The 72,089-nt window shown below is 39.2% G+C and overlaps 1 non-coding gene across 1 annotated transcript; it reads right to left on the minus strand.

The window, feature by feature from the left end:
- Nucleotides 1-2,078: 2,078 nt before the first annotated feature.
- On the minus strand, nt 2,079-2,183 carry LOC128067165 (U6 spliceosomal RNA). Its single transcript, XR_008201366.1, has one exon. It is a non-coding gene; the product is annotated as a U6 spliceosomal RNA (small nuclear RNA).
- Between the last annotated feature and the right edge of the window lie 69,906 nt (nt 2,184-72,089).

Below are 72,089 nucleotides of genomic sequence, written 5' to 3' on the forward strand. Positions count from 1 at the left end.
GCTGGCACTTGATGTACTTTATCCTATTTAATCTTCAGAAGCGTTGTCCTAGATGGAGATCGTTCTGTTTTGAAAGGTTACGTCACTTACCCAGAAAGCCAAGCCAGCATTCAGACCCATCCCATGTGTACACTCTGACAATGTGGCTTGACTGTTCCTACTTAAAACTTTTTCAAAGGTAACAGCACAGATTATGTGTTATATTTTCTGTAGTAATAAAAATATATAAACAGAATTTGCACTTGGTTGAAAAAGTGGTTAAAAAATTTAAATAGTATCAGAGAGTTACAATGAGACAATTACATTTCCTTTCACTAACACACATTTTTGTCCTGTTATTTCCTGTAACAGGACCTCTAATGACTTACCATGACCTGCAGGACAGAGGCTTGAGCTCCTCAGGCAGGATTCACAGCCCTCCAGAGTTACAGTCCGCCCAGTTTGGCCACCCTGGTCCCCATTTCTTCCCAGCACCACCATTCTGCTCCTGGGGATCTCGTCTGTATTGGGATATATCCTCTGCTGTCCTTCCCTGCCCAGGGACCAGCTTCCTTCTACTACTTCCTTGCCAGGACCTTCCCTTTCCAAGAGTCTTTCCCTCTGTTCCTTTCCCCAGAGGACTCTGGCCCGTCTTGAATCCTTCTGATTCTTATGGCCTGGCTTGTACATGGGGTCTGAGGTCACACGTTGACTCTTACTGCTTAGTTATTGCTCGGTGTCCCCTTTCGACTCTAGTTGGACACAGAGATGGGGGTGGAACGAGCCCTGCTGGGAGGGGTGGAGAAATTCATGTCTTCTGTGTTTCTTTTGTTCAGTCCATTGTTTAAAGTGCAAGCATCCTCTTTTCAGAGCTAACATAATTGTTCTGTTTTAAATGGTAATTTTAAAAATATTTATTTATTTATTTTGCCTGTGTCGGGTCTTAATTGCAGCACTGGGGCTGCTATCCAGTTGTGGTGTGTGGGCTGCGGAGCACTTTGGGCTCAGTACCTGTGGAGCGCAGGCTTAGTTGCCCCATGGCATGTGGGATCTGAGTTCCCTGACTGGGGATGGAACCCTCTTTCCCTGAATGGGAAGGCAGATTCTTAGTCCCTGGGCGACCAGGGAAGTCCCGATACTTGTTCTTCGACTCTTCTGTTAATACCTCATTCTTCATCCAATCAACTCTTCTCTGTCTGGAAACTGTCTCAAGAGCTCATCTGGTCCAGCTTCTGCCGTGGAGTAAGGTGTTACCACTCTCATTTTACAGAGGAAGGAAGTGTTGACTATGAGGAGGACAGGGGGCCAACCCAGAGCCATTCTAGAACTCGGCCCATCAGGGGACTGGAGCATTAATAAGAGGAGTGAAGAGACTGCAAATAGACCTAGATGGTGCCTCACTTCTCTTCTTTCCTCTCTGCTCCATGAGGGTACCCTCTAAGGTGGGACCCAGGATAAATAAGAAGGCAGATGACTCCTCCTCAGAACCTTCAGTACAGAGATAGATGAGGTCCTGGCAGCTTGCTTATGATTTAGTCCAGTTCCTCAGCACAAGAGATCAAAGACTAAGTTGAGGCAGAAGCTCTAGGTTACAGGAAAGATAAGCATTTGCCTAGAGTATTTCCCATGGCAGAAATCCTTGGAGGACATAATGGAATGAGGAGAAGAAGGCTGAATGGGAATCAGCCTAGTTGATTGAGAGGTTGCCCAGCAGGGCGGTGCCTCATCAGAGCTCCCATCAGTGGACTGCAAGGCTGAAGGCCTATGGACACATGGTTGGGCTGGACCCAGTGGAAGGATAGCTGTCCTTCCAGGGTGATCTATTAGAAGCAGGAACATTTTCAACACAAAATATATCTCAAGAGCTTGACCTTGTATCACAAAGCATGCAGCAACTAACATTAAAAAAAAAAGTTGCTCAGTCACGTCCAACTCTTTGTGACCCCATAGACTATACAGTCCATGGAATTCTCCAGGCCAGAACACTGGAGTGGGTAGCCTTTTCCCTTCTCCAGGGCATCTTCCCAACCCAGGGATCGAACCCAGGTCTCACCCATTGCAGGTGGATTCTTTACCAGCTGAGCCACCAGGGAAACCCCGAAAATATGGAACGCTTGACGAATTTGCGTGTCATCCTTGCGTAGGAGCCATGCTAATCTTCTCTGCATCATTCCAATTTTACTATATGTGTGGTGGAAGCAAGCACCAACTAACATAATCAGTACTTAAAAAGCCCAAGAACGATAGATGGTGTGTCATATACCTCATTCAGGCAACATCTAGAACAATTCATTTCCCAGATGAGTTTTCCTCCAAGAGCAAATCCTAGTGAGGAGTTCAGGTCATTCAATGCAGGCTCTAAATCTCAAGAGCCAGATCACAGAGAACTTCATTCAAATAACACGACATGTGACCATACACAAGACAGTTTTGTAAAAGAAGTACAGGGAGGCTTAGATGTGTTAGATGTCAGGGCATCTTTGCAACTTTCCACTGTTAAAGGTTTTTACCTTCTCACTTCAAGCCTGTCTTCTCACTTCAGGTCTAGCAATTCATCAGGCCAGCCCTGGGTGATTCATCTTGGCAACAGCAGGATTGAAAATTAACATAGAGGTGCATGAGAGGGGTGCTGTCTGTAGGGTGTTGAGGCTAAAAATAGGTGGGGGTTCCTGGGGAAGGCTCTTTCGTGGCCACAGGCACCACAAAAGGAAAACTCACAGGGGAAATCTGCCCACAAGAGAAGACAAAAGCCCCCGCCTCTGTCACCCCTTTTGCCCCACAGGAAAAGCTCGAGGTGACAGTGAATTTGGTGCTTTCAAAATGTCACAGCCCCCACAGACAGGCTGGCCTTCCTTCTTACCCCAGGCCTCCCATCAGAGTCTTTCCTGCTGAGCAAATTCGCTTTCTTAGTTTGTGATCCAGGATCCAGCATAGACGTCTGTCCCTAACTGCCTGCAGCTATGTTTAGTCAAAGGACTGGTTACGCTAAAGGAAATGTGACATATTGACACACTTGACTAATACGAAAAGAGCAGATCCCTAGAGAAAAAGTGTTGTGTATATAAAGAAAAAAACAAACATTAATTTGTCAAGCGTTTATTAAGCACTCTTCTGCCAGGCACTGCTGGTGTCTGAAGATACACACACAAAAATTATATATATATATAGGTTCCTGGCTGTTAGGGAACTTATAGGCTGGTAGGGAGAGAATCAGATCCGGGAGTGATTTGAGTAAGGAGTGATAAAGGCTGAGGTTGAAGTAAGAACAAAGTGCTCTGGGAGCATAGAATTAGGGAAATTAAGGCAGGCTGTGAGGGTTGGTCAAGGAGTTTTTTTTTTTTTTTAACTGAAGTATAGTTGATGTATAGTATTATGAAAGTTACAGGTGTAAAATATAGTGATTCACAATTTTAAAGGTCATGCCCCATTTATAGTTATTGTAAAATATTGCCTATATTCCCTGTGTTGTACATATATCCTGGTAGCTTATTTATTTTATACACAGTAATTTGGATCGATTAATTCACATACCCTATATTGCCCCTTGCGCCTTCCCTCTCCACACTGTAACCACTGGTTTGTTTTCTGTGTCTGTGAGTCTGTTTATTTTTTGTTATATTCACTAGTTGGTTGTATTGTTTTAGATCCCACATATCAGTGATATCATCCAATATTTGTCTCTCTGTCTGATTTATTTCACTCAGCATAATACCCTCCAAGTCCATCCATGTTGTTGCAAATGGCAAAATTTCATTCTTTTCTCCTGATGGAGTAGTATTCCATTGTGTTGTATTCCATATATATGGAATATATATATGCACGCACACACACAGATATATCAATCCTAAAAGGAAATCAACTCTGAATATTCATTGGAAGGACTAATGATGAAGCTCCACTATTCTGGCCACTTGATATGAAGAGCCGACTCACTGGAAAAGACCTCGATGCTGGGAAGATTTGAAGGCAAAAAGAGAAGGGGAAGCAGAGGATGAGACGGTTAGTAGCGTTACCAACTCAATAGACATGAATCTGAGCAAATACCAGGAGATAGTGCAGGACAGGGAAGCCTGTGAGACACAAGAAGTCCTACAAGACTTAGCGACTACACGACAAAAAATATATATACACCACATATTCTTTATCCCTTCATTTGTTGCAGGCCCTTAGGTTGCCTCCAAATCTTAGCAGTTGTAAATGATGCTGCTGTGAATATTGGGGTGCATGTATCTTTTCAAATTGGTGTTTTTCTTCCTTTCAGATGTATACTCAGGAGTGGAATTGCTGGGTCATATGGTAACTCTGCAGTTTTTTGAGGAACCTCCCATACTGTTTTCCATAGTGGCTGCACCAATTTACATTCCCACCAGCAGTGTGAAAGGGTTCCCTTCTTCCCACATTTTCCCCAGCATTTGTTATTTGTGTTCTTTTTGATGATGGCCATTCTGACAGGTGTGAGATGATAAAGGACAGCTTTTGAGGGACAAGTGAAAGTCAGTCAGAAAAGTGGGGAGAAGGCCCCGGAGAAGGTGGAGTCTGTGGTGAAGCGCCGAAGTGTGAAATAAGCAGTTGCACGTGGGCTGGTGTGGGGCGGGGAGACAAGAGTGTGGGCAGGAAGGAGATGAGGCAGATCCATGTGACTGAGCAGAGAAGCTGGAACAGTGCCTTGAAACCTATGGAGAGCCCCTGGGGGGTTTTGTTTAAATTAAAAATTTTTTTTCTTTTCTTTTTTTGGTTGCACCGAGCAGCATGAGGGATCTTAGTTCCCCACCTGGTGACTGACCCCAGGCCCCTTGCAGTGGACGTGCAGAGTCCCAACTGCTGGACCACCAGGAAGGTCCCTGGGGGGTTTACGTGGTGGCTGCCATCAGTGTGCTTTGGGGGACAGTGTGGCAAACAGACTGGAGAGGATTAGGCATGAAGCTGGTGGCCAGTGAAAGGCAGTGACTGGAAAGTGAGGAGAGAGATGGCTAAGGAGATCCTAGACTGGGGACAGAGAGGATGAGAGGCAAGGAGAGAGAAGGAGGCATCAGGAGCTTCTAGTTCCTGACCTGGGCTGCTTAGTGGGGAAATTGGAAGAAGAGTGGGTGGGGGAAGTGATGGGTTCTCTGTTGGGTGTTTTAATCTCAGGGGACCTAGAAATGTGGAGATTTCTAAGAGAATAAAATATTTGGGAGTCGTCAGCTTACTTGAGAAATAGCTGAAGTCAGGGTGAAGACAAAATCACCCAGAATTGCGTGTAGATTCTAAGAATCAAGATGCGAACGCCAGCACTTAAGAAACTGAGGGTAAGAAGCCAGCAAAAAATCTGAGAACAGCTCAAGAGACGGGAGGGAAATCGGAAGAGGGGCTGTCCCAGAAGCTGAAAAAGGCGAGAGGTATGAGAAGATGGTCATTGGAAGAGGCGTCCAGTGTGGCAAGATTGTGTGACTGTACAGATTGCTCACCGATTCAGGAAACTTGAGAAAAGGCCAGATTGAAAGAAAATAAAGTTTTCCTTATGATAGAATGTTGAATTACTTCAAATACACATTTATAAGCTTAAGTAAAGAGGTCCTTCAGGGCTGTGATTGCAAGATTTACCAGTAGTACGTTGAAATCATGGAAGAAAAATTTAGCAGCTATTTTATTTTGTAGGTGAAGAGACAAGGTCGATGAGGTTAAGGGATGTACCCAACTAAGGGATGTTGGATGTGACCAACTTAGGTCACACAACTAAGTCGACCAGGACTAGAATCCATATCTCTAGATAATTCAGCCCTCCGCTGTTTACTCAGTGGTTAGTTCTCAAACTGCAGCTTGCCTTAGAGTCAACAGAGGGCTTTTAAAACTAGATTGCCTCACCCCCCTTCTCCCATGCCCGCACCTCTGGAGATCTTTGTCCAGTAGGTCCTGGGTAGGGCTTGAAAATGTCTTTCTTACAGGCTCTAAGTCCTTTATTGCTTCTGGCCAGGGACCACACTTGGAGAACCACTGCTCTAGATGCTTCTAAACACTTAAAAGTAGGGAGGATTTTAGAAAGCAGCTAGGTTTCCCAGGATGCTTGACCATTCTCTAAGAAACTCTCAGGATAGTTATTCACTTGGAAAGAAATTCATGTGAGTCAGTGTCCCTGTGGAAAGTATGAATATGGAACTGGACTTGATTCATTCAAAGCTCTGCCCTGAGTGCGCACGCTGTTCTAGACACTTTTCTTGGCATGGGGGATACAGTCCAAAACTCTGCCCTCAGGGAGCTTACCTTGTTTAGGAGACAGAAATATACCGGATAAATAAGTAAAATATAGACTACACTAGTGAGGGTGTTTAAGAGAAAAATGAAGTCAGAGAAAGGAGTAGAAATGTCAGGGCAGGAGGACATATTGAAATTTTAAGCAGGGTGGCTGGGAAGAGGAGAGGGCAACGGCGAAGACCTGAAGGAAGGGAGAGAGTGAGCTGGGTGAGTGCAAAGGCCCTGAGGTGGGCCCTCTTGGAAACATGGCAGGCAGGCACTGTGGGTGAAGTGGAGTGAGTCAGGGGAAGAGCAATAGGAAATGAAGTCAGAGATCTCAGAAAGCCAGGTCAATGCTGGGATCTTAGGAAAGGATTTTTCACATTTAGGAAATTCCTCCCTAAAAAGTTACTCCATTTCTCTTGGACTAAACCATATTATCTATTGCTAAGGGAACATTAGGTCCCAAACTTGAGCTCTGGCTCTAGGGATACTGAAGGGTTATAGAAATTCCCTGCACAGAGTGGCTAAGGAGTTTGCTCAGCTGCTTGTTTTCTTCTCCAAACAATTGCCCACAGGCCCGTCTGCAGAGACAGGCCTAGGAGGACATGCGTTTCTCTGACCACCTTCTCCGTGTGTCTATGTACGGCCCCATCCCGCTTCCTCACCCATGCCCTATCCCACCCCCATCTCTTCACTCAATGCTGAGAGAATTGCCCTGGCAGTGTGTGCCACATTTTTTCTGTATTACAAATGACATTGTCCGCACTTCTGGGAAAAACGGACCCCACCCACATGAGTCTTGGGCGGTGGCTCAGACCTTCAGTTTGTCAGTCTGCATTCTTCTTATGGCCAAGACTTTTGGATCCCGGCCCACCGCACAACCACCTGTACTGGGGAAAGAAAAAACCCAATGCTTTAAAGGGCAGCCTAGGATGTTTGTCTTTCTGGAAGATTATTGAATTTATATTCAAATGTATAAAAGGCAAACTATTAGGCTTGATGGAACATTGTGCTAAGAAAGCTTTGCTTTTTCTTATATTCTCACACATACAGTCTGACCTCGAATAGAATTGGATCTATAGCACAGCAAGGTGTTTGTGGTCTGTGAAGTCTCAGACTAGGTCCTGCCCCAACATGCAGGACCAGAAAGATGTAGTCCTGGAGTCTGGGGGGTTATATCCTAGGCCTCTGAGAATAAAGGAATATTTATGAGAATTTATGTTTTCATGTCGGGACATGAGACGTATTTTCTAGCAGAACAAAAGAGAATTCTAAGCTCCCCTCACAATTTGGTTTTGAGTCTTCAGAGACTATATCTGTTTCCTTGAGTGGAATATAGTTTTGAAGCTAATACTAATATTGACAAATTAGTAAGTTATCTGTGGGTTAAAATGATTAAGTATTGGATTTAAGAACAAATGAGTTTTCACTGATGATTTTCCTTTCCAGACTTGAATTTCAGGCTCTTAGTGGCCCATGTAGCGTAAAGGGTGAGTTTCCCCACCTCTGTGGAACAGCAACTCTGTCCCATCCAGAAAAATATACCACATGTGGGATGCTCTAGGAGCTTAGATGACCTGTCCCACTCCTGGAGTCTGGGGGCTCTTTGGCACAGGGGCATTTTTTGTTGATCTCTAGAATCTTAGGTGGTGGGGGCTGAAGTGACCTTGAAGGTCAGTTAGTTCAAGTACTCCTTTTATGTTTAAAGTGTGTCTCAATATCCTCACTAAGTGGTCTAGCAGCTTTGGTAAAACACCTCTAGTTGGCACCTAGGAAGGACATTAAGTGAGAAGAGAGACCCCAGTTCTACTTACTGAAGAAGGCCTTTGTGCGGGAGCTGAGTTTTGATATGGTTAATCTGCTCAGTTCAAATGAAAGTCAGTTCAATTAAAAGAGAGGAAAAGGAAACTTGGCCAATGTCTCTCTTCTTTTGCCAAATGAAACAGTATTGTGGATGCAGAATCGAGACTACCTTTTTGGAAAACAGTTAAATGGCAAGCACCCTACACTCGTATTTCCCTTCTAATTAAAAAACAATACCATTAAAAAAAAAAAAAAAGGAAAAAGAAAAAACAATCCCAAATGCCAGACCACAACAGCAAAATGTTTCACAGTGCCCCTACCCCAATAAACCCTCGTTTCTTGTCTCCACCAACAAAAACAAATTTTATGGCCCAGTCTGTACATGAATCACTCTGTGGAAATGATAGCAAATGCAATAACCCCAGACAGCTGCAATTATCTAAATGTCTCTTTATTAGCCATTTGAATGGTTGAAGCCTTATAATCAAATCAGAATGAATGCTAATCGAAATCTAATAGAGCTTACATCCGTTTGATTAGGTATCAGAATTTGATTCAGATATTGTTAAGTTACAGCTATGGCCCATCAAGTCACACTAAAAATACATTTTATAACCTTATTGGCAAAAGGAGATAGATTCTTTCCATAAACAAGGGCAAACTGGAACTGGTTTGTACTGTGCCAGCGCCACCTACCGGGGTTTAGTGGAACTGCAGAGACCATCTTTCCTTGGAAGTGGGGCACAGCTATTTGTTGTCTGATTCCAAGAAGATTTTTGAAAATTAAGCAAGAGATACTGCCCACGTTTTTAATTCTATAATTAAATATGACTACTTATCATGGAGAATATTAATAATGATTATTTCTGGGAAAGTGTGTGTTGGCAAGAACTAGAGGTAAAATTGGCTGGACTAGGTGAGACCAGTTAATGGAGGGCTGCTGGGTGAATAGCTGCAGAAATGAGCCTTAGCACTCCCCATGTCCTAACTGACTCCATTCCTCCCCTTCTCTCTGCTAATGGAAGATTCACTTACTGTTTGTAATACCTCTGGAATAAATAACAGGTACTGAATCTCTGCTGTGGTACAAATACAGTCTCAAAATCCTGTTGAAATATAAACTGTGGTCCCTTCCTGAGGGGGTTTGTAATCAGTTCTGTGAAGAATTTGGAAAAAATACATGATACCTCATAGTAGCAATTAAGGGCTAACTTTTGTCATATAGTAGTGTGCTAAGAAAGAATGGTTGGGATGTAAATTTTTAAAAATTGAAGTATAGTTAATTTGCAATGTTGTGTTAGTGTACAGCAAAGTGATTCAGTTATATATATATACATATATATGTATATACATATATTCTTTTTCATATTTTTCCATTGTAAGTTATTATAAGATATTGAGTATAGTTTCCTGTGCTATACTGTAGGTCTTTGTTGTTTACCTATTTTATATGCAGTAATATATATATGTTAATCCCAGGATCCTAATTTACACTCCCCCTTCCCCTGCTATCCCTTTGGTAAAGGGATGTAAGTTGGGTGTAAGTTTTTTGAGACTTTATGCATGTGAAATTTATTCTACACTCAAGCTTAAGACAGTTTGCCCATATAAAGTATACTTTTCTCTCACTCGGTGGATACATAGGGAAGCTTGTTTGTAAAATATATACCCCAGGAGTTTGAGAGGTAGTAGAGGGATGGTAAGTCAAATTTGTTGCTTAATTTACTAACTGCCTAGAAACTTAAGGTCTATATATTTGCATACTGGATTTGACCTGAATTAGCCCTGATCTTTTTTCAAATTTGTAAAATTGTGAAATACACATAACATAAAAATTGCCATCTTGATCATGTTTAAGTAACAGTTCAGTGGTATTAATTACATCCATATTGTTGAGCAGCTGTCACCACCATCCATCTTCAAAACTCTTTTCATCTTACAAAACCAAAACTCCACAGCCATTAAACAATGACTTCTTATTTCCCTCTCCCCTCAGTCCCTGGCAACCGCCACTCTACTTACTATAATTTTGACTACTCCGAGTACCTCATACAAATGGAATCATACAGTACTAGTCTTTTTGTGACTGACTTACATCTTCCCTGGTGGTTCAGATGGTAAAGCATCTGCCTACAATGTGGGAGACCTGGGTTCGATCACTGAGCAGGAAAGAAACCCTGGAGAAGGCAATGGAGAGGCAATGGCACTCCACCCCAGTACTCTTGCCTAGAAAATCCCATGGATGGAGGAGCCTGGTAGGCTATAGTCCACGGGGTCGCAAAGAGTCGGACACGACTGAGTGACTTCACTTTTTAGTTCAATTAGCATAACAGGCTCAAGGTTCATCCATGCTGTAGAGTATGTCAGCATTTCCTTCCTTTTTAAGACTGAAAAATGTTCCCTTTATGCATATAGCACATTTTGCTTATTCATTCATCTGTCCGTGAACTCTTGGGTTGCTTCCAAAATTTAGCTTTTGCAAATAAAGCCGCTGTGAATGTGGGTGTGTAAATATATCTTTGAGACACTGCTTTTAATTCCTTTGGGCATATGTCCAGAAGTGGAATTGTTGGGTTATATGCCAAGTCTATATTTAATTTTTTTTTGAGGAACCACCATGCTACTTTCTACAGTGGCTGTATCGTGTTATAGTCACGCATGTAATGCACACGGGTTCTAATTTCTCCACATCCTTGCCAACATTTATTTATTTCTTTGATGGTAGTTACCTAATGGATGTGAAGGGGTTCCTCATTGTAGTTTTGATTTGCATTTACATAACGATTAGTGATGTTGCCCATCTTTTCATGTGCTTATTGGCCATCTGAATAGCTTTTTTGAAGAAGTGTCTATTCAAGTCCTTTGCCCATTTTTGAATCGGCTTATTTGTTTTTTGTTGTTTAGTTTTAGGAGTTCTCTATAGACTCTTAATATTAATCCCTTATCAGATATATGATTTGCAAGTATTGTCTCCTTTAATGAGTTGCATTTTCACTCTGAGTGTTTTTTTGGAGGGGCTACCAAATTGCTTCATTTGAAAGAATGGTACAAAAGAATTTAAGTAGATGTTTGGGTATAACCTATAGAAAAGGTAAAGGTTACCCCCAAAAAACACTTTCAGAGTGTTGTGAAGTCCATCTTGTGTAAATCAGTTATGTGGTCACCCAGTTCTTTGTATTACCTGGCTTATTCAGGTAATGAGTCTCAATGAGGTCAACAAGTGGGGGTTGATCTTATCAGTGGCCAGTTCTTGCAGCTCCAGTAGCAACTGATTCACGCTTCCCGAGGGTAACATACACTCCACTGCGTTCAGCTCCTTCTCCCGGTCCTTAGGATCTGGTTCCTTGGTATCTTGGAAGAAGATGTGGTCACCTCATTGATTCTGCAGCTTCATCAGTTTCTCAGCATGTTTCCCTTCCTCACGAGACTGGTGAAGAAACTATTTGGCAAAGTTCTGCCGAGCCACAGGATTGCAGCCAAAGTAGTGAGACATGGACAGGCAGAGGTTGGAAGTGTAGGGGCCCGGGTTGATCTGGCAGTTGATGGTGGCCTCTGAGTCCTGTTGGAGGTTCTGGCCCTCCAGTGAGGGACCTCAGTGGTCAGGGAGGTGACAAGGAGAGGAGGTGAAGGCGGCCCAACACTAGAGCAGCAGCAGGGGCCGTGGGGTGGGGTGGGGTGTGGGCTTTGGGGCAGCCTGAGATCTCTGTAAGGAGAGTTGAAGGGCTGGCTCTGAGCACCAGCAGGCATGGGAGATTAACACCTGTTCTGTCCAAGCGTTGTTTTACTTATTTATTTGGCTGCCCTAAGTCTTTGTTGCTGCATGTGGGATCTAGTTCCCTGACCAGGAATTGAACCCAGGCCTCCTGCATTGGGAGTGTGGAGTCTTAGCCACTGGACCACCAGGGAAGTCCCTGCCCAAGCATTGTTGAAACAGGAAACCATGGTTGAAAATGTCCTTTTATGCGCAATAGTTGTCAATTTTCATGAAGTCCAACTTATCTAGTTTTTCTTTTGTTGCCTATGTCTTTGGTGTCATCTCCAAGAAATCATTGCCAAATCCAATGTAGTAAAGCTTTTGCTGTTTTCTTCTCACAGTTTTATGGTTTAGGCCTTATGTTTAGTTCTGTGATCCATTTTGAGTTAATTTTTCTGTTTGGTATTAGGTAAGAGTCCAGCTTCATTCTTTTAATGTGGCTATCCAGTTTTCCCAGCACCACTAGTTGAAAAGATTGTCCTTTCCCCATTGGTTTTGCTACCCTTGTTGAAAATCAATTGACCATATATGCAAGGGTTTATTTCCAGGTCTCTATTTTATTCTGTTGGTCCATATGTCTATAGACCAGTACCATACTTTTTGATTACTATTGCTTTGTAGTAAGTTCTGAAATCAGGATGTGTGAGACCTCCAACTTTGTTCTTCTTTCTCAAGATGGTTCCTTGAGATTCCATATGAATTTTAGGATAGATTTTTCTATTTCTGAAAATAGTGTCATTGAGATTTTGATAGGAACTGCCTTGACTGTGTAGATCATTTTGAGTACAATAGGCATTTTCAATATTAAAAATTTAATATTTAGTCTTCTCATTCATGAACCTGGGATGTGTTTCCATTTATTTATGGCTTCTTTGATTTCTTTCAGCAATGTTTTATAGTTTTTATTGTATGTCTTTAACCTCCATAGTAAGTTAATTCCTAAATATTTTGTTTTACAGTTGCCTTTTCAGTCTGTTCATTTTAGTGTGTATTAATAGAAATGCAACTGAATTTTCTGTGTTAAGTTTGTATCCTGCTATTTGCTGAATTTATTAGTTCTAACAGGTTTTTTGAGGACTCTAAGGGTTGTATACCCACTCCAGTGTTCTTGCCTGGAGAATCCCAGGGGCGGGGGAGCCTGGTGGGCTGCCGTCTATGGGGTCGCACAGAGTCGGACACGACTGAAGCGACTTAGCAACAGCAGCAGCGGCAGGGTTGTATATATATAAGATCGTATCGTCTGTGAACAAAGATAATTTTAATTCTTCCTTTCTGATTTGGATGCCTTTTATTTATTTTTTTTCTTTCTATTCCTAGTTTGAGAGGTTTTTATTTATAGAGTGAAAGGGCATTGAATTTGCCAAATGCATCATAAAGGTTTTTTCCTTCATTCTGTTAATGTGGTGTATTTATACTGGTCAAATTTTCATATGTTGAACCCTCCTTGTATTCAAGGAATAAATTCCACTTGGTCATGCTGTGTAGTCCTTTTAATATGCTGCTTAATTTTAATATGTGGCTTACTAGTATTTTATTGATGATTTTTGCATCAGTGTTCATAAGAGATATGTAGTTTTCTTACAGTGTCTTTTCCTGGCTTTGGTACTTTCTTGTCTTTTCTGGCTTTGGTACTGTAGTAATACTGGTCTCATTGAATAAGTTTGGAAGTGTTCCCTCCTTGTCAATGTTTTGAAAAGTTTGAGAATGTTTGGTATTTGTTCTTGTTTAAATGTCTGGTAGCATTTACCACTGAGCCATTAAGCCCAGGGCTTTTATTTGTTGGGAGGAGAGGTTTGACTACTGATTCAATCTTATTAAGTCTATTCACTTTTTCTATTCCTTTATGATTCAGACTTGGTAGGTTTTGTGTGTCTAGGAATTTGTTCATTTCATCTAGGTTATACTGTTTTTGGACATACAATTATTCATAATACTTTCTTACAATCCTTTTTATTTATGTAGATTCACTAATAGTGTCCCCACTTTCACTTATTTTGTTTTAGTAATTTGTGTCTTCTCTCCCTTGTCCTAGTCATTCTAGCTAAAGGTTTGTAAATTTTGTTGGTATTTTTGGTTTCATTGATTTATTTTTTTCCCTACTGTTTTCTACCCTTTATTATGGTTATCTCCACCCTAATCTTTATTATTTCCTTTCTTCCACTAGCTTTTTTAGTTTCATAAGTTGTAAAGTTAGGTTATTTATCTAACAAGAGAAATTTCTTATTTTTTAATGTAACTGCTAATAGTTATAAAATTTCCCCTTTCCACTGCTTTTGCTGCCTTGCATAAGTTCTGGTATGTTGTGTTTTCATTTTTATTAGTTTGCAAGTTTTTTCTAATGTTCCTTGTGATTCCTTTTTTGATTTTTTTTTTTAAAGAGTGTGTTGTTTAATTTCCACACATTTACTGAATTTCCAATTTTGCTTCTTTTATTGATTTCAAATTTTACCTTGTTCGGAGAAGATATTTTAGGTAATACTATTATTTTAGTCTATTGAGACAATTGTGGCCTAACATGATTTATCCTGGAGAATGTCTCATGTGTACTTGAGAAGAATGTGTTTTCTGTTGTTGGGTAAAGTGTTCTTTTTATATCTATCTGTTGGATCTAGTTGTTTTTTGTGTTGTTCAAGCCCTCTTCTTACCTGTCTTCTGCTCTTTGTTCTATCATTGAGAGAGGAGTACTGAAGTCTTCAACTGTTATTGTGGAACTATTTTCCCCTCAATTTTGTCAATTTATGTATTTTGGTGGTCTGTTATTAGGTGCATAAAATTTTATAATTGTTTTGTGTTGATATATGCAACATTTGTTAATATACACTGTTCTTTAACTCTTGCAAACTTTTTTTTATTTAAAACATTTTGTCTGATACTAGTATTGCCATCTCTAATCTTTCTTGGTTACTATTCTCACTCTTTTCCAATCCTTTTACTTTTAACTTATTTTTGTCTTTTGATCTAAAGTGAGTCTTGGGGACTTTCCTGGTGGTCCAGTGGCTAATACTCAATGTTCCCAATACAGGGGTCCCAGGTTCAATCCGTGGTCAGGGAACTGAACCCCACATGCTACAATTAAGGCCCAGAATAGCCAAATAAATAAATATTAAAAAATAATAAAGTGAGTCTGTTGTAGAGAGCATCTAGTTGGATCATTATTTTACATCCATTCTGCCTTTTTTTTTTTAAATTTTTAAAAGTTTTGGCGCCGGGTCTTTGTTGTTGCGAGCTCACTGTGGTGGCTTCTCTTATTGCAGAATACAGGCTCTAGGTACTCGGGCTTCAGTAGCTGTGGTACTCAGGCTCAGTAGTTTCAATTCAAGGGCTCTAGAGCTCAGGGTCAGTAATTGTGGCACGTCGGCTTAGTTGCTCTGCGGCATGTGGGACCTTCCTGAACCGTGGGTCGAACCCATGTCCCCTGTATTGGCAGGCAGATTCTTTTTATATTCTTTTTATTTACTTATTTATTTTTGGCTGTTTTGGATCTTTGTTGCAGTGAGCGGGGACTACGCTTTAGCTGCGTAGCTATGCGTGCACTGCTCATTGTGGTGACTTCTCTTGTTGAGGAGCATAGGTTTTAGGCACATGGGTTTCAGTAGCTGCAGCTCCTGGGCTCTAGAGCACATGCTCAGTAGTTGTGGCACATGGGCTTAGTTGACCCACGGCATATGGAATCTTCTTGGATCAGGAACTGAATTTGCGTCTCCTGCATCGGCAGGAGGATTCTTTACCCTTGAGCCACCAGGGAGGCCCAACAGGCAGATTCTTAACCATTCTTCCACTGGACCACCAGGGAAGTCTGCAATCCCTGTCTTCTAATTGGAGAGTTACTTTGGCCACCTGACGCGAAGAGCTGACTCATTTGAAAAGACCCTCTGATGCTGGGAAAGATTGAGGGCAGGAGGAGAAGGGGACGACAGAGGATGAGATGGTTGGATGGCATCACTGACTCAATGGACATGGATTTGGGTGGACTCCAGGAGTTGGTGATGGACACGGAGGCCTGGCATGCTGCGGTTCATGGGGTCACAAAGAGTCGGACACGACTGAGCGACTGAACTGAACTGAATCTATTTACATTCAAAGTAATAACTGCTAATTTTATTTTGATGTTTGTTTTCTATATGCCTTATACATTTTTTGTCCCTCACTTCCCACACTGCTGTCTTCTTTTGTGTTTAGCTGATTTTTTTTCTTTGTAGTAAAGCATCTTAATTTCCTTCTCATTTCTTTCTGTGTATATTCTTTAACTATTTTCTTTGTAGTTGCCATGAGGATTACATTTGATAATCTAAACTGCAGCATTCTAATTTGAATTTATACCAGTTTAAATTCAGTAACATACAAACACTCTTCTTCTGGTACAGCTCCATCCCCATTCCTTTGTTATTGGTGTCACAAAATTACATCTTTATACACTATGTCCAAAATCAGTTATAATTTTTATTTATTATTCATCACTTAAATTGAATAGGAAACAAAATGTGGAGTTACAAAGCAAAGTTATAATAATGCTAGCTTTTAGACTAGTAATTGTTTTTTTTGATGTATTAAAAGCAGAATTACAAAGCACTTCTATAATAATACTAGCCCATGTATATACCTTCAGTGAGATATTTATTTCTTCATATGACTTTGAGTTACTGTCCAGTGTCCTTTCATTTCTACCTGCAGAACTTGAGCATTTCCTGTAGGACAGGGCTAGTGTTAATAAACTCTCTCAGATTGTGTTTATCTGGGAATATCTTAATTTCTCTCTCACTTTTGAAGGTTACTTTTGCCAGGTATAGGATTCCTGGTTGACAGTTTTTATCTTCTAGTACTTTGACTGTATCAGTCCACTGCCTTCTGGGCTTCAAGGTTTCTGATGAGGAATCTGCAGATAAACTTACTGAGGATCACTTGTACATACGTGATGTGTTGTTTCTATGGCTGCTTTCACGATCCTGTCTTTGTCTTTCAACAGTTTGATTACAATGTCCCTTGGTGTGGCTCTCTTCAAGATCACCTAGTTGGAGTTTGCTGAGTTTGGTTGTTTATATTCATGCTTTTTATCCAACTTGGGAAGTTTTCAGCTGTTATTTTCTTCAAATAATCTCTTCCCCTTTCTTTCCCTTGTTTTGAAACTCTTGTAGTGTGCATGGTGGTTTCCTTAAAGGTGTCCCACTGTTCCCTTTAGCTCAGTTAACTTTTCTTTAATCTTTTTTCTTTCCATTCCTCAGACTTGCTAATTTCCATCATCCTATCTTTAAGTTTGCTTATTCTTTCTTCTGCCTGCTTAAATCTGCCTTTGAAATTTTCATTTTAGTTATTACACTTTGTAACTCTAGAGTTTCTTTTTAGGTTTTCTATCTCTTTATTGACATTCTCTGTGTCTTTTAGTTCTTTAACCATCTTTTCGACAGTTATTAAACAGTCTTTGTGTAGTAGGTCCACCACCTGTTTTTTCTCTGGTACAGTTCTGTTGGTGTGGGTTTTTTCTTTGAATGGGCCAACATTCCTGTTTCTTTGTATGCCTTGTGATATTTTTTCTGTTGCTGTTGATAACATGGACATTTCAATATAGTGATATGATAACTCTGGAAATCAGATTCTCTCCCTTCCCCAAGGTTTGATGGCTTTTGGTTTTTATGGGGAGGGAGGTGGGATGGGTGTCTAGGAGGGAGGGGACACGTGTATGCCTATGGCCAATTTATGTTGATGTATGGCAGAGATCATCATAATACTGTAATTAAACTTCTATTAAAATGAGTTAATTTTTGAAAGAAAGGGCAAAAAAATTGCTCTAGTCTATCTCTGCCAAAAATCAGCCTGAAATGTACACTTATGGTTGTCTTGGGTCTCTTTTTCCCTAGATTATAATTAAAAATTTTTTTTTAATTAGAAAATTTGAAGTATAGTTGATTTATGTTGTGTTAGTTTCAGGTGTATAGCAAAATGATTCAGACATATGTATCCTTCTTCAGATTCTTTTTCCTTATATGTTATTGCAATTCTCAGGTCTTTTTAAGTCTGTGTCTTTCCCCAGGCATGTGAGGTGACTTTCTCATTTCTCCTATATATACAGTTGCTTTTGAATTCCTGGTGTTTTGGTTCCCAAAATGGAGGATAGTCTGTGCTATGCTGAGAGTTGAAATTGATGAAAATAGTTTCATGGAAGTTACAAACATTCAGTGGACTCTAGAGTTTCAAAATAGTTACATGAGACAGATTCTACCAGCACAATTGTTGTTCAGGTGGGGAGACGTATTCCTGGTGCTTCTTATCTATTATCTTCTCAGAATCCTCCCTTCAGATTTGATTTTTTTAATTGCAATTTACTATCCCATAGTGCATATTCTGAAATCATACCAAATTTTTAAGAACAAGACAGGAGTATAAAAATATAAATGAAAAAGTTTGGAATTGATAGGAAAGGAAAAGAAAGGTCACCTGAAGTGATAAGAATAGATTATTTCAATACCAGCATTATGGCTTGTGGCAGGCAGAACAATCTCTACCCCTACCCCAAGATGTACGTAATTCTCAGATCCATGTGAAAATTTGAGATGACATGGTAAAGGGGAAATTAAGTTTTCAGATGGAATTAAGGTTGCTAAGCAGATGATCTTGAGATGGGGAGATGATCCTGGATTACCCTTGTGGAGCTAATGTAATCACAGGGTTACTTACAAATGGAAGAGAGAGGCAGAAGAGAAAGAGCCAGAGATATGGCAATGTGAAAAGAACTCGGCTGATGTTCCTGGCTTTGATGGTAGAGCCAAGGAATAAAGATAGCCTTTGGATGCTGTAAAGAGGTGAGGAAATGAATTCTCTACTAGGGTGTCCACAATGAACATGAGCCCAGTGAGACTCATTTTGGACTTCTGACTTTGGAACTGTTAGATAATACCTTTGTATTATTTAAGCCACTAAATTTGTGGTAATTTGTCATGGCAGCTTCAGGAAAACTAAAAGGGGATGGACAGGAAGGAAAGCTGAAGGTGAGGAGGCAGTAAAGATCAAGGCCACTATTATAGGGCCAAAAGCAGTAAACCAATTGAGGTTCTCAGCTCTACCAAATACCATCTGTGTGACCCAGATCAAGTTACGTAGCCTCTCTGTGTCTGTATATCTTAATCTATAAAAAGCAATAGTGATAACACCTCCTTACATGGCTGCTGTGATGATGAGATGAGGCAATCTATGGGAGAATTTAGGGCAGTGCCTTTGGTAAATCCTAATAATATGAGCTGCTGCTACTGCTATAACTACTCTCACAGTTTAAAAATATATATATATGTATTTTTATAATTTATTTGGCTGCACAGGATCTTAGTTGTGGCTTGTGGAATATAGTTCCCTGACCAGGGATTAAGCCTGGGCCCCCTACATTGGGACTGTGGAGTCTTAGCTATTGGACCACCAGGGAAGGGCCTCTGGCAGCTTTTATATGTCTTTTTTGTTTTTCAGTGATCCAGTGTTTATTTACAAAATTATCTGTATAACATATACATATGTAGCCAAAATTCACTTTCCATGTGAAGTAATACCGATTAAAATTATATTAGAATTTTGTGTATAACAAGGTTTTATTTAAGTGAACATTCAGTTAAACCTGCCCTACTTCTAACCACATTTCAGGTAAGATGTCTCCTGCCTTCCAGACAGGAAAACCAGACCATCACAGTGGAAGCAGTTACTCTTTAAAGCCCGATTGGTGACCACAGCTCCAGGTTAGTGAAATGAAGTTTACTTCTTAATCATGGTTACCAGGTACCAGTATAGCTGCTCTTTTCTTAAGTTTTTGGAGTGGTTCAGAACATATAGATCTATAGGATATGAAATATGGCTCTAATGTTTGCAACTGATGATCATCCTGATGTGAATTTTTTACTTGGTAGCCCTTCTAATTGGAAGTCTGCCGTTTTGTTTTGTGTGTACAATTTTACATAATTAAACTTATAACTTGAAATAATTTTGTGGTCATAAAAGTTGCAAAAGTAGAAGAGAGTTCCCATGTATTCTTTACTTGGCTTCCTCCAATGATAATGTTATCAAAACCAGCAAATTGACGCTGGTACAATGCTAACAATAATGAACTGCAGAGTTTTCTCAGATTTCAGTCTTTACATGTACTGTTTTTGTTGTTGTTGTTGTTTGTGGTGCAATTCTATGACATTCTTTAAAATGTATATATTTGTATAACCACTGTCACAGCCAGGTTATTGAACTGTTCTGTTGCCACAAAGAAACACCCTTGTACCCCTTCTAGTCACACCCTCCTCTGTCACCAATGCCCCGCAATGACTGATCTGGTCACCATCACTATAATTTTGTCACTTCAAGAATATCATGTAAACAGAATTATATGTAAGATTTTGAGACTGACTTTTCTTTTTCACTGAATTTAAAGCCCTTGAGACCCATCCAGGTTGTTGCATTTGTTACTGCTGCTGCTGCTAAGTTGCTTCAGTCATGTCTGACTCTGTGCGACCCCATAGACAGCAGCCCATCAGGCTCTGCTGTCCCTGGAATTCTCTAGGCAAGAATACTGGAGTGGGTTGCCATTTCCTTCTCCAATGCCTGAAAGTGAAAAGTGAAAGTGAAGTCGCTCAGTCATGTCCAACTCTTCACAACCCCATGGACTGCAGCCTACCAGGCTCCTCCATCCATGGGATTTTCCAGGCAAGAGTACTGGAGTAGGGTGCCATTGCCTTACTAAAATGGTCTTTTTTTTTTTTTTAAACTAATGGGTAATATTCTATTATAAGGGTATACCACAATTTATCCATCCACCTAATGAAAGATATTTGGTTTCTAGTCTTTAGCTCTTACAAATAAAACTGCTACAGGCATACCTGCCGGTATGCAGGTTTTGCTCCAGGTCTCCACAATAAACTGGATATTGCAATAAAGCAAGTCACATGAGTATTTTGGTTTTCCAGCTTATATAAAAGTTGTGTTTATACTATACCATGGTGTATTCAGTGTGCAGTAGCATTATGTCCGAAAGAATAATGTATATATCTTAATTTAAAGAATACTTTGTCTTAGTTAAAAAATGCTATTTAGCTAAAAGATGCTAACTGTCATCTGAGCTTTCAGTGAGTTATAGTAGTAGCATCAGTGATCTTGGATCGCTGGTCATTATAACAAATATAATAATAATGGAAAGTTTGAAATATTGTGAGATGTACCAAAATGTGATGTGGAGACATGAGTGAGTAAATGCTGTTGGAAAAATGGTACAGATAGACTTGCTTGACACAGGGTTGTCACAGAGCTTCAATTTATAAAAAATGCAATTATCTGTGAAGTGCAGTAAAACAAAATAGTAAAATGAGGTATGCCTGTATAAAATTCATGTGTATTTTTTATGACCATAGCTTCATTTCTCTATAATAAATACTTAGGTTTGTAAGATTTTTAAGGGTTAAATAAGATCATTAATGATAAGGTTCTTTGTAACTGGCAGTGCTCAATTTAAACTTCAGGCATATTACTCTGAGTTTGTATTAATCATGATGGATAGTGATAAAAGGCTGAAAAAAATATAGGAAAAGAGGTGATAAGAGTTGGTGGCAGATGGGATGGAAACAGTGAACCCAGTTTTGGGCTTTTCTTTTGGAGAAGATAAGATGATGTTTCTCAGGTAACAGAAGGTGTTAGATTCTGGGGCAGCCTTTCATAGAGTGGAAATGTGGGATTGAAGTAAAAACAAAAGGCTGAAATATCTTGGGACAGTGGTGATGCACCAGCCTCTGCAGGATACCCACAGTTCAAGAGGGAATATTAGTAGGAAGAAAGATGGACAGAGAGAGATTCTTTCATACATCCGACAAGTATTTACTGGGCCCCTGCTGTTTTCCACACATTAGTCAAGACCCTAGATACACCATGATGTTCGCTACCAGACAGGGTCCCTGCATTGATGAAGCTTATATGCTAGACAGAGCGCAATCTACAAAAGTTAATGTATAAGATAATGTCAGGTGGTGATAAATGCTATGAATAAATTCCCTTCTCAATTCCCTACTTCCTCACCAATAAAAGAACTAGAAAGGAATTCCAGGGAAAGGAACTGGAGAGAGACTGGAGTTGCTCTTTCAGAAGGTATGGTCAGGAAATCTTCAAGGAGGTGATTACCTTTGAAGTTTCTGGGGAGCTGAGGTCATCGGAAGATAAGAATTGCGCCAAGACTTGGTTCAGAGGAAGTTGTCGGAGACATTGTGTACAGGGGAGGCAGGTTTTTACTTCTACCCTCTTAGAGTTTTTCAGCTGAGCCTGAGAACTAAACTGACATAGAAGAGAGTGATGAGAAGAAAGCATACAGATAAATGTTTACATGACACCAGAGACCTCATAAGGAATGAAGACCCAAAGCCATGGGCCTCCAACTTGCATTTGTATTATTTTTGTTAATGCATTTATATTCTATTTGAACACAGAGAAGCAAGTGTGGAAAAGTGACCTACGTGAGGAGGCCAAATGAAGAGAAGAATGACTTGAACAAGGTCTAATGTGTAGAATTCTCTTGGTCTCAGCTTCTCATCCTTGGTGAGAGGAGGAGGAGGAGGGGAGGACCTCTTTCATATAAGGAATTTCATCTTTGGCTTTTAAGAGAAAGAAGGAAGGTTATAAGCTTTTCTCTTCTGTTTTCTGTCTTTCAAGTGCCTTTAACTCAAAATAGTCAATATGTTAAAGCAGTATATTTTAGGCTAATGTGCTCTGAACTCCTTTGCATTCACAGGAAGAAGGAAACTTCTTACCCCTTGTCAGAGCCCAAACCTAGAGTTGTCAAATCAGAGCAAGTTGCGTTTCTCTCCTTTATGTAACTGTTTTGCTGTTTTTTACTCCAGTGAAATGGGTGAAAATGGAAAAGTACTATTGAAATACAAGTTGTGTTGTTATTAATGATATTGTGGCCCCTCCTGTGCCTCACACACACCATGATGATAAGACATACCTCTTCTCTAAAGAGAGGAATTATCCTTCTCACAAGTACTGGTGTGATACATGTTCTTTTTTCCTTTCTTCTTCCTTTCCTTTCTTCCCTCCTCCTCTCTATCCTGTCCTTCCATCCTTCCTATTTGGGCACATACTGGTATCTAAGTTGTTTGAAAGACCAGAGAAAAAGAAACAAAAAATAGCGACATAGACCATTAATCCTGCATCGTTTTGCCCTGCAGACAGGGCTGCTCCCACTGAATATACTTTGCAGCTTTCCTCTAGACAGGATGGGGGAATCTCACTTTTTCACTGCCCCTTTGCTCTCTCTTTTCCAAGGTGAGGAGGAGGAAATTGGGAAGGAGTGAACTTGAGGTCAGTTTTAAACAAAATATTTTGGATACAATTGAAGCTCTCTTTTGAACCCATCTCAGTCTTAATTCCCTACTTCCTTGCTCCTGTGTATCCTTCCTATCCCTGTTTTCATACTTTTGGTACCTATAAATGTATCCACAAACAGAGATTATTGTTAAAGATTTACATTAATGAGGGACTTCCCTGGTGTTCCAGGGGTTAAGAGTCCGTTCTTCTAATCCAGGGAATGGAGGTTTGATCCCTGGTTGGGGAACTGGGATCCCACATGCCACATGGCACAGCGAAAAAAAAAAAATGATTTACAGAAATGGCATATTGAATGTATTCCGTTGCAACTTGCTATTTCACTCCTCATTCTGATTTGAGATATATTCATATTGATACATGTTGTTCATTCATGTGACTGGATTGCTTGAATATTCTACATTTACTCATCCATTTCTTTATTAGTGGTTTCTAGATTTTCACAATTGTAGACAATACTATGGTGAACATTTTTTGTATGTGTCCTCTTAGGTACCTGTATGATGGTTTCTCTAGGGCAGTGATTCTCCAAGGACAGTGTCTAAATCAGCAGCATCAGGCTCACCTGGGACTTGTTAGAAATCCAGATTCCAGGACCTTCACCCAGGCTTACTAAGCCAGAACTTAGGGGTGGGGCCCACCGGACTACTTTAACAGACTTTCCAGTGATCCTGATGCAAGCTTGAGTTTGAGAATTATTGCTCTAGGTGTACATTTTTATAGTAGAATTGCTGGGTTATAGGATAGGTGTGTTTCCAAATTTATGCGATTTAGACAAATTGCCTTGAAAGTAGTTGTGGCTAATTTACATTCCTAAATATCATCTCTCAGTCTGCAGCTTTTCTTAATCTTTTTTTTTAATGATAAATGTTGCCATACAGAGGCTTTACATTGGAATGTAACTGAATTTATTAAAATTTTTCTTTGTGTTTTGTGGTTTTGGTCTTATTTGTGTCTGGATGTCAGAGAGAGTATCCTAAATGGCCTTCTGATCATTTAAAAGTTTTACCTTTCCCATTTAGGCCTTTAAATTTTCTAAAATTAATGAAAAAATAGTAGTGCTTTTTTCTTACCTGCATACGCTAAAAAAATAGGGCTTTTGCCAACTTTAAAATACCTGGACAGTTGCCTCAAAGATAAAGGTATCATTATAGGTAAATATTTGGTGAGGGTAGGCTGGATGGTGGTGTGGGGAATACATGTATATGGTGAAAAAAATGTAAAGAGCCAAAAGTTTTACTGTAATGAAAAACACAGATTTAGTTGAATTTAAGATCACTAAGGCAGAAGTTGGAGCTGTGTTTTCTATGATTGTTTTAATTATAGTGCTGTGTATTTCCTGAGCTTGTTTGTTTTCATGCATCATAGATGCCATTGTATATGGGGTGTTGTTAAAAAACACACACAAGCTGTGAAAATTATACTATTTTACAATACTACATTGCTTTCTGTCTATATTTGGATCCTTAAGCCCTCTGAGTAAGTAAGTGATAGTCCCTCAGTTGTGTCTGACTCTATGTAATCCCATGGGCGGTAGCCTGCCAGGCTCCTCTGTCCATGGAATTCTTCAGGCAAGAATACTTAGGCCCTCTAGTGGCCCCTACATTAGTTGGGACTAATTAATAATTAACCTGTGAACTTGGTATTATACATTCTTTGATATGAGGTTCTTCATACAAATTCCAAGAAAACAGAAGATTTAGGGGTAACTTATTGTTAATTTGGAGAAGGAAATGGCAATCCACTCCAGTACTCTTGTCTGGAAAATCCCATAGACGGAGGAGCCTGGTAGGCTACAGTCCATGGGGTCGGAAAGAGTTGGACATGACTGAGCGACTTCACTTTATTGTTAATTAGGAAGGAGTCTTCGAATACTTTTCTGATAGAGATCAAACATTTATTTTATTGAAGTATAGTTGATTTCCAATGCAGTGTTAATTCCTACTGTATAGCAAGGTGATTGAGTTATATATGTATATATATATTCTTTACCCAGTGGCTAAGTGGGTCAAGAATCCACCTGCAGTGTAGGAGATGCAGGAGACGTGGATTCGATCCCTGGGTTGGGAAGATCCTCTGGAGGAGGTCATGGTAACCCACTCCAGTATTTTTGCCTGGAGAATCCCATGGACAGAGGAGCCTGGTGGGCTACAGTCCATAGGATTGCTAAGAATTGGACACTGTTGAAGCTACCGAGCACAGCGGAGTGGCGGCGGGGGCGGGAGGCTCCCATCTACTGGTAACTGACAAGCGTTTGCTAGCCTGGCCCGGGGCCTTCCTCTCTCCCCAGGGCACCAGCACCTTTCCACCCAGTTTTCTTTGTGCTTTGTTTTGCTCTTCCGGGCTCAATTCAGGGCCTCATGATATAATGTCTAGAGGTTCAGTTTTGTCATTGTAGAAAATAAATGAGCCTAGAGGTTATTTGGTTTTAATTATCATTCGTTAACATGATCAATGTAGAGGATTTAGTCATTCAAATGGGTAATGGTGGGACATTTAGGTAATTACAGCTGTTGAATGTTCTCTCTTTTGCTAATTGTTTTATTGAACAAGATTTATAACTAGGTCTTGAAAAGGAGTGGTTGATGCTGAGGGTATCAGAGGCCAGCGTTTTGGGAGGAAGTGGTGGAGAGAGACCTGGGCCTAAGCCTTCACTCTCCACTGTTTCCATCTCTTCATATTCCTAAGAATAGATGTACAGTAAACAATCCCTTGAGGCTGAAGGAAAAGACCCAAGTCTGATTGTGTCTATATCTGGACACTTGTGACCTCAAGGAGCCCCCTAAACTAGTCAGTGCTAATTAATAATTAACCCATGTACTAATGTTTTCTCTGATAAATGGTCTTGGTTTATTTGTGGTTCTCCCTTTCTCAGATGTTCTTCTCTGTCCTTTCTAGTGATCCAGGTCTTACCCTTTCTCCACAGGCTGATTTCAAAACCACTTATTCATTCAAACCCCTTTACTCTGTATCCCTTCATTCAAATTTGTTATTTCAACCGACCAACTATGCACCAGGTTCTGTGATGGCCCTGGAGATTACAAAAGTGAGAAATTAGAAGAAAATTTAAACTTGCTTCCTGACACTGCCTATGCTTTTGTTTATTGTGAAGAATTCTTCCATGACACTAGAGTTTGTGTTATTATGGTTTGAATATTACCCAGCCTTACAGTTATCAAACATAAAATGATGATCACAACACACAAATAAAATCCTGAAAAGTATAGTTGAGATTAGAAGTGGAATAAAGATGCAATGTGGTTGGGATACTAATAGAAAATAATTCACAGAGACTATGCTGAAAGAATTAGAAGACTGACCATTTCAAAGTCTCTTTTTTTCCCATGTGGTATTAAGTCCAGTTTTGGCCAAATATACGCATTCCTAGTTGTTATCCTATGCTCCATTTCCTTGATCCTAATCTCCATGTCTTCATATCACCATTTAAGCAAGTTTCATAAATTCTATTAAATATCTTTTAGAAATAGCTCACCTCTCCTTTAGCTCCTTGGGGAGCCTTCCTTGAGTGCCCTCATCCTACCTTCCAAAAAACAGACTGGCTGATGTAGGCGGTTCAGTAAATCCTTGAACTTGTCTCTGTCAGACTGAGTTAGAAATGTTTAGTCACTCATAACTCCTATTTATCTGTGAGTTCCTTAAAAGTAGGCATCATGTCTTATTTAATTTTTGTGTTAACACCAGCAAAGTGCCTGGCACAAGGTAAATACTTCATAAATGGTTCCTGAATTTAAAAACATGAATAAACCAAGGAACAGTTTCCTTAAAACTCACAAGGGGGCAGCAAGGAATACAATTCTTTTCCGTTGTCTGCAAAATCATGCATCTTTAGAGCTAGAAGGACATTAGGTTAGTTGAATGAGAATGAACTTTTCTTCTTAGAAGGCTCAAACATTTCTGTAGAAAAGGACTTCACTGCACGTAAGGCACTCTTTAAGGTATCCTATAAAGGCAGCCTTTGATAGCTGCCTCAGTTCCAGGCTTTTAAACATGCAGTCTATTGGCAGTCTTCACAAACATGCGTATTTAGTCTAACTCTGTGCTTAGTTGCCTTAACAGATTCTTCTAAGATTGTGTAAAATAATATGCACTGCCCTAAATGAAATTTTTTGAGTACAGTGTTTGCTTGGCTTATTGGTTTCTTACATAATCACATAATTTTATTACCTTATTTAGTATCAACTCCCCATTTTTAGTACCCACTTGCCAATGCAGGAGACATAAGAGACGTGGGTTTGATTCCTGGGTGGGGAAGATCCCCTGAAGGAGGGTATGGCTACCCGCTTCAGTATTCTTGCTGGGGAACCCATGGACAGAGGAGCCTGGCGGGTTACAGTCCATGGTGTCTCAAAAAGGCGGGCATGACTGAACACATACGCATGTGCTATGTAAAGATACGCCTCGTTCTTTTTCATAGCTTTAAAGTATTCTAAGTACTGTACTAATTTAACCAACCTCAGTGAAAGGACAGTTGAGTTATACTAGATTTTAAAAATTTTGCAAACAATGCTATGCTAAACACCCTTGACTACTTGAACATTTCCATGAGATGAATGTTTCTATTATGTTGAGTCAAAGGAGATGAACATTCAAAGTGTAATATAAATATATGTACAACAAGAGTATTTCTTCATTTATGTTTCCCTACTTTCTTTTTTAAAAATTTTTTATTTATTTTTTCCCTACCATCTTTTCAAATGCTTATTTATTTGGCTACCTCTGGTCTTAGTTTGGGACACGTGATCTTTCATTGTGGCACTTGGACGCTCTGGTTGAGGCACACTGACTCTACAGTGTTCAGACTTAGCTGTTTTGTGGCACGTGGGAATCTTAATTCCCTGACCAGGGATCGAACCAGTGTCCCCTGCATTGCAAAGCATATTCCTAACCCCTGGACTAGCAGGGAAGTCACATTTTCCTACCTTCTTGCTGACGCTGAATATCATTAATGTTTCCATCTTTGGCAATCTGATAGGTAGAAATAATCACATTATTGTTTATTAATTCTATTTGATTAATTTTAGGGGAAGTTGAACAGCTTTTAATGTTCATTAGCAATATTGGTGTGCATGACTTGCCTATTCATGCTCTTTGCCCATAGTTCTGTTTGAGGTGTTTTTCTTTTCCTTATTGATTTTTAGATGGTTAATAAATTTTTGTTTTGAAAGATCTTTTGGGTTCTCATTTTCAGTAGACTATTATCCTTCCCTGGCCTGGAAACACATTCTCTGGTTCATCTGTGGTAAGAGCTTCCAGGCCATTTAGTTAATGAAACCCTTTCCTGCTCAAGAGGGCTTGGTCTCTGATCATCAAAAGGATGATAATATCCAGTTTCCGTTCCTTTCGGAGCCAACATCTTTTTCTCTCATGTTAATTGCTTTATGTTCTCCCTGCTTGATGCATTTGACCTTAGGTTTTTCATGTAGTTCTTTCTTGTAAATATCCAGCTGTATTATATCAGAGGAAAATTCCTTTGGAGTTTTGAGTGCATTAGATAAGGAAACTCCATTGTATCAGTATGTCTTTCAAGATGTGTCAAATTTTTGTCTCGACCAAAGAATCCCCTTTGATCAAAACTTTGTTCTTTGGAGTCCACCTGTTCTAAAGCTCTTTGGACTCCCACCTCCCCTCGGAGCCAGTGACAGCCATTATTTCTTTGTCAGGGTGAGAATGCCTAGATTCCTGGTCATATGTAATTGGTCATAGGTAATTTCCCTGAACTCCCTATAGTGGGAATGCTTTTCTGTTTCTTAATTCAAATAACTGTCCTGGGTTTCTGTGTGCTATCAGGTTCTGCTTTGCCCCAGAAGCAGCAACAGTGACCTCTGGGGCTAGCCTGAGAAATTAATGAAGCCTTGTGGGATCTTTCACAAAGGAAGAGTTGGCATAAATGGGAGGTGTATTCTGTATGGTTCTCAGGGGAGTTGAAACAAACTAAAGATGAGAAAATGCTGCCACAGCTGCTGTTGCCTGTGAGTAACGTGAGGGTGAAGTGTTGATAGCACACGGATCCCCAGAGAAAACTTGGAGGGTGAGACCCTCATGATACTGCAATGCTGTTTTCATGGTCTTAGCATTGATTTTCAAATAACACAGTCACTTAAAGCCCAACTGACCACAGACGAATGCAGGATGGGGTGGTTATGCAAAGCCCACCCACAGCAGCCTGATTATCTCTACCACCAAGCATCAGGGTGGAAACAAACCAGGAATTCTAGGTCCTTTTCAGCTCCCTGCTCATAAATAAGCTTTGTTTGGAGACAGGCTGAAAGAGGGAAGCCAACAAGAATTTTCCCTCCGTGCCTTTGACAATGAATAGAATGAAATTTTGTTCTATTTTATTTTTATGAGGACGCATAATATTATTCAATCACCTTTCCCTACTCGCCCCCACTTACCTTTCCATAGGTGAACCTGTGTACTCATCTATGTGGTTTTTCATATGGTAACTTATGCCACTGGTACCTTTAGAAATATTAGGGTCTGCCCTTAATGGTTTCCTCAGTAACTAAGGTCTTTTCTTTTTCTTTTTGGTGTGATCTATTTATCATGGTCTTACATTTATTTATTGCATAACTAAATTTTCCTCAGTTGTATATATTACACATGTTGCTGATAGAAAATGCGGCAAATACTGCAAAATCCTAGAAAAAAGAAAATAAAAATCAGCCACCTTCTTATTAAAGATAGCCACTATCATTATCTTGATATATATCTTTCTGTGTTGTATATACATAAACAGTTCTCATTATTTGTGGTAGTTATGTTCTGTAGTTACTATAAACAGTGTATTAGCGAATATTGAACCATTGCTCCTAGAAAAAGTATTGGGTTAGGTTCCTGTGAGTCTCTGGTAACTACTATTATAGTAGTCCAGGCTATGAGCACACCATGATTTATTTAACCATTTTCCTAGTCTTAGACACTGAGTTTGTTTTTGAATTTTTGCTCTTTTACTGTCATCCTAGAATGTTGAGCTTTATTCATACCTGTTATTTACTTGGATACTGTCTTCTAAGTGGAAGTATGATTCTAGTTTCTAAAGACAGAACGTTATACAGTTCTGTCTTGCACAGATAATCTAGTACATGGCTTATATTTTTATGTACATGTGTAGTCAAGGGTTAACTCAGGAGGCCTAGGTGATTAAATCATGTATATTCCAAAGATATTTATGGCTGGACTTTGGTCAGCTCCTGGGAGAAAAGCTCTAAGCCCTTGGAATATCTGCCTGATAAGAGTGTCTTTGTACAATGACCATGCATGCGAGCTGAGTTCTCAATCGTGTCTGACTCTTTTCAATCCCCTGGACTATAGCTTGCCACGTTCCTCTGTCATGGGATTTCCCAGGCAAGAATACTGGGGCAGGTTGCCATTTCCAACTCCAGGGAATCTTCCTAACCCAGGGCTTGAACTCACGCCTCCTGAATTTGCAGGCAAATTATTTACCACTGAGCCTTCTGGGAAGCATAGTGATCACAGGCCATGCCAGATAGTTTATGCTGACCATATGATTTGTGGTGAATACCTGTTTTGGTTCAGCTGAGGTTCTGGGCCACACTGTATTAGCTAGACCTCTGGGGGCGCTGGAGACTGACTAGCTGAAGTTAGTCATGTCTCTGCTCCATGTCCATATGATTGATTTGCAATAAACACCTTGGTCACCAAGGCTCAGGTGAGTCTCCCTGGTTGGTAGTATGTTGTCACACATGTTGCTGGGAGAATAAGTGCTGTCTTTCCTGGGAGAGGACACCTGGACGCTTGCACTTGATTTCTCCTGATTCTGCTCTATGAAATTTTTCTTTTGCTGTTATAACCATGAGTATAAGAGCTTTTCTTTTTAAAAATTGAAGCATAATAGTTGATCAGAAGATGAGATGGTTGGATAGCAACACTGACTTGATGGACATGAGTTTGAGCAAGCTTCAGGAGTTGGTGATGGACAGGGAAGCCTGGCATGATGTAGTCCATGGGGTTGCAAAGAGTTGGACATGACTGAGCAACTGAACTAACTACAGTGTATAGTTTCAAGTATTGTTGTTCATTTGCTAAGTTGTGTCCAACTCTTTGCAAGCCCATGGATGGCAGCACACCAGGCTTTCCTGTCTTTCATTGCCTCCCGGAGTTTTCTCAAGTTCATGTCTATTGAGTCAGTATGCCATCTAACCATCTCATCCTCTGTTGCTCCCTTCTCCTCCTGCCCCTTATCTTTCCCAGCCTCAGGGTCTTTTCCAGTGGGTCACCTCTTCATATCCGATGGCTGAAGTATTGGAGCTTCAGCATCAGTCCTTCCAATGAATATTCAGAGTTTATTTCCTTTAGGATTAATTGGTTTGATTTCCTTGCAGTCCAAGGGACTCTTAAGAGTCTTCTCCAGCACCACAGTTCAAAAGCATAAATTCTTTGGTGCTCAGCCTTTTTTATGGTCCAGCTCTTACATCTGTATATGACTACTGAAAAAACTATAGCTTTGTCTATATGGACCTTTGTTGGCCAACTGATGTCTTTGCCTTTTAATATGCTATGTAGATTTGTCAGCTTTCCTTCCAAGAAGCAAGTATTTCAAGTATATAGAACAGTGGTTTAGTTATATCTGTCTAGACATAGATTCTTCTTCAGATTATCTTCCCTTATAGTTTATTATAAAATATTGAGTATAGTCTCCCGTGTAATACATATAACAACTTTTCTGAATTTTGTGTATCCTAGTGAATTATTGAAACTGAGGTGGTCTTAGAAATCCCCTTGATGCAATATGTTATATATTTATATATACATGTAGGATTCTGTGCACCAAATCATGTATACTTATTTCCTGGGAGATTTAAAAGATTTCCAACTATACTGCACTTAATTTTTGCCTTACATACTGTTTTTAGAAATCAATCTGTATTAGCAATTCCACTATTGAACTTTTTTTTTTTTTCAAATGCCTATTGGCCATTAGAATTTCTTCCTCTGTGAATTGTCTATTCAGATTCTTTTTCTCAGCTGAGCTGTGTTTGAATTTAGAAAACAGTAAGCACATTCACATATACACAAAGGAAATCAAACTTTATTTCCCTATTGGTACATGGTGCTTGGTGTTGTCTATATAGCTAGTGATTTGCTTTATCTAAATAATCCCTAAAATTGCACACCCCTCAGGAATACCAGCTTTCTTCAATATCTAATTTTCTTCTGCCCTGCCTCTACCTTTAAGTCATGTCAGTCCCACTGGCAATCTCTGTTAGACCCTTTCCTCTGGGCAAAGGTTTCATTCACTAAATTCATTGATTTTTTTTCCTTAACAACATCTCTAATGTATGTATCTTTCTTTGCATTGCCATTGTGCAAGCTTAGACTTTTAGACACTCACATTGTATTGTTACAAGAACATTCCCATGAATTCTGTAACTTCTGTCTTCAAATCCATCTTGCAGAGGTCAAACTAACCCTCTTCAAGCATGAATTTCGTTGTGCCACTCTCTTGCTCAAAACCTTCTAATACTTTCTTTAAGGTCTTTGGTTAGACAGGGGAACTTCTGAATGTGGTAACCACTCCCCAGTTGGTTTACTCCTGGAATCACCATCCAAGAGGCAAGTCCTGAAATAAGACAGCGGTCAGTTTCTGTGTGGTTGGTCTAGATGTACGACCCAGGAAGTATCAGTAGGTGAAATGTGACCTAGGAAGTTAAAATGGTGAGAGATATTCAAAGCCTGGTTAAGGTTGTCTAAGCACTTTATGGTAAAGCAATTATGGTATTTACTGATAGAATCAAGCTTGAAGCAGGCTGAGAAGGGTGTGATCCATAACAGGATTGCATGTAACGGATGTGTGTGTGCTAAGTCGCTTCAATCATGTCCAACTCTTTGCAGTCCTATGGACTGTAGCCTGTCAGGCTCCTCTGTCCATGGGATTCTCCAGGCAAGAATACTGGAGTGGATTGCTATGTCCTCCTCCAGGGGATCTTCCTGACCCAGGGATCAACCTGCATCTCTTGCATCTCTTGCACTGGCAAGTGACTTCTTTACTTGTAGAGCCACCTGGGAAGCATGTAATGAACGCCAGCTCCTAATTGTAGCATGTTTTTATATACGGTCTTTACTTTCAGGGGTCTCACTCCTGGTCTCTCCTTTTAGTCTTCACTGAATTGGGCTGGACTCTGGGTTTCTCCAAGTTCATTCAAGAGAAGCCTGCCAAAAATTAGGAATATTTGTTAGGCAGGCTGCAGGTCTCCTATGTATTACCCTCAGGGGTCTATCCATTCTTGTCTGTCTGTATTTCACCTGGGTACACGTGTATTCAGTAGGAAATCAAGAGATACCTGGAGTAACAGGCAAATTTGGCCTTGGAGTACAAAATGAAGCAGGGCAAAGGCTAATATAGTTTTGTCAAGAGAATGCACTGGTCATTGCAAACACCTTCTTCCAACAACACAAGAGAAGACTCCATACATGGACATCACCAGATGGTCAATACAGAAATCAGATTGATTATATTCTTTGCAGCCAGATATGGAGAAGCTCTATACAGTCAGCGAAAACAAGACTGGGAGATGATGACTGTGGCTCAGATCATAAACTCCTTATTGGCAAATTCAAATTTAAATTGAAGAAAGTAGGGAAAACCACTAGACCATTCAGGTGTGACCTAAATCAAATCCCTTATGATTATCCAGTGGAAGTGACAAATAGATTCAGGGGATCAGATCTGATAGAGTGCCTGAAGAACTATGGATGGAGGTTTGTGACATTGTACAGGAGGTAGTGATCAAGAACATCCCCAAGAAAAAGAAACGCAAAAAGGCAAAATGGTTGTCTGAGGAGGCCTTACAAATAGCTATGAAAAGAAGAGAAGTGAAAGGCAAAGGAGAAAAGGAAAGATATACCCATTTGAATGCAGAGTTCCATAGAATAGCAAGGAGAGATAAAAAAGCCTTCCTCTGTGATCAATGCAAAGAAATAGAGGAAAACAATAGAATGGGAAAGGCTAGAGATTTCTTCAAGAATATTAGAGATACCAAGGGAACATTTCATGCAAAGATGGCACAATAAAGGACAGAAATGGTATGGACCTAACAGAAGCAGAAGATATTAAGAAGAGGTGGCAAGAATACACGGAAGAACTGTACAAAAAAGATCTTCATGACCCAGATAACCACAGTGGTGTGATCACTCACCTAGAGCCAGACATCCTGGAGTGGGAAGTTAAGTGGGCCTTAGGAAGCATCACTGCGAACAAAGCTAGTGGAGGTGATGGAATTCCAGTTGAGCTATTTCAAATCCTGAAAGATGATGCTGTGAAAGTGCTGCACTCAGTATGCCAGCAAATTTGGAAAACTCAACAGTGGCCACAGGACTGAAAAAGGTCAGTTTTCATTCCAATCCCAAAGAAAGGCAATGCTAAAGAATGCTCAAACTACCGCACATTTGCACTCATCTCGCACGCTAGCAAAGTAATGCTCAAAATTCTCTAAGCCAGGCTTCAACAGTACATGAACTATGAATTTCCAGATGTTCAAGGTGGATTTAGAAAAGGCAGAGGAACCAGAGATCAAATTGCCAACATCTGTTGGATCATCAAAAAAGCAAGAGAATTTCAGAAAAGCATCTATTTCTGCTTTATTGACAATGCCAAAGCCTTTGACTGTGTGGATCACAACAAACTGTGGAGAATTCTTCAGGAGATGGGAGTACCAGACCACCTGACCTGCCTCCTGAGAAATCTGTATGCAGGTGAAGAAGCAACAGTTAGAACTGGATGTGGAAAAACAGACAGGTTCCAAATCGCGAAAGGAGTATGTCAAAGCTGTATGTTGTCACCTTGCCTATTTAACTTATATGCAGAGTACATTGCAAAATGCTGGGATGGATGAAGCACAAGTTGGAATCAAGATTGCCAGGAGAAATATCAATAACCTCAGACACGCAGATGATACCACCCTTATGGCAGAAAGTGAAGAAGAACTGAAGAGCCTCTTGATGAAAGTGAAAGAGGAGGGTGAAACAGTTGGCTTAAAACTCAGCATTCAGAAAACTAAGATCTTGGCATCTGGTCCCATCACTTCATGGCAAATAGATGGGGAAACAGTGGAAACAGTGAGAGACTTTATTTTGGGGGGCTCCAAAATCACTGCAGATGGTGACTGCAGCCATGAAATTAAAAGATGATTATTCCTTGGAAGAAAAGTTATGACCAACCTAGACAACATATTAAAAAGTAGAGACATTACTTTGCTGACAGAGGTCTGTTTAGTCAAAGCTATGGTTTTTCCAATAGTCAAGTACGGATGTGAGAGTTGGACTATACAGAAAGCTGAGCGCCAAAGAGTTGATGCTTTTGAACTGTGGTGTTGGAGAAGACTCTTGAGAGTCCCCTGGACAGCAAGGAGATCCAATCAGTCCATCCTAAAGGAAACCAGTCCTGAATATTCATTGAAAGGACTGATGCTGAAGCTGAAACTCCAGTACTCTGGCCACCTGATGTGAAGAGCTGACTCATTAGAAAAGACCGTGATGCTGGGAAAGATTGAAGGCAGGAGAAGAAGGGAGCGAGAGAGGGTGAGATGGCTGTATGGTATCATCAAGTCGATGGACTTGAGTTTGAGCAAGCTCTGGGAGTTGGTGATGGACAGGGAAGCCTGGTGTGCTGCAATCCATGGGGTCTCAAAGCGTCAGACACGACTGAGAGACTGAACTGAATACATGTATAGACCTTGCAAGGGGTGGAATATTGTGGAATATGTAGGGTTACTAAAAAAAAACTAGTGGACCAAGTATTCCTCCCTTATGAAGTCCAGACTGGAGGCTGGACTTTAAAGAGTAGTACATAAAAACAAACAAACAAACAACACTATTGCTGCTACAGGAGGCCTTTATGGCCCATAAAACTGTAGTAGGTAAGATGGCTGGAGAATAAATGCCAACGGAGACAGATAGGGCCACATTCCTGTGAAATCCCAGCTGGGGTAATGCAGGTGCTGGGATTCTGTTCTATAATCTCTTCTGTTCTATAATCCATTTCTGGGTGAGGACCCAGTGGCCTGACTGACTGCTTCCTTCAGAAGATTTGAGACTGCGTTAGACATGGATTACTGGAGGAACAGAGACACTTGTGTTAGTTTTGACCCAGCTGGCAGGAAGCCCACGATCAGCAGAGATGTCTCAGATGTTTCAGGCGGTGAGCCTCTTCCAGCTCGTGTTGAAGGTGGTCGTCAGTAGGAAGTCTTTCACTCCAGTGAGCTGACAAAGAGATGCATTTATAAAAGAAGTATGTTTTAGCTGTTAGAGCATTTGTCTAGAGTAGATGACCGGATCTTGTCCCTGGAAATTGTAACTTTTGATCTAGATGTGGGCCCAGGAACATGGTGTTTTTATCCTCAGGGAGGCTTGGAAAGCACTGGCCTCAGGTTCATTTGTGAAAAAAGAGCTCTGACCGAGGTCAGAACTGTTGGATTCTTCCAGAAACAGGCATTGTGGGGCTGGAGGGGGTTAGCATTGTAGTATGGGTGAAGTCTAATTTGCTAAAGAGCTGGGAAGTGTCCAATCCAGGAGCTGCATGGGTAATAGCCCTCCTCAAATAGATTCATCAGCAGTGTGCTCACACTGATGAAATGAGCGATAAACCCAAGGAACACAGCTCCTTGGTGAGCTGGGAAGCGGGATTCCTCTTTAGGACTGTGGAGATTTTTGTTGGGATCAATCATATGAACTTCTTGGATTAGGAGACATTGAGCTCTAAGAATCCGATCTCCCAGGTTCCTCTAATCATTTCTTTGCGTGTACATTCCCGGAAGGAACAACACTGGGTGGTGTCAACTGAGGGTTTATGTAAGGTCAGACCTGGAAAGTAATTTGTCATCCAGAGGGGACAGGAGAAGGCATATGTTTGTACTAAAAACACTTTGCAAGTGATTTTGATGTTCTGTCAAGAATTCTTGCTTTTGAGGAATCTGTGATCTCAATTTGAGATTTAGTGTAACCTGGCTACAGACTCAGCCTTGTCTGGCTGCCACATAATAATTCTCTTACTTTATTACTCTGACTTTCCTGATGCTTTAACAGCCTGGCATATGGACTGAATAAATTCTCTTGCCTTGTGGCCTTTATCCATATGACTTGCATGGGGCTTTCTGGTGTTCCATTACTTTGACCTGGCAGCCCGGCCAAGATTTACTCTCAGAAGCAAACTTGTCTGGGGTGGTTCAGCATCCTAGACCTATTCTACTCCAGTCTCAGAAAGCAGGTCCTAGCATTAAACCGGCATCCAAGGCCTTCATCAGATCCTAGTTTATCTTTCTAAGTTTCTCTCCCATCAACCTCTAGTGAGAACTCTTGGTATCAGTTGGACTAGCTCAGTTACTGCATTAAGACCATGTCTAACTTATGATGCTATATTAAAGCTACACTTCCCCGCCAGTGGCTTTGCCCAAAGCCTTCTATACACTGGGAATGCCCTCTTCCTGCTTCTTAACCTAGCTGAACTCCTCTGGTTTTTAGAATAACTTTTTTTCTGAATATAATGCTAATCTATGTATGTATGTGTGTGCGTGCATGCTAAATTGCTTCACTCGTGTCTGACTCTTTGCGACCCTTTGGACTGTGGCCCACCAGGCTCCTCTGTCCCTGGGATTTCCCAGGCAAGAATACTGGAGTAGGTTGCCATGCCCTCCAGTACGGTATCTTCCCAACCCAGGGATCAAACCCGTGTCTCTTACTTCTCCTGCATTGGCAGGCAGGTTCTTTACCACTGGCGCCACCGGGGAAGCCCAATCTATGTATACTATGAGGAAGTGAAGTGAAGTGAAGTCGCTCAGTTGTGTCTGACTCTTTGCGACCCCATGGACTGTAGCCTACCAGGCTCCATCCATGGGATTTTCCAGGCAAGAATACTGGAGTGGGTTGCCATTTCCTTCCCCAGGGGATCTTCCTGACCCAGGGATCAAACCCGGGTCTCCCGCATTGCAGGCAGATGCTTTAAAATACTGGATAAATCATAAAGGAAAAAATAATCCACAGAAAAGATAATCCACTGTTGTTTCTTCCCACCTCTTTCTTTTTCTTATGTGCACAAGTGCATGTGTGGAATTAACAGTTAATTGTATTTATATATTTTGTTTTCATTTCCACTTAATAGTTCTTCAGTGCTTCCTCTTCTTACTTTTCCTCTCCAGAACAACAAAGTCCTCACTCAATCTCATGAAAGAGGTATTTTTACCTCTTTCTCTAATACCCTGGGGACCCTATCTTCTACTTCAAATACTTTGCAAAGAAAGATTGTGTTCAAAAAAGATTCTGATGCTAGTTCTCAAGAGAGTAATAAACCTTATCTTGTAATAAGAGTACAGATAATGCAGATATTTAAAAATATTTTTGAATTTTACATATTCATTAGGGTCAACGATCAATGTTTGCATGTTGGAGGAAAAAATGGAAGGAAAAATCTGTAAATGATCAAAATTTTGAAACTATAGGAAAGTGTAGACTACATCTACTCTAAGAATCCAGAAACATTAATATTTTATATGTATTCTACAGTTTTTTTGTATACATTTGAAAAATAGAATTGGAAATCTGCCTCACAGTTTGCACCCTTTTTTATTACTACTATATCACTGATACTTATATAATCTTTATAAACTGACCAAAGTTATTGGCTTTTTACTTTACTAGAACAAACTCTCCTATGTTTGCATACTGGTTTTGCATTGTTCTTTTTGTGCAAATTGTTAAAATCTAAATTAAATATAAATGTTCATGATAGTTTTTAAAAGTGCAATTTTTATATAGATAGAATATAAGTACTAAATATAATTAAATCATACAACTCAAAGGTGGATTTTTAATCATTTAACAATGTCTGAATAAGCCATTTATTCTCCATTCACCTCTCGTTTCTTGACAGTTGATCTCTCCAAGATCATTTCTATCCCATTCTGTTTTTGATTATGTACATGTTGTGTTTGTCAAATATAAGTATATATGATTGAAGAAAGTAAAATTGCAGATGCTTGACCCTTTTTGACTATAGAAACGACAATTTCAACACACACGGCACGCTTAGCGTTTATCCTGCGTCTTAAGCTCTGAGTCTTCAAGAGAAGCAGGCTTCACTAGTTGCTCAGCCTGTGCCGCATAAATGCCTTTTTCAGGGATGCTACTGCTGCGCCTCCTCTCACACACTGCCCCCCTGGCTGGCACTCAGTCCTCCCCGTGAACTCAGTTCTCACAGGCGGTGGGGGCGGGGGGCAGAGGGAGGGGCGTTGGATAAATGTCCGGAATCAAGCAGCCTTTGTGCTGTGGTCTTCTGTCACTCTGGATTTGCTCACTCGCCTTTTCTGATGATAACTCTGACTGGCTCAGAAATGTCAGAGGCAGCTGTGGCTGAATCAAACTGAAGAGTGAGGCTCCTCTCAGTGGCCTCTGTGTCTTGCTTTCCTCTGGGGAAACACACTTTAAATGTGCCTGAATTGCATTTTTTGGCAGATTGTTACAGTAGAATATTGACTCTCTGATCTGAAGCCAGGCTTGTCCCAGGGATTGTCTGCTTTTCTGAGAGCTAATAATGAGAATTGATCAATGGTGGTGGTGGGAGGAGAGGGTGGGGTGGAAGGGAGAAGAACAAACCCTGATAGCCGTTCAGTGAACACTCGATTCTGAAGCCGTTTGGCAATTTATCTCTATTCTTTTGTATTATTTTTTCTCATCAGAAGTAAAGCAAGTATTCAATAGACATTGTACAACTGAATTAAAGCAAAGTAGAGTCAGCCAATCAAATCTTATTTCTGTTCCTTTCTTTCTGCTAATTTCTCTATCCTTTGGTTCTCATCACCACCGTATCCATATAGGTCAAGTCTGATTACAGCCAACCCCAGCGGGAATTACATCATTTTCAATGTAATGGAATTTCATTATTGCAATAGGAAGCCTGGGAAGATGGAAGATCGGGTTCCAATTCACCCCCTGGGGAAGGAAAGATAAATACCTACCCTTCTGATTAATCATTATTCCACAACCTCAAAACAAACAACAGAAATCCATCGGTATGAGAGGGGACAGGGTGGTAGAAATGCAAGCCAGGGATGATTTCTTTTTTAAGTTGAAACTTCCTTCTTTTTGATAAGTGATCTTCTTCTGACAGTTTGATCAGTTTTACTTTATTTTAAAGCAGTGTTTCTCTACTTCCTGTCTAACTCAAACCCCTTTTTATAAAGGTAACTGTCTCATCCCATCTCTCCTACAGCCTACCATCCAAATTCTGATATGATTCTAGAAGTGCCATGCCCCTCCCTTGTTGGGAAGCACTGTATCACCTCTGGCAAAATAATTTTCTTGAGCTTTACTTTCTTTGTTTGCATTGTGTGCACAGTAGGTTGTTTTCTTCCAGATATGAATTTATAGTATTGTTGATTCAGTGCTTCTTCAAATTAGATGTGCTTCTCTACCTTACTAGCCCCTCTACTTTAAAATGATGATGTCTTCCAAGAGACTTCTCAGAAGATACTGACTTGAAGAGCATTTTTCTTTGGTTTTTAAGTGTGCTTGTTTGTGGATGACATATAGGAAAAACTTCCTTTTATGTATATATATATATATTTTGTTTTAATTTTTTGAGATCTAACTGACATATATTAGTTTCAGATATGCAGCATGAAGATTCAATATTCGTGTATACTGTGAAGGATTACTAACATAAGTCTAGTTAACATGGATCACCACAGGAAGTTACTATTTTTTTTTTTTTGAGAGCTTTTCAGATTTACTCTCCTAGCAACTTTCAAACATACTTATGGTATTATTAACTATCATCACCCTGCTGTACATTACATGCCCAGGACTTATTTATTTTATAACTGGACATTTGTCCCTTTTGACCTCCTTCATCTGTTTGCCCCCACTAACCTCCCTCCCACTGCCTCATCACCTCTGCCCAGGCCTCTGGCAACCATCGGTGTTCTTTATATCCATGAGTTCCGGTTTTTCTTAGTTTGATTTTTGGATTGTGCATATAACTGAGACAATACCGTATTTATCCTTCTATGTCTGACTTATTTCTCTTAGCACAATACCCCCAAGGTCCATCCGTGTTGTCACAAATGGCAAGGTTTCCTTCTTTTTTATGGATGATGTTCCTATATATGTATATATACAACATTTTCTTTATCCATTCATCCATCGAGGGACAGACACATAGGTTGATTGTATATCTTAGCTGTTATAAACAATACTGCAATGAACACGGTGGTACACATATTTTTTCAGGTTAGTGGGGTTTTTTTCCCCTTTGGATAAACACCAGGAAGCGTAACTGCTGGATCATATGGTAGTTCTGTTTTTAATTTTTTGAGATATCTCCACACTGTTTCCTATAGTGGCTGCACCAATTTGCGTTTCCACCAAAAGTGTGCAAGGGTCCCCGTTCTCCACTTTTTTACCAACAGTTTTTCTTGTGTTTTTGCAATAGTCATTCTCACAGGCATGAGGTAGGACCTTATTGCGGTTTTGATTTGCCTTTCCCTGACAGTTAGTGATACTGAGTCTCTTTCATGTACCATTGGTCATCTGTTGTGTCTTCTTTGGAAAACTGCCTATTCAGGTCCTCTGCCCATTTTTAATTGGGGGTGGTTTTACTGTTGAGTTGTGTGCATTCTTTATATATATATTGGATATTAACTACTTATCAGATACGTGATGTGCAAATATTTTCTACATTCCAAAGTTTCCCTTTTTATTTTGTTGATGGTTTCTTTTGCTGTGTAGAAGCTTTTTAGTTTGTAATTCCATTGATTATTTTTGCATTTATTGCCTTTGCTTTTGTGGTCAAATCCAGGGAAAATCATGGTCAAGACCAATGTCAAGGAGCTTATTGCCTCTGTTTTTGTCTAAGAGTTTTATGGTTTCAGGTCTTACGTTCAAATCTTTAATCCATTTTTGAGTTGGTTTTTTGTGCATGGTGTTAGATAATGGTCCACCTTCATCCTTTTTCATGTGGATATCTAGTTTTCCCAACACGATTTATTGAAGAGACAGTCCTTTCCCCATTGTATATTCTTGGCTCCTGTATCATAAATTAATTGACCATATATGTGTAGGTTCGTTTCTGGTTTCTCTTTTCCATTCCATTGATCTATGTGTCTATTTTTATGCCAGTATCATATTGTTTTGATTGCTAGGCTTTGAAATATAGTTTTAAATCAGGAAGCATGATGCCTCCAGCTTTGTTCTTCTTTCTCAGGATTGCTTTGGCTATTTGTAGTCTTTAGGATTATTTGTCCTGTTTCTGTGAAAAATACCACTGTGTTTTTGTATTCTTCCTTGGAGTCTATGCCAGAAAATCAGGTGATATTTTTTCCCTTCTTGGTGCACACATATATTTATAATGATAATGTGTGCTGTGCTAAGTCACTTCAGTCATGTCTGACTCTTTGTGACCCCATGGACTATAGCCCACCAGGCTCCTCTGTCCAGGGGATGCTCCAGGCAGGAATACTGGAATGGTTTGCCATGCCCTCCTCCAAGGGATCTTCCCTACCCAGGGATTAAACCTGCGTCTCTCAAATCTCTTGCACTGGCAGGTGGGTTCTTTACCACTCGTGCCACCTGTGAAGCCCAAAATAATGATAATACTTAAAGCTTAGTGAGGACTTTGCATGTGCAGGCTCTAAATGATTTAATTCTCATAATATCCTATTATTTCCATCTTAAGATGTAGAAACAGAGGCACTCAGAAGTGAGGTGGTTCACCTAAGGTCATGTGATTAGTAAGTGGTAGAGTCAGAACATGAACCCAGACAGTCTGAGCCTTGAGTCCATGCTTTTGATCTTCTTTTAAGTTGTGTGGTCCAAGACTGAGGGAAAATACATTGTGCTAATACCAATAATATAGATTAAATCCAGTAGCATAAATAATATTAAAACAAAAATTTCTTATCAAATATTTTAAGCTTCATTTGTTGACTTATACATTTTAAGTAATTACACATTCTTGGTACAGAAATTATAACAAAACAGAAGTCTCTTGGAATTTCCTATAGTGGAACTTACTGTGTAATTTATACTGTAACAATACTAAAAAAGCTTATCTGTATTCTGATAAATTTTTAAAAAAATCTGATTACAGTAAAATTACCTACACTATTTTTTTAAAGGCCACACTATTCAGCATCATTATATGTACTCTAATGTGATTTTTAAAAATAGTGTTGTTTAAGCCAAGAAACCTTGAAATTTAAAAAAGGAACAATTATTTTGATTAAAATTTTAAGAATCAAAATTTATAAGTGAGTGGATAAAATATCATTGGAATCTATCTACATGTTCTCTGTGATCCTTTCTACCATTTAACTATGAGCTATAATAAATTCCAATGATATTTTATCCATTCATTTATAAATTTTGATTCTTAAAATTTTAATCTGAAATAATTGTAAATTTTTTAAATTTCAAGGTTTCTTGGCTTAAACAACACTATTTTTGAAAATCATATTTTCAAAGATTAAAAGATACACATTAAAAAGTCACGTTATGGAGATGTGAGTACAACTCTCATATCTGGCCCTGTCTACCTGGTTCCCAGCCCTCCACCACCAATTGCTGTTTTATTTTCTTCTGAATCTTTCCAGACATTTCTACATATACAAGTAGAAATATGTAGAATACATATTCTCCCCTTTTCTTACACATAAGATAGCACCATCCTATACTTCAAATATTTAAGTAGCCTGGAGGTATTTTCCCATATCAATATCAGAGTTGTCTCACTGTTTTTGTACATCTGCAAAATATTCCAACATGTAGATATACCATAATTTAGTTAGCTCATTTCCTATTAGTAGACACTTAGATTGTTTTCCAGCCTTTTGCTATTACAATGTTTCAGTGGATAACCTGTGCAGTATATCTACAGAATAAGTTCCCAGCAGTGGATTCGCTACGTCACAGGACATACACATTGGTCATTTGGATAGGTAGTGTAAATTCCCTCCATAGCAGTTGTATTAATTTACACTTCCATCAGCCATGTGTGAGAGTGCCTGATTCTCCATAGTTTTGCCAACACTGTGCAGTCTCAAACATTTGGATTTTTGCCAATTTAATAGCTGAGAAATAGTATACTTTTAATTTGCATTTCTCTTATTATAAGTGAGATTGGATATTTTCTCTTGTGTTCAAAAAATATTCTTGTTTCCTTTTCTGTGAACTATTCATATCTTTAGCCCATTTTGCTATTGAACTAGATCAATAGTCTGTTTTCTCTTTCTGTTTATAGGACCTCCTGGATCAGGGAGATTTGCCTTTTATCTGTGGAAAGAATTACTACAGACATTTTCCTCCAATTTGTAATTTGTCTTTTGATATCACATATAGTTTTGGTTTTTTATTTTTGCCATGCTGGATTCAAAACCTGTTTTTAGGTAGTTAAATTTATCTATATTTTCTTTAATGACATCTGACTTTGAAGTCATAGTTAGAGAGAGCTTTCTCTAAGCCAAAGTTGTTCTATAAAGGAATTCTCCTTTATTTTTGTATTTCTATAGTTGACTGGCTCTTTCTTCTCTCTCTCTTTTCTTCCCCCATCCCCCTCCCTTCCTCCCAACTCTTCCTCCTTCCCTCCCTCCTATCTGTGATCTATTTGGAATATTTCTAGTATAAGGTATGGACAATACTTTGTAATATTACTTTGTTTTTATATCAATGAATTTTCTTTTTTATTTCCTCTGTTTCAGGTAAATATCCTACTCAGGGTCTCTATAGGGCAGAAAGCAGGAGTATTACACAAGACTTTTTTGGCTTTAGTTTCAAAAGCTTAAGCTCTTGGAAAAATTAAGGGGGCTTGTGGAGAAAGAAAAATGAAGGAGATTTTCAGGTAGAGGTAGAAGGTACTGGAAAAGTGGGGTGGAAAGTGAGCCTTCGCCAGAGCTTTAGGTATATGGGATTAGATACTAAGTCCTGAATATGTAGATGAAATAGAGGAGAACCACTAAAGATGCCATTTAGATAAGACCATGGAAGGCTTAGTGGTAACCTGTGCATAGAAGTGACTGGTTGCTAGAGCCAGTCCCATGCCCATTTGCCCCACCCCAACACACAATATATCAGCATCTTGACACAACTCAGAAGAGATGAGGGAAAGGCTTTAAAAAGAACTAATCTTAATTTTCTGCTAGCTCAAGAGATTGGGGAGCTGGAGTCAGAAATTAAGCTTTTCTATAAAATGAAGTGATATTTCTTGTTTTTTGAATTTTTGATCATGCCCACTACATATGCTTTAATTTAGTTGCACACTAAATGTTGTATCTTGTAATGTATTTTACAACTCATTACAGCAAAATTTTAACTGAAAGATCAGCAAATTCCAGCTTTTGAGAAGGCATGAACTTGGATCCAGCCTGTGGGACTACATGTATCAAGCTGTCCTTGGGTGCACCTGGGCCTCAGGTTTTGTTTGGGTTGGTGAGTGCTCAGGTGCACAGAATTGAATTAGTCAGACGCCTCCGTTCTTGGCACACAGTGGTGATTCTATTATAAGGTCTCTCTCTCACTTCCATTCTCTTCAAAGCTACCCAATCCAGAGTCTTTCCCCATGGTTACCCATAGAAATTTAGAGGAGTCCAAATATCTCTTACAAAAAGTAATTCCTGTTGACTAGCAGAGGTGATTGGGAAAGAAACAAGAGCATGATATGCAAGCTGCAAAAAGAGTGTAGCTGGAGTTGGGTAGTATTCGACTGGACTTTCTTCACCTGTGAAAATGAGGTTAATAATAACCAGCTCCAGATCTAACATAAAATATACAATAAAGAAAAATAAAACAGGATTATGTAATGTTTACAAGTTTTGAAGAAAAAAGAAGTATTAGAGAACTTTCAGATATTGAATAAGCTAAATAAAGCAACAGATCTTTGAGTACTAATGGGAAACCCCAGAAGTCTTTATTTATTGGTATGTCAACTACTGTAAGATGGTGAGGGTAACTCACTGACCTGAAAAAACACATTTCAAACCAGTGTGAGATGTGGCTAATTGACTAATCAGAGTAAGAAAGACCCAGATGACTTTTTAGAATAATTCAGATCAGAGTGGATATTGACAGGGCAGATGGTGAATGGCACTGAAAGGCAGATTTAATTTATTTACTGTTTGCATTCTAGTTTCTGTAATTTTAATTAAAGTGAGTTAAACAAAATCTTGTCTAAGCATTTTTCCTTCCCAATATGAAAGGTGTTGACACATCACATCATTGAGTTGGGAAGATAAAGACAGGGGAAAGGATTGGAATTTGGTGTGAATTAACATATCACAAGGCTCTTGTGTCTGTAAAAGGTGAGGAAGTAAACACATGTGTTGATGTAACTCCAACTGTATAGAAGATTATCAAGGCATGTCTGTGTGTGCTTGGCCAAAAGCTGTTGATTCCAGAAATGTAATTTCATTTGATGGATTTTATTGTAATTAACACAGGGAGTTGTACTAACTCAGAACTCTTTATTATCTTGGGAGAAGACTTGTGAAATGTATGCACTTATAAAATAGGATTCATGTTTTGCAGAGGGTTTATAATGCTAATGGATCTTGGGAACCTTCTGGGATTATATCAAGCTTGCAATTAGGGTTTCTCTTTTGCAATCTCAAGTGTGGTTTACCTGGAGCGTTTCATCTTAAATGGTATTTAATAGAACTTGGGAGCTCTTGAGGGCAGGGACTTGGGTTTCGTTGTTGTTGTTACCTATTGCAAAGCACCAAGTCCATGGCTACAGAAAACTAGCAGTCACTTTTTTTGTGTAATTTTGCTTATTCTTCAAATCCAGTAGAGATCATCTCTAACATTTAGCAGTTCACAAAACGCATAAAGTTTACATGAGCACATTACTAGTATGTAGAGGATTCACTGTCTGTTTTAAGAGGGTTTCCCTGGTGGCTCAGATGGTAAAGAATCTGCCTGCGATGCAGGAGACCTGGGTTTGATCCCTGGGTCAGGAAGATCCCCTGGAAAAGGGAATGACAGCCCACTCCAGTATTCTTGCCTGGAGAATTCCATAGACAGAGGAGCCTGGCAGGCTACAGTCCACGGGGTCGCAAAGAGTCAGACACATATGTTAGTAATTAAGCAGAAATCTTGGGACTCGTATGAAGATAAGGTAGATAGGATAAGCAAAAGGAAAACTAATTCATGAATTTCTTCACGTAGTGGATGGAGTTAGCTCATTTCCTGAGATATCCAGAATAAAATTCAAGATTTAGAAAAAGAGCTACCTAGAAATTTTAAACCTCAAGTTTGAGGACAAGATCCACCTGCAGTTCTGAGTTCAGCTGACAACTTAGATACTGTCAAAGCAGAGTCTGCCCTTTCAAACCTCTCCTTGGGAAACTAATTAGCAGAATAATAAAAAGGCAAGATCAGCTCTTGTCTTCCTTGTTGGGGATATAAAAAACAGTAGTTCTAATTAGCAATAATTAAAATTTAATTAAGAAGCTCTTTGCAATCCTCCTTCCCCCTCCCTCAACTGGTGCTTGCCAGCTCTTGGTCGTGGAGCTGTTTTTATCCCTGTGGTGCTGAATCACAGCTTAATCATAAAGCCTTAGATCACAGCTTACCCAGTCCCAAGCACTAATCACCACAGCCTTCAAGAGTGACAAGCACATAGTCTAGCTTTTAATAACATGAGCAATTACTTTCTTCAATTTTGTAATCATAAATTATGATTCTTCTGTCCTCTTTATCAGCTGATTGCAGATGCCATTGCCCTAAAAAAAAAAACAATGATTTGTTCCCCCAGTTCTACCGCTTGTTGAAACGAGGATAGTAGGAGGCCTCCAAAGATATTAAATATTTGAACTTTTATGCTTTAAAGCAGAAAATTGGCTTTAGAATAAAAGGCTAAAACATTGGTGAAACCAAGCATTTAAAAAATAAAAGTAGGGACTCCTCTGGTAAGCCAGTGGTCAAGATTCTGTGCTTCCAACGCAGGGGTCTTGGGTTCATGGTTGGGGAACTAAGATCACACATGCTGCATAGTGTGGCCCAAAAATTAATAAATGAAAATCAGAGTATTTGACTTAAAAATTAAAACAACATACTGCAGAGGGAGGTTCAGGAAAGCAGATATAGTATTTGATGCTCTTCACAAGCTTTATAGAGTCATCTAAGTATTAGTTAAAATTTAGAATATTTTAAATTATAAAAAGGAGCGTCTCTGGATTATATGCTTTAACATGATTACAATGATGAATTTTATGTTAGTGAATTTTATCTCAATCGAAAAAGGCACTCAAACTCCGGCTTTGTCCTAGTTTTGGGTATGAATATTAATCACATAGTTTACAGAGAGAGGAGAAAAAAAAACAAGACCTGATAGATCATTATGAGCAAAAGAAAAAGGAAATAATCAAGAACAGAGGAAAATTAGTTTTTTAAAAGCCATCGGACTAGGAAATATAACCCCAGTTCTTTAATTATTAAGGGAAGGGCTCTGAATCTGCTCCATTATCTTAATTATGTTTCTGGAGCAAACATTATTTCAATGTGATAAAAGATGACATGACACTAAAGGTAAAGGCAGAGCAGATGTTACATGAGGAACAAGCCAATAGGCCCACATTCTGGTAATTTCTTCCCCACTAGACATGTTCTCATTAATCTGTGATTAATAGGATTTGAGTATAGTAAATGATGATGATCTATTGTCTGTCTTTGTCGAGCACCATGGAGAGAGTAATTTGTCAGCTCAGCTTTTGTGTGACTATTTAATAGCAAAGAGGGAGAGAGAAAAGACGCTAATCTTCTAATTGGCATCTATAGAGAAGGTCTAGGAGAGCACTGCCTGTACGGAAATAGCCCGGAATAATTCCTATGCCTGAGCCAAGCAAATGTGGACTATGTGTATCTTTTATGTAACAGTGCCTTCCATAGAATAAAAGGCAGGGCCAGGGGAAGAAAAAGCAGCAATGAAACAATCTGAAGAGATCATAGGCTAGTATTCACTTACTTTTGAGTCTTTTTCATCTGTAGTGACTTGCCAAAAACTGGGCCCCCCCCAGAATCACTTTTGTTTAAAAATTAGTTGCCCAGCTGGACCGAAAAACAGCATATAAAATAAAAAGCCACCGTTGTCACTCCCACCAGCAACAAAATAGAATGCCCTGAACTTACAACTTAAAAAATTTTAATGCACCAATTAATCAGATATTTTGAACTAAAATGGTTCAGTGGTTAGTCTTCTCTGTTCTGGAAGTTTCTTCAAATGCCTAAACCTTGGTCAGAACAAGTACAAGAACAGAGTTACTCTTTTCCTCCTTCCCTCTCTCGCTTTTTATCTTTAAGGACTTTCTGCATGTTTTTCCATATTCTGAGTCTTTCCAGGTACTCTTCTGATTGTTGGAAATGAGTAAGACAAGGCCTTACTAAGAGATATCTACAATGTGTAAAAACAGCAAAAAAAAAAAAAAAAATTAGTAAATGCAGAGTATATAAAGAACTACCTCTGATCAGGTTTGATAGAAATTGGTTAAGAATAAAAATAGACAATTGACAGAAGAAGAAATTCAATGTGGACAGTGAACATATGAATAGATGTTCAATATGCCTAGTAATCAGCAAAATTTAACTTGAAACATAAGATTTCATTCATACCCATCAGATTGACAAGTCCAAATAGGGACTCAAATCTGGTTGGGAGTGAAAAATCAGACAACCCCTTAAGATAGCAATTTGTCAGTATCTAATAGTTCAGTTTCAATTTGTCAATGTTTATAGCATTTTTCTAGAGCTAGGCCCCAAGAAAGCCTTGCACATGTACAGTCAGGTGAAAGTAATCATTGCTGCACAGTTTCATTCAAAGTGAAAACAGTAGTTAGTAGTGTAGTTATATGGCATTTTTTTGGCAAAATGTCAGAGACAAGATTCCAGCTTCTAACAACAGTGCTGAAGTTATTAGACAGGCTTATTGTCTAATTTTATTGTTTTCATGAACTTGAGAAGTTACTTTGTGCTTCAGTTTCTTTATCTATAAAATAAGGGGGTTGGATAGAGAATCTTTTAAGGTCTCTTCCAGTTCTAAAGTCTTAAGATTCTATTTTTATTCTAAAACACCAGTCCTGATTTATATGGAAACAAAACAGATGACCAAAATTTTCCCCCACGTTAGTAATAAAAGTGTATTTATTCATAAATACATGTAATACAAATAATAAAAGTGTATTTATTGGCTGTTTTCAAAAGGCAAAGGAAAGCTTTCTGTCTTGAAATTGGAAGCAAACCATTCTTGAGCAGTACTAAAAGAGTTAATTGGTCATGATTAGAGCTGGAGAAGGAGATTTCAAGATTTGGAGATTTTATTTACTTATATATAGGGGCTTCCCTGGTGGTTCAGTGATAAAGAATCTGCCTGCCAATGAGGAGATGTGGGTTCAATCTCTGGGTCGAGAAGATCTCCTGGAGAAAGAAATGGCAACATACTGCAGAATTCTTGCCTGGGAAATCTCACGGACAGAGGCTCCTGGTGGGCTAGAGACCATGGGCTCACAAGAGTCGGACCCAGCTTAGCGACTAAACAACAACCACATGTAGCATGCACGCACACACACATATATATACATATGCACCCACATATTTTCATACATACACATTTTCTTTCTTCAGGGAGTTCATGGGAAGGTAGGGTTCAAGAGAGATGAATTAGATTTTAGACAGTAACATCTGCAGATACAAGGCAAAGGACCTGAATAGACATTTTTCCAAAGAAGACATACAAATCACCAATAGGTACATTAAAAGCATCTTGACATCTCTAATTATCAGGGAAGTGCAAATCAAAACCACAATGAAATATCACCATATACCTGTTGGATGACCCATATCAACAAAGCAGGAGATAAGTGTAAGTGAGGATGTACAGGAAAGAGAACCCTGTGCAATGTTGGTGGGAGTGTGAATTGGTGTAGCCACTATAGAAAAAAGTATGATGTATGGAAGTTCCTCAAGAAATTAAAAACAGAACTACCAAATCTTCATCTGTAACTTCTGGTTATAGATCCAAAAAAACACAATCATTATCCTGAAGAGATACCTGTACTTCCATGTTCATCGGAGTGTTCCTCACAGTAGCCAAGGTATGGGCACGAATGAATGTCCATCAACAGATGAATGAATAAAGCAAATGTGGTATAGATGCAAGGGAAATTCACTCAACTTAGAAAGAAGGAAACTTTGTCATTTGTAACAGCATGGATGAAATGTTACAAATTTCATCCATGGCAATATGCTAAGTAAGATAAGTCAATTATTGCATGATATCAACTATATGTGGAATCATTTTTTCTTTAAAGTCAAACTCATAGAAACAGAAGAAAAGTGTTTGCTGAGAGCTGGGAGAAATATTGATAGAGTTGGTAATAGGGTAGAAATCGTTACAAGATGAATAATGTCTGGGGAGCTGATTTATAGCATGGTGAGCATAGTTGATATCACTAATGTATAACTGAAATTTGCTAAGAGAGTAGAGCTTAAATGTTCTCAGTAAAAAAGAAAACAACAACAACAAAAAAGAAAAAGATAAACTTGTGAGGTGATGGATGTGTCAATTAGCTTAATGTATATGTATTATCAAATCGTCACATTGTATATTTTGAAGATCTCAAAATTCAATTTTTTATACCTCAATAAAGCTGGAAAAAAATTGACTGCTCCTGGCTAAATCTAATCGTCCAATTTTTCCTGGCACGGTTTTTTTTTTTCCACTTTATTTCAAAATAAATGTAGATTCACAGGAAGAGGCAAAAAGTAGTAGAGAGAGTCCCCATGAATCTTTTATCCAGTGTTCCTCCTGTCGTAACATTTTATGGAATGAAATCTTAGGTCATCTTGGAAAAGGAAATTGAGATTTCACCATTTTAAATGCAGCTGTCTATGAGTTTCTGTCTCTATAGTTTCTGTGTGATGCTCTCACACTTAGAGGTTTGTGTTACTATGACCACACTCAAGCCACAGAACTATTCATCAGCACAAACACCCTTTATATTACCCTTTATAGTTACACCTACCTCCTTTTCTTTCCACATCCCAGTAACTATTATGTTACTAATCTCTATAATTTTACCATTTTGATATAAATGAAATATTATAAGTATGTAACTATTTGAGACCAGTTTAGTCACTCAATGTAATTCTCTGTGATCCATCCAGATTGTTGCCCAGCTCAGCCGACCATTCCTTTTTATTCCATGTTATGAACATACCATTGGTGTTTAGCCTACACTGAAGGACATTTGGGTTGTTTCCAGTGTCTGGCTATTGTAAATAAAGCTTCTACAAGCTTCCTGTACAGGTTTTTGTGTTATAGTCTTAAAATCTTGAGCTTTTTCTGTGCTTTCACCCTCATTGACTATCCTATTCTTTTTGTGTGCGTGCAAAACCCCTGCATCATCTTTATTTTGCATACTTAAATTCAGAGCAAAATAAACAAACAAAAAAATATTCTACACAACATTCAAATGCCATGTTTCTGTCCTATTCTTAAAGTCAAAAACGAAGGACACTCATTTGAATCCTTATGTTTGTCAATTATTTCTCTTTAGCTCTTTCATTACCTGACCTGCATCTGTGGTTCTTTAAGACTCAGACTTTGGTCCTCACAGGGCAGATATTTCTAGAAAAGATTATGTACTCTCATAGCTTCAAACACCAGTTTTGGTGCTTTCAGTTCAGTTCAGTCGCTCAGTCGTGTCCGACTCTCTGCGACCCGATGAATCGCAGCACGCCAGGCCTCCCTGTCCATCACCATCTCCCAGAGTCCACTCAGACTCACGTCCATCGAGTCGGTGATGCCATCCAGCCATCTCATCCTCTGTGGTCCCCTTCTCCTCCTGCCCCCAATCCCTCCCAGCATCAGAGTCTTTTTCAATGAGTCAACTCTTCGCATGAAGTGGCCAAAGTACTGGAGCTTCAGCTTTAGCATCATTCCCTCCAAAGAAATCCCAGGGTTGATCCCCTTCAGAATGGACTGGTTGGATCTCCTTGCAGTCCAAGGGACTCTCAAGAGTCTTCTCCAACACCACAGTTCAAAAGCATCAATTCTTCGGCGCTCAGCCTTCTTCACAGTCCAACTCTCACATCCAAACATGACCACAGGAAAAACCATAGCCTTGACTAGCCGGACCTTAGTCGGCAAAGTAATGTCTCTGCTTTTGAATATGCTATCCAGGTTGGTCATAACTTTTCTTCCAAGGAGTACAGCTCTATATCTTTAGATAACTAGCTGTTCATATAGTATCGCTACTTATATATTATGCCAGCACCAAAGTATAATATTTATTTGTCAAAAATGGAACTTTTTTCTATTGTGTGCATCCTGAGAGCCTTCTAAGCCTCACCACTCTCCTGGATGCCTAGGGGCATAGTCCTTGCTGTTTGTGACTTATCCTTTTCTTTCTTTTCTCCTATATGCAATCAAGCATCAAACCCTGATGGCTCTTTCTCTGTGTCACGTCTTATCCTCTTTCTTTTTTCCTTATTGTTTTTCAGTTCTCAAGCTAACCTTCTCTTCCTTAGTCTCTCTTATGTTATATACACATCATTATGTTCAATTCTGTGGTTAGTCCTTTTTCTTTGTTTGGGCATATGCTGACCAAGTGTGCTTTTAAAATTATTATTACTTTATTTTTTGTATTGAAGCATAGTTGATTTACAGTGTTTCCGTATACAGCAAAATGATTCACACACACATATGCAGACATTCTTTTTCAGGTTCTTTTCCATTATAGGTTATTACAAGATATTAAAAACAGTTCCCTGTGTTATACAGTAAGTGCTTGTTGTTTAGTCCTTTTGTTTTTTTCTTCTGTATTCTAATCTCTATCAGAAGGGTCTGTCTTTCCTATAGCATTGTTATGATGCTCTCTGTTAAGGAATCTAATTGGTCACTATTCTCTATTATATAAACTTCTCAACTCTATTGCCATTTGATTTCATTCAGGCTGGTCTGCTACCTTCTTCCACAGATAAATTTCTGTTATACAGCATCTGCCATGGAATTTTTCTCATATGTCTTCTTTACATGTTTTAAAATAATTTTTCATTGTAAATGTAATATGTGTTCCATATTTGTTATAGAAAATTTACAAAATACATAAAAGCAGAAAGAAAAAAGTTACCATAATATCACTTCCTAGAATAATGGTGTACTCTGTTGTATATAGAGTACTTTAGTAGTAATCTTGTTTTATTTCCTTGAAGTCACTATTATTTTTAAAGGCTTAAGATGCACACCTTTGCATTTCCTTCACACTCTAAGTAGCTTTCTGTGTGTGTGTTTGCTGTTTGATGTGTGGTGTTTTGCCTCCCAAAGATTGTAAGTGCATCAGGAACAGTAAGATGAATCATAGGGCATCTTGCCAGTCAAATTTTAAGGGCCACTTCCTAAGTCCTGGGTCAGCTGTTTACCCTGTCTCTTACATTGTGCATTGATGTGATCTAGTTTCTAAATTCCACCACTTGCAATCCCAGAATTCCTTTTTCAAGAGTGCTGAGAAGCAGGATAAAGTTTTCAAAAATTTCCTCCACCGAACTGTTTTCGAAGTCAATATACAGATTCCTTTTTACTTTTAAGTTTTTAAAAATATTGTTTAGTACAGATTTTTTCCTTTGTTCTCTTTTAAATTTTTCATTTAAACAGCTAGTAACTTTATAGAGCCAAACAGGAAGCAATAGCAATGCTAACAAACTGCATTCCTTTCCCCCAAACATTTTGGGGAAAGTGGAGTCACAAAAGAAGTGTTAAAAATAATAATAGTTGCACTTCATTTTCATTGAGATATAGGTGACTATTGTCTGTCTTCTCAGAGTCCAATGAGATTTGTTGAGAAAACCCCACACTCCCCACGCTATTGTTTCCAATTTCAATGTTCTCCCTACCTAACGTGTAGAAAAACCATCCACAATATCCCTTGAAAATCAATGTGTCACTCTGGAGTCAGAGTGCTTTTAAATCTGAGCTCTAATAGTTACTAACAGGCTGTCCTTGGGCAATTGACCTGATTTCTATGAGATCAGCTTATTCCTCTAAAATGCAAATAGCAAAACTTAGCGCCTCGGGGTATTAAAATAATCAAATGAGATATTGCATGTGAAGGGCCTAGCCTAGAGCCTGACACAAAGTAGACTTTCAACAAATGTTAGTCTACTCTCTGCTTCCTTTTCTTCTTAGAGGACCTTGAATATTACTTCTGCATATAAGGGGACGCTTAGTTACTTGCTACGTGAACATATGAAAAATCTCCTTTACTCCTGAGTAGAAATTTCTTTCCTCCCATCTCCTCCTGTCTTCACTGATAACTTATATGCAACACAGCATGACTGATACCGTCCATTAAAATTTTATTTAAAATGATAGTAGTTTGTACATTATGTTTACCCTGGAAGATTGGGAAGTCATATTACAAAAATGACAGAATAAAATAGCAACAGTGTCTACAGCTAACTGAATGAATCAAAGAAGGATGTGAGATTGGGAAAATATCATTACTGTTTCCTTAACAAAGGCAGAAAAGTTCAGAAGGCAGTTATAAAATTATATGAAGTTCAGAAAGGCATAAAACGATATTAAGATGGATCTCTGGTTATGGAAAAGTGAATAGGTTGACAAATTCTCTCCCAAAGTAACATGAACTTGTACAGAAATTTCAAAACCAGTCATTTCAGGGCTCAGGGAATCTACAGGGCTCAGGCAAACAATGAATTGAAAATTGTATATCCTTTAGATATTGGTGTGGAGAAGGAAATGGCAGCCCACTCCAGTATTTTTGCCTGGAAAAGCCTATGGATGGAGGAGCCTGGCAGGCTACATACCATGGGGTTGCAAAGAGTTGGACAGGACTGAGCAACTTCACTTTCATTTTTAGAAATCGGTGAAGAGTGGGCGTCTTCAGTGAGAGAAGGGGTGTCCTTGCCTAGGGCTCTCTCCATATTATACCATGATTTTTGGGGGGCTGTTGTTCTGTTAAGGTCGTACTTGCTGTGAAAATCAGTAACTTTGATGCTGGATGAGGCTAACTTGACTTGGAGTAGAGGGTGGAAAACCAGCAAACCAGAAGGGCCTGGAATCTACAGGGGAATCTACAGAAGAGCCTGCACCTGTCTCAGCCTTAGGTCTTGTTGGAGCAAAAGGCAGACATGAGGACTATCCAGAAATTTAACAGATAAATCCTAGTAATAAAAGAAAGCAGTTATTGAATATTTCCTGTATGACTGGTCCTTTGCTTGACACTGGGACTATAAATATAACTAGGACATAATTTCTACATTCAAGGAGTATACAGTCTACTGAAATAAAACAAATATGCATCAATACCTAGTTTTCTAGACTTCCTGTTGTATGGTAGGAGCCATCAATCAGTAGCAATCAGGATATCGCCTGATAATCATCCATGCCCTAAAACTTTGTCCATCCATGCCCTAAAACTTAGCTTGCCCGCCTAAATTGCTCCTGAGTGTGAAATAGGAACAATAATACCTGTGTGAAATGACTGTTGGGAGGCTTGATAAGATGCACAGTAGCACAGAGCTAAACACTCTATAAACAATAACTTTCATGAGTTGATTTGAAATATATGCTACTCAACATCATGGAACAAGTGGTATTTGAACCACTTCCTAGTCATAAGAATTTGGGTAAAATAATTATCTGAGACCCAATTCCTCTATGTGCGTTTAGAAGAAAAGGCTGCAGACTTATTCTCTGACTATTTATAACAGAACATTCTCTCTTATTCCTTCATGTTCCGCTACTACATGTTCTCATAGAATCAAGTTGCTTTTAGCAGTTATCTAATTTGTAATTAGACATTGGCAAGTATGATTGCTTGATAATGTTGATCTTTCCCACTAGACAAAAGACTCACTGACAGCAGGGGCTATGTGTGGTTTTGCTTGTCATCAGATCTCTAGAGTTTAGCACGATGCCTTGCCCAATGCCTTAGCGCAGTGGTAGGCGGTTAATAAGCAGAACAAATGAGTGAATGAATCAAGAATCGATTAAGAATAAAACACGAAAAGGATGCCTATTAATGTTGTGAATAAGAACTGCTATTGGTAAAACTATGGGTTGGAGGTGATGCCATGAAACAAGAAAAAAATATGAAAAATATTGAAAAGGAGGAGAAAATACACTTACAGATGATATGACTATACATGGAACACCAAGTAAACCAACTTAAAAACGACTAGAGTTTTTAGTAATTTAGAGTAGTTGAAAAATAAATTTATTAAAATCAATAGCCTTTTTGTATACCAACAAAAACCAGTCATACAAATAACAGGCTTTCTGTTTTTTCATTTGTTTCAAGCATGCTTGTAGTTGTTCACTGAAGCCTTTTTATCATGGTTGCTTTAAAATCCCCATGAGTAATTCTAATATCTCTATCACATCAGTATTGACATCAATTATCTTTTATTTGTATTTGCTTTTAGAGATTCATGGTTTTTTATTTGACAAGTGGTTGAAATCTGGACATTTTTGTACTGTATTCTGAGACTCCAGATCATGTTTAACCCTTCTGTTAGCTGACTGTCTCTGATGCTACTCCAGCATGGAAGTATTGCCTCATTACTGCTGGGTGAGTGTGTAAGCCCAAGTTTCCCTCTCAGTCTCCATTGCACCTCCTGGGGTGCTGCTTGCTGCCCCTGGGTAGGCATGGAATTTCTGGCTCCTTGCATCGTCTCCACTGATACTGTGGTGAAGGTAGCCTCTTTACTGCTGGGCATAGTGAAAGTTCTGGCCCTCCACTCTGCCTCCTCTGACATCATCCAGGAGAGGGTATTGGGGCACTTTGGTAATGCTTATTGAGATTGGAAGTCTAGGCTTCCTATTAGACCTTGTTGGCATCAGTGGAGGTGGGATCACATTTTTTTCTGTGGTGTTTGGCTGGAGTAGAGCAATTATTGTCTAAAAGATTTCTGTGTCCGCTGTGTTTCTGGTTCTCTGACTATAGAGAAGGCTTTTGCTGGGTCTCTATTTTTGTCTGCGCTTGTTGGCATTTCCAGCTTGCCAGCTTCTTGAGCTCCACGTCTGGGACATATGAGGCAAGAGAAAATCCAGGGGATATATGCCATATATGTCAAGGTTTTAGCCAGTTTGTCTTCTTTCTGCCTTTCTGAGTCTTATGTTTGTTTAAATATAATGCTCAGTGCTCTCACTTGTACTTAGAGGAAGGAATAGGGATAAGTATGACTATTCTATCTTACCAGAAGTAGAATTCCTGAAACCTATTTTAAAAAACTAAATTATGTCTTACTGATTCTTCCATACAACTACTACAGCTGCATATATATATATATATATATATATATATATATAATTCTGTAAGCATAGATGAATGAACTTTATGTAACCACCCCCTCCTGATATGTATTTGTTTTCTGGGTTCAATATTATAGAAACTAATCCTCCCTAGCAATTCAGAAATGCAATGAAATCAATGTGAGGTGACAAAATAAATTTCATAGTGGAAGCTTATATAAAAGAAAAACAATAAGGTATTACATAACTTCTGTTTTCATTGTTGTTCAGTCACTAAGGCATGTCTGACTCTTTGTGACCCCACGGACTGTAGCACGCCAGGCTCCTCTGTCCTTCACTATCTCCTGGAGTTTGCTCAAAGTCATATCTGTTGAGGTGATGATCCTATCCAACCATCTCATCCTCTGCTGTCCCCTTCTCCTCCTGCCTTCAATTTTTCCCAGCATCTTTTTCCAGGGTCTTTTCCAGTGAGTCAGCTCTTGGCATCAGGTGGCCAAAATATTGGAGCTTTAGCTTCAGCATCAATCCTTCCAATGAATGTTCAGGGTTGATTTCCTTTAAGATTGATGGGTTTGATATCCTGGCAGTCCAAGGGACTCTCAAGAGTCTCTCTAGCACAATTCAAAAGCATCAATCCTTCAGCGCTCAGCCTTCTTTATGGTCCAGCTGTCATATTTGTACATGACTACTGGAAAAACCATAGCTTTGACTAAATGGACCTTTATTGGCAAAGTGATGTCTCTGCTTTTTAATGTTTTGTCTAGGTTTGTTGTAGTTTTCCTTCCAAGGAGCAAGTGTCTTTTAATTTCATGGCTGGAGTTGTCATCTGCGGTGATTTTAGAGTCCAAGAATAAAATCTGTCACTGCTTTCACTTTTCACCCTTCTGTTTGCCATGAAGTGATGGCACCAGATGCCATGATCTTAGTTTTTTGAATGTTGAGTTTTAAGCCAGCTGTTTCACTCTCCTCTTTCACTTTCATCAAGAAGCTCTCTAATTCTTCTTCGCTTTCTGCCATAAGGGTGGTGTCATCTGTGTATCTGAGGTTATTGATATTTCTCCCAGCAATCTTGATTCCAGCTTGTGCTTCATCCAGCTGGCATTTTGCATGATGTACTCTGCATATACATTAAATAAGCAGGGTGGCAATATACAGCCTTGACATACTCCTTTCCCAACTTTGAACCAGTCTGTTGTTCCATGTCTGGTTTTGACTGTTGTTTCTTGACCTGCATACAGGTGCGTGACTACAAAATAGTGAATAATATACCTATCATAAAAATTATAGTTGTTTGATATTGATACAGAAAGTATAGAAGGATCAATGGTTCAGAAGGAAAAAACTCTGAATTAGATATAGGAAAGAAATTCCCTGGTAGTTCAATGGTTAGGACTTCCTTGCTGAGGGCCTAGGGTCAATCCCTGTTTGGAGAACTAGATCCCACAAGCCACGGCATGGCCTAAATAAGTAAATAAATAAGATATAGAAATATATGAGAATTTGGTATATGATAAAAAGGTCATTTTTAACAAATGGTCTTAGGGCAACATTTTCTAAGTTAGCAACTCTGCAAAAATAATAAGTTGATTCCAGATTGCTAAAAAAAAGTAACATAAATTCTAGATTATTAAAATAAAGGAAGATATAATATCTGAAACATATACAAGGGTTGCTTTTGTAATTATAAAATATTTCTGTATATTAAAAAAATGGATATACCTATAAAACATTACGAAAGCCATAAAAGTAAGTCAAAACGAAAAAATTAAATAGGGCAAAGACATACAAGATTTGCTTGACATCACTAATTATCAAAATCATGAAAATGACAATGAGAAGGTATTTTTCATTATTCAGATGGGAAAAGGTAAAACTTGTTTGGCAAAATCTGACATCAGTGAGAGAGTATGGGGAAATTTCCCCTCAGTCACTGTCAAAGTGGGTACAAACTGAAACATTTCCAGAGGGCAAGAGGGCAATATATATCATAATCTCAAATTAGAACACCTTCTGATTTAGTAATACTTTCAGGAATGTATCCCAAACGGTCATCACACTGTAGTTTGTAATAGCAAATTGCAGAATGGAAATGGCTTAAAAATGAAAGAAAGGGTACATTTCTACATTGTGTACTCTCAATAGCTGAAAATGGTTAAGTAGATCTAGTATTGACATGAAAAATATTTAAGACGTTGAATGAAACATAGGTAGCTTTTTACATAGTGCTGTTTATATAAAGCTGTATAAAGCTCTGTGTGCGTGTATGTGTGTGTGCATGAGCATGCATGCCTATATATACCCTTTGAGAGATTCTAAAAGGAGCAAAGCTTTAGGTTCTGGAATTTCAGGTATATTATACTTTGTCCTTTTTTTTTGTTGTTGTTGTATTAGAAGAGAAATATCATTTTTAGAATCAGAAAAAAAGCTATTTTTATAGAAAATGTAATTTCCGCCATCACTAAAAAAATCTCAAGATTGTTCATAGCATATACTATTTAATATACAAATTGCATCAATGCACATGCAAGGTAATAATCAGTGCCATCTTTTGCTCACCTACATAACTCATATGTAGGTGGCACACTTAAGCTCTTCTTTGTGTGTTGCTATAATTTCATGACCAGATAACACAGGATGTCTTGCTGTGCTCTGTTGAAGAGCCGTATTACCATGAAATGATGTGATGTAATCCAGTAATGACATGATGTAATACAGTACTATCTGGCTGGGAAATCTTAGGCAAATTACTTAGCCTCTCTGAATCTCCTAACTATCCTCCTTTGTAAAATTAACATCTACACTACCTACTTCCTAACATTTATAAGGATCAGATGAGATGATCAGTGTGAAAACATTTTCTAAATTTTTAAAGTGCAGGTGTAGTTCCCATTCTTATCACTGTGTTTATTAAACTAAGGAAAACTGCCATTAACAATTAGGAAGATTGATATTATCATGTATAAAATATGCTATCCAAGAGAAAACTTTGGAAGAAAGTGAAAAGGGAAGAATAAGCCTTAAATCTAGAAAGAATCAAACTTTGGTCACATCTTTCTACTAAGAATTATAAAATGACATTTTGATACTTTGAATCAAATAAAATGCAGAAGCAATTGCTTCATGGTGATGGTAAAGGAAGAAAGTGTAATCTATCCACCAGGAAGATTTTGATCCAAAATGAAACAGTTTTATCCCCCTGCTAGGCAGGCAGAAACCTAATTACTCTTGTTTGATCTGCTACAGAGAGGAAAACCTGAGAAGCATAGATTATAGACAATTTTATTGATTTTAATCTTAGATATCAACAAATGAAGGTTTGGTACTTTGCATAGATAGGTACTATGCTGGTGTTAAGAATAAAACTCAATCAATAATAATAATTTTTGTTTGACTGACTTTTTTCTCATTTCAATTACAGAGTTGGCTATCTCATAGTTCCTTTATGTGAATGCTTTAAAGGTAATCTCTCTCCAGTTGAGAGTCTAATGTGGAACTATTTTTCATTTCATTTGATGTTCAGTTCAATTCAGTTGCTCAGTCATGTCTGACTCTTTGCAACCCCATGGACTGCAGCACGCCAGGCTTCCCTGTCCATCACCAACTCCTGGAGCTTACTCAAACTTATGTCCATTGCGTCAGTGATGCCATCAAACCATCTCATCCTCTGTCATCCCCTTCTCCTCCTGCCTTCAATCTTTCCTAGCATCAGGGTCTTTTCAAATGAGTTAGTTCTTTGTATCAGGTGGCCAAAGTATTGGAGCTTCAGCTTTAGCATCAGTCCTTCCAATGAATATTCAGGACTGATTTCTTTTAGGATGGACTAGTTTGATCTCCTTGCAGTCCAAGGGACTCTCAAGAGTCTTCTCCGGCACCACAGTTTAATGTTGCAGACATCAAACTGCAATAAAGGAAACTTACAAGCTATGGGAAGGTTGGGGGCGTAAAGAGAGATGAACTTAGATGAACTTTTCTTTATATTGTGTCAATCTTAATTACTGTTTGATCAGTTGGATCCAATGAAACATGGAAATGAGATCAAGCACGTGTAAACTAGACTACTACTCCTTCTCTCTTGCTTTCCTTTGCACAACAGGGCAGTCTGAAGACCTGGGTTCTGAGCTCAGATCTGGTCCTCATGAGCTTAGCGATCTCATGTTGAAGGCCAGTGTGGCAAAGTGCTGAGAACTAGAATTCAGTGGTGCTTCACCGCAGGCATCGGGCTAAACACTTTATATGCACTCTTTTTTATCCTCACAACAGTTCTGTGCTGTAAATGGTATTATCCCCTTTTTACAGATGAGGGAACTAAACTAATGAGAGTTAGGGAACTTGGCACAGGTTACACAGAAGAGAAATATTTTGAAGCTCAGATGAAGGACTGTTTAAGACAAATGTTTCGAAAATTGTAAAATGCTCTACAAATTTTAACTATCAATACTATTATATCATCCTCAGCAAAAAAGGTAAAAATTTTTTCTTTCCAAGTGCTGTTTCTAGAGAGGCTTCTACCTATTCTGCGTTAATATAGCAACTTCTTCCATTTTCAAAAAATGTAAGATTAGTATTAATACCTGCAGGTGTTCCAATGGCCTTGCTGTCACAATGGCAGAAACAGTTGTTTTTGCAGAGATGATGACAGATACAGGAGGAAAACAAAAGGAAATCTACTCTCCTCGCCACTCTGTTAGGATTTAATAAAATCCACTGTGTTAATAAAACAGTGAATTCTATTGTATGTGTGGGAATCATTGGGCTGATAATGGCCCTGTATCATAATGGGTCTCTTGGGAAAGGTCACTCTTGGCTCTGTGACTGTCCTGTCTTGCCTCTTTTCAGTCACACAGGCAGCACGCACACAAGCTATTTGTCAACTTCACAGGCACTCAGCTGCAAACAGCAGCAACCCTCAGATTATCTTGATGGTTGGTGTGTCCTGAGAGATAAGACAGCTGCGTCACTCCTGAATGACTGGTGACTCCTTTGGAGGCTGTGGCCCTTTCTTTCATATAGAAGTTATCAGAGCACCCACCATTCAGTTCAGTGTTCCCTTGTGGTTGTAACTGCTATTAATACAATTAACCTTCTTATGGGAATATAATACCAGACAGTAGGGAAAAAGGCACAACGTCATTCCCACGTTCTGACTAGGACTTTGTGGTTTATTACATCTTTTCTCAACCCAGGGTTACTAATGTTACTTCTATTTGACTCTTCTCAGAAGTCAAATCATCAAATGATGCCTTTTGTTAATTCTCACGATCCTAATGCGTTATGATCCTCTTTTATTTAGTTGGGGAGACTGAAGGAATTCTCAGCAGACCAATTTAGAAAGCACCAGAAAACCCCCTGGACTGAGAGATCTGATTACATGGCACACCGTCTTACTCTCCTTGTCACAACCAGTGACCTCTTTCAGTGTCCCACGGTTCTTTCTTCATAAAAAATAATTCACCTTTTAGGGATTTAATCAAGCCAGTGAAATATATCTAGGATTGTGTCTATGATCCGTATTGACTCAAAGTTGTTCTGCTGCACTGATGGGCTAGTCATCAGGTTTTCTCCTCTAAAATTCTTTAAGTCTGGGCACTGACGACCACGGGCTTTGGGGGCTTGCTGGTCCCATTTCTGGGTCCCGGATTGTGCTTACTTCTAACTTCAAAAAACTTGAGAGCAGGGCCCGATGAATTCTCAAAGGCATGGAACAGTCTTATTCTCCAAAGTCAGAGCTGAGGATCAGTTCAAAATCTGGAGGAAGGCTGGATGGATTGTTAAGGGCAGGCCTTCCAGAGGTGGTTAGTTACCCTCATCCTGGTCATTGTGGACTGTGGCATTCGTCCTAGCCAGCCATTTCTTAAAGATACACTCCTGGTCATGCAGTGTGTTCTAGAATACTTTTGTTTCCTTTTTATAATTGTTTCCTTTATTGATATTCTCATTTTGTTCATATGTTGTTTTCCTGACTTTCTTTAGTTCTTTGGCCATGTTTTACTTTAGTGATTTGAGTTTACTTAAGATTGTTTTAAAGTCTTAGGCTAGAGAGTCCAATGTCAAGGCTGGTTTTGATCCAGTTATTTTATTCTAAAGGGATGGGCTGTACTTTCCTGTTTCTGTGTGCCTTGTTTGTTGAAAACTGAGTATATGAATATTGTAACGGGATAATCTGGAAACCAGCTTTTACGCCTTCTCTAAGATGTGCTGGTTCTTATTTTTTGACTATTGAAGGCTGTAGCAGTCTATTGTTTAGTGACTTTCCTGAACGATTTTTGCAAAGATTATATATCTTGTCATCTGTGGTACTTGAAGTCTCCGTTCCTTCAGAGATTCTTTGATGGCTAAGAAATAAAATAAAATTTTAAAAATGACCCCTTCCACCACAGGAAAAAAAAAAAAAAAAGAGAGACCAAAAAACCACACCAAATACCTCTCCCAGTCTTTGCTGATGGGCTCTGAACTAGGACATTCCCACACTTATCCAGGCCTACCTTGAGTTTGGCAATCAGCCTGAGATGAAAATTTAGGGTCTTCTCAAGTATTTTCTGAGCATGTGTCTTTCCTTGTACATGTGTGTGACTTTCTAAATTCCTGTGAGTAGTCCTTGTATTGTTTAGTCGCTCAGTCATGTCTGACTCTTTGTGACCCAGTGGACCGTAGCCCACCAGGCTCCTCTGTCCCTGGGATTTCCCAGGCAAGAATACTGGCATAGGTTGCCATTTCCTTCTCCAGGGGGTCTTCCTCACCTGGAGATCGAACTGGCATCTCCTGTATTGGCAGGTAGATTCTTTATCACTGAGCACCAGGAAAACTGGTGCTCAGTGGTAAATATCCTTGAGTATTTTTGATTGCCCTGATTTCCCTTAAAACCTCTTTCAGTTTTTCCTCCAAAGTTTGGGTGGTCTATTGTATGCCTGGACCCTAATCTTTTACCCCAGATATCTGTGGGTTATTTGTATGCTTTACAGCTTTTTTTGAATAATATATTCAGGTTTTCTGGCCCGAGTTCTCAGTCCAAACGGAGACAAGCACTTGATTTGGCCCTTCAGGTAGCCTCACACAAGTTGAATAGACATAAATAATAATTCGCAAATAAAGTTTGCTTTTTCTGGAACCCAGGACCAGAGTCCACACTAGGAACATGGGTACTGCCCTCATGCTGGGATGGAGGTGAGGCAAGCACAAGTTAAAAAGGTCACAAAGCCTTCTTAATTTGCAAGTTGTCTTTTTCTTGGTTGAGTATTCATTTAGTTGCTGCAAAACTTAGTTTTCCAGAGTCCTGCCAAAGTTGATGCTGACAGCTTCTATTTGTTTTTCAGTGTTTCAGTGGGGGAATGAGAGCTTGGAATTGCCTACTCAACCATTTTACCATCTTCATTATCATTAGCATTTACTATATTGGAATTTTTGGTTTACAAAGCCCCTCTAATTTCTGTATTGAGTTGGTGTTTCTGGTGTAATTTGAGACTTATTTATTTGTCCAGTTTATCTCTACTCTTAGTGAAAGATGTTGTTATCAATTATAACCATAATTTCTTACTTATTTAAATTTTTCATTGGAGGATAGTTGACTTACAACACTGTTTCCGTTTCATGTGTACAGCAAAGTGAATCAATTATACATATACCCACTCTTTTAGATTCTTTTCCCAAATAGGTCATTACAAAGTATTGAGTAGAGTTCCCGAGGTCTTATTAGTTATCTATTTTTTTATATAGTAGTATGTATATGTCAGTCTCAATCTCCCAATTTATCCCTCCCTGCCCTTTATCCCCTGGTAACCATATATTTGTTTTCTACATTTGTAACTCTGTTTTGTAGATTAGTTCATTCGTACCTTAAGATTCCACACATAAGTGATATCATATGACCATAATGTCTACATTTAAGGTCCTGTAAATCAGTAGTTCTCAAATCTGACTGCACATCATACCTACCTATGGGATTTTTAAAATGCAGAGATGCTCAGATTCCTCCTTTGACTTGAAAAACCTGAAACTCTGAGATTGAGGAGCAAAGTGAATAAACTCAACTAGGCTTCTCTTTAGAGTACCATGGTGAAGGATAACACATTTTTAAACATGTAGTAAAGTACTGTGTACATCACTGTAGTACAGGCGCACCTCGGAGATACTACAGATTCCCTTCCAGACCACCGCAAAAGAGCGAATGTGCAATGAAACAAGTCACATGAATTTTTTGGTTTCCCAGTGCCTAAAAGAGTTATATTTACACTATACCATAGTCTGTCAGGGCTTCCCTGATAGCTCATCAGGTAAAGAATCTGCCTGCTATGCAGGAGACACCAGAGACGGGGGTTCGATCCCTGGGCTGGGAAGATCCCCTGGAGGAGGAAATGGCAACCCACTCCAGTATTCTTGCCTGGAGAATCTCAGGGACAGAGGAGCCTGCTTACAGTCCATGGGTTACACAGAGTTGGACATGACTGAGCACACGGCTGCTGCTGCTACTGCTGCTACGTCGCTTCAGTTGTGTCTGACTCTGTGTGACCCCATAGACGACAGCCCACCAGGCTCCCCCGTCCCTGGGATTCTCCAGGCAAGAACACTGGAGTGGGTTGCCATTTCCTTCTCCAATGCAGGAAAGTGAAAAGTGAAAGTGAAGTCGCTCAGTCGTGTCCGACTCTTAGCAACCCCATGGACTGCAGCCTACCAGGCTCCTCCGTCCATGGGATTTTCCAGGCAAGAGCCCTGGAGCGGGTGCCATTGCCTTCTCCAAGCACATGGCACACGTAGTCTATTAAGTGTGCAGCAGCAGTATGTGTAAAGAAACCATGTACACACCTTAATTAAAAAATACTTCATTGCTAAAAAATGCTAAGCACCATCTGAGCCTCCAACGAGGTTAGAACTTTTTTCCTGGTAGAGGGCCTTGCCTCAGTGTTGGTGGATGGTGCCTGATCTAGGTGGGGGTTGCTGAAGGCTGGAGTGATTGTAATAGTCTCTTGAAATAAGACTGCAGTGAAGTTTACCTCATCAACTGACTCTTTGTTGCACAAATGATTTTTTTGTAGCATTCAGTGCTGTTTGTTAGCATTTTACCCACAGTAGAACTTTTTTCGAAACTGGAATCAGTCCTCTCAGACTATGCCACTGCTTTGTCAACTAAGTGTAAGTAATGTTCTACATCTTTTGTTGTCATTTCAACAATCTTCACAGCATCTTCACCAGGAGTGGATTCTGTCTCAAGAAGACACCTTCTTTGCTAATCCATCAGAAGCAATTCCTCATCCATTAGAGTTTTATCATGAAACTGCAGCAATTCAGTCCCATCTTCAGACTCCACTTCGAATTCTAGTTCTCTTGCTAATTCTGCCACACCTGCCCTGACTTCCTCCAGTGCAGTCTTGAACCCCTCAAAGTCACCCATGAGGTTTGGAATCAAGTTCTTCCTGACTCCTGTTAAGGTTGATATTTTGACCTCTTCCCATGAATCATGTTTTTAATGGCATGCAGAATGGTTTTCTTGTTTCCAGAAGGTTTTTACTGTACCTTGCCCTTATTCATCAGAGGAATCGCCATCTATGGCAGCTATATGCACATGCTCAGCTGTGTCTGACTCTTTGCGCCCCTATGGACAGTAGCCCGCCAGGCTCCTCTCTCCCTGGGATTTTCCAGGCAAGAATCCTGAAGTGGGTTGCCATTTCCTTCTCCAAGGGATCTTTGTGACCCAGGGATCGAACTTGTGTCTCCTGCATTGGCAGGCAGATTCTTTACCACTGCACCACCTGGGAAGCCCAATGGCAGCTATAGTCTTATAAAATGCATGTTAAAGAATAAGACTTGAAAGTCGAAATTACTCCCTTGATCCAAGGGCTGCATGATGGAAGTTGTGTTGGCAGACACGAAAACATGGATCTCATTGTCCATCTCCATCAGAGCCCTTGGGTGACCAGGTGTGTGTCAATAAGCAACAATATTTTGAAAGGAATTGTTTTTCTCAACAGTGGGCTGAAAATATTCAGTAAATCATGTTGTAAAACAGATGTGCTGTCTTCCAGGCTTTGTGGTTCCATTGACAGAGCACAGGCAGCGTAGATTTAGCATAGTTCTTAGTCCATAGAATTTTCAGAATGATAAATGAGCACTGACTCTAACTTCAAGTCCTCAGGTGCACTAGCCCCCAACAAGAGAGTCAGCCTGTGCTTTGAAGCTTTAAAGCCAGGCATTCACTCCTCTTCTCTGGCTAAGTCCTTGATGGCACCTTCTTCCAACAGAAGCCTGTTTGGCTTGCTTTGAAAATCGATTGTGTAGTGTAGCCCCCGTCATTGATGATCTTATCTAGATCATCTGGGTAACTTGCTACAGCTTCTTCACGGCACTTGCTGCTTCACCTTGCACTTGAATGTTTCTTAAATCTCACGAGCTAACTCTGCCAGCGTTAAATGTTTCTTCTGCAGCTTCCTCACCTTTTTCTTCAGCCTTCCTAGAACTGAGGCGAGCTGGGGTATTGCTCTAGATTAGGCTTTGACTTAAGGGAGTATTGTGGCTGGTTTGATCTCTCCAGGCCACTAAGCTTTCTCTTTATCAACAATAAGGCAGTTTTGATTTCCTATCATTCATCTGTTGACTGGAGCAGCACTTGTAAAAATCTTTCAAGAACGTCTGCTTTGTATTCACGACTTGGTGAATTGGCACAAGAGGCCTAGTTTTGGCCTTTCTTGGCTTTCGAAGTGCCTTCCTTGCTCAGTTTGTTGTTTCCAGCTTTTAAGTTAAGGTGAGAGAGATGCAGCTCTTCTTTTTTTAACCTGGACACTTAGAGGCCATTCGGTTTTTACTTGAACACTTAGCGTTATTGACTGGCTTAATTTCAAAATTGTTGTCTCAGGGAATAGGAAGTCCCGAGGAAGGGGAGAGAGATAGGTGGAGCAGTCAGGACACACAACACGTGTGGGTTAAGTTTGCTGTCTCATATGGGCGCAGGTTGTGAAGCCCCAGAACAATAACATCAAAGATCGCTGATCACAAGTCACTATAACACATATAATAACAATGAAAATGTTTAATATTCTGATCATTATGAAATGTGATACAGAGACAGGAAGTGAGCAAACACTGTTGGAAAAATGGCATCAACAGACTTACTTGACCAAGGGTTGCCACAAACTTCAGTTTGTAAAAAAACATAGTATCTGTGAAGTTTTTTTTTGCTAAGTCTAACATTTTTATTCTTAAATATTTTGTTTCAATAAAGATCGAACATACTATTTGAAGTTAACCAGTGATTAACTTTGACAACAGCAATGTGTGCACACTTGAATTAGTTTTTCTAACTGTGTACTTATTACATATATGTGTGTATGTCTATTTCTATTTGTACATATACATAACTAGATAGTTATTTTAAAAGGTAAAATCTTTACAGTGTTTAATGTGATGTTTAATTTTTCATTATATCTTGACTGGAAAAAAGGAGTAATAAAACAGATCTCTAATTATCATACTAAGTGAAGTAAGTCAGAAAGCAAAATACGAATATGTATAATATCGCTTATATGTGAAATCTAAAATATGACACAAATAGACCTATCTATGAAACAAAAACAGACTCACAGACACAGAGAACAGATTTGCGGTTGCCAGGGATTGGGAAGTGCGAGAGGGATGGAGTGGGAGGTGGGGATTAGCAGATACAAACCATTATATATAGAATGGATAAACAGCAAGGTCCTACTGTATAGCACAGGGAAGTGTATTCAACATCCACTGATAAACTGTAATGGAAAAGAATTTTTAAAATTATATATATATGTAACTGAATCTCTTTGCTGTGCAGCAGTAATTAATACAATATTATAAATCAATTATACTTCAATAAAAGTTTATACAAAAACTCCATCAGTGGCTAAGAAATGTAAAACATAAAAAAATGTTGACTAAATAAAAAAATTTTTAATGTATCCCTAAATACATAGTTCTGTGGCCAGCAGTGTTGTGAAAATATTGTTTACGTATGGTTAATGTCCTTACGGACTTTTGGTTTTCAGGAAATATCAGTTTCAAGTAAATCATTAATTCAAAATGATAAAGATTCTCCTAGAGAACAGACTTCAGGGACTTCCCTGGTGGTCCAGTGGTCAAGACTCAGCTTCCAGTGCGGGGGGTATGTGTTTGGTCCCTGGTCAGGAAACTAAGATCCCGCATCCCACCTGACATCAGGCCCCACTGAGTCTCGGGCTCTCACAGCGACCCTCACAACCTTCCTGCTGTTGCTCTCTGCACTAGTGTTTTCAAGTTAGCTCCCTTTCTAAAGTCAAGAGCTACCTAGACCCTCCTTCCCTGTGGCTCAGATGGTAAAAGTGTCTGCCTACAATGCAGGAGACCTGGGTTTGATCCCTGGTTGGGAAGATCCCTGGAGAAGGAAATGGCAACTCACTCCAGTACTCTTGCCTGGAAAATCCCATGGACAGAGGAGCCTGATAGGCTACAGTCCATGGGATCGCAAAGAGTTGAACACGACTTAGCGACTTCACTTCCCTTCACTCTTTAGCTTAGTCTCCAGGGAAAGGTGTTGGCTCATTTATTTACCCCTATTCAACTTCTCTCTCTCTAGATAGATAGATTAGATAAATTGACTAGATAAAGCCATTTATCATTGTTTTAAAAAAGTTTATTTTATTTAAGTATAGCTGATTTATAGTGTTGTGTCAATTTCTAGTGTACAGCAAAGTGATTCAGTTATATGTATTTATATATGTATATAGATGCATTCTTTTTCATATTTTTTTCCATTTTGGTTTATCACAGGATATTGAATATAATCCCTGGTGTCATTCTTTTTTTTTTTTTTTGAAGCCCCCTTTTTAAAAGGGCTTGGGCGAAAAAGAGAAAATGTAATGCTTTTTTTTTTGTTGTTCAGTAGAGGCACATTACTATTTGCTCCCTTAAGAAGGAATTTCAAGGAGAAGGCCTCAGAATATTTTTAAACCAGTGTCATGAATGCTTCCTTTTAATAAAAGAACCCCTCCTAAAATAATGCTGTCTTCAAGAGGATCATCTGATAGTTTTTTTGCTATCTTCTTATTTCTACTATATTTGTATAATCATCGTGGCAAAATTATTGGAGAAATAGATGCTGTGATAGAATTTTCATGGTGAGGGTAATTTCTTTCCACCCTCCAACCCACCTTTCCTGCGTGCACATACAGCGTTATCTCCATATTTGTGCTTTAACTCACAGTGCGCCATCTTCATTGTTTTTATTGGCAGGCGCTCCAGTTGACTTCCTCTGTGACAAATGTTCGCTACATTTTTAGACTTTCCAGTTGTGCCCCATCTTTTTTTCACCTTGGTTAGAGGGGCAAGGATCAAAGCACAGAACTGGGCCAGTCACTGCTTATGTTTGTGCTTTATCTCATTAAGCGCTTATCACCAGGAAAGCAAACAGCCTGTCATGAAATTTGCCTTGCAAACAATATAACAAAGAAATCTCATGAAAAGAGGCTGAACAGAAGGTGTGTTTAATCTGTTGTGGTGTTGGTTTCAGCCCCAGTTTTAGACTGAGAACGATGATACTTGGGAAAAAATTGGGAGTCTGCCTGCGGGCAACATTCACCCCTGATGCAGAGATTGCTGCAGAAATCTAACCGTTGGAAGTTTTCAACATACAAATCAGGATTTATTAAAGGAATTAATATCTTTGAAGGCTCACAAAGCAATCCTGTTTTCTTGCAAGATGGATGAAAGGCGGAGATTTCAAAACATTTGCTAGAAAAC

Source organism: Budorcas taxicolor, chromosome 21 (genome assembly GCF_023091745.1).
Source record: "Budorcas taxicolor isolate Tak-1 chromosome 21, Takin1.1, whole genome shotgun sequence".
NCBI lineage: Eukaryota > Metazoa > Chordata > Mammalia > Artiodactyla > Bovidae > Budorcas > Budorcas taxicolor.